Here is a 72,089-nt window from a genome sequence, read left to right on the forward strand (position 1 = left end):
TGCAGCGCTCCCCGGTCTCAGCACCCTGCAGCCGCGTCGGCCCCGTTACCACCGCACTTGCGCCGCCGGAGCCGGGAGCCCCCTAGGGGGCATACTCACCGGCGGCGGTCTTACCCTGGAGACGGACCTCCTCCGGACGCCGCTCCCTGCTGCATCCGCCACCGCCGTGCCACCGTAGCATCTTCCAGGAGTTCCGCACCAGGCCGAGGTAGGAGACCCCCTCGCTACCTGTATCGGCCGGCCGGTCCTGGGATCCGGTCTTCTGTAGGATCCCATCCCCTCAGGAACAGGAAACCAACTGATGCGTGGGAGAGGTGCCACCCTTTTGTATCTGTAGGTTTCCTGTTCCTAAAGGGCGGATCCCCTCTCTCGTGGTGCTGTCATGGGAGTCCGAATAAATGATCTTTTCACCCTCAATTCTTATTTTTCCAAGGGTAACAGGACCCTAAAAGATATTGTGCAATTTGTCCTGAGTACGTTGATACCCCACATGTGGGGGTAAACCACTATTTGGGCGCATGGCAGAGCTCTGAAGGGAAGCAGCGCCATTTGACGTTTTTGGCTGGAATTGAGATCGGACACTATGTCGCATTTGGAAAGCCCCTGATGTACCAAAACAGTAGAAACCCCCACATAAATGACACCATTTTGGAAACTAGACCCCCCAAGGAACTTATCTAGATGTGTGGTGAGCACTTTGAAACCCCCAGTGCTTCACAGAAGTTTATAACGCCCGTGCGTGAAAATACAAAAATCGTATTTTTTCCACAAACATGATCTTTTAGTAAACAATTTTTTCATTTTCCCCAAGGGTACAAGGAGAAATTGGACTCCAAAAGATGCTGTCCAATTTGTCCCGAGTACGCTGATACCTCATATGTGGGAGAAAACTACTGTATGGACACACGTCAGGGCTCGGCAGGGAAGTAGTGACATTTTGGAATGCAGACTTTGATGGAATGGTCTGCGGGTGTCATGTGTGTTTGGAGAGCCCCTGATGTACCTAAACTATTGAAACTCCCCACAAGTGACCCCATTTTGGAAACTAGACCCCCCACGGAACTTATCGATGTGTGGTGAGCACTTTGAACCCCGAAGTGCTTCACAGAAGTTTATAACGCCTGGGCGTGAATAAAAAAAAAAATCATTTTTTTCCACAAAAATGATATTTTTGCCCCCAATTTTTTATTTTCCTAAGGGTAACAGGAGAAATTGGACCCAAAAGTTGTTTTGCAATTTGTCCTGAGTATGCTGATACCCTATATGTGGGGGTAAAACACTGTTTGGGTGCATGGCAGAGCTTGGAAGGGAAGGAGCACCATTTGACTTTTTCAACGCAGAATTGGCTGGAATTGAGATCAGACGCCATGTTGAATTTGGAGAGCCCCTGATGTGCCCAAACAATGGAAACCCCCAATTATAACTCCAACCCTAACCCCAACACACCCCTAACCCTAATCTGAGCCCTAACCCTAACGGGAAAATGGAAATACTTTTTTTAATTTTATTATTTTTCCCTAAGGGGGTGATAACGGGGGGTTTGATTTACTATTTATGGCAGTTTTTATGTTTGGCGGCTGTCGCACGCTAAAAGACGCTTTTTATTGTAAAAATAGTTTTTGCATCACCACATATACTGAGAGCTATAATTTTTCCGCATTTTGACCCACCGAGTCATGTGAGGTCTTATTCTTTGCGGGACGAGTTGACGTTTTTATCAGTACCATTTTTGGGCACGTTACCTTTTTTTTTTTTTTTTTTTAATCGCTTTTTATTCCGATTTTTGGGACGCAGAATGAACAAAAACCAGCGTTTCATGAATTTCTTTTGGGGGGTGCGTTTACACCGTTCCGCGTGCGGTAAAATTGATAAAGCGGTTTTATTCGCGTCGGTACGGTTACAGCGATACCTCATTTAGGTCGTTTTATGTTTTGTCGTATTTCTGCAATGAAAACAATTTTATATAAAAAATGTTTGCATCGCTTTATTCTGCGAGCTATAACTTTATTTTTTTGCGGGACAAGATGACGTTTTCAGCGGTACCATGGATATTTATATGCGTCTTTTTGATCGCGTGTTATTGCACTTTTTGTTCGGTGGTATGATAAATCAATAATTTTTTGCTTCGTTTATTTTTATTTTTTTAAGGGGTTCGCTAAAGGGGTTAACTAATGGGACAGTTATAGGGCGGGTTGCTACGGACGCGGCGATACCAAATATGTGCACTTATTGTTTTTTTGTATTTTCAAAAAATGAATTTATTGGGGAATATTTTTTTTTTTACTAATTTAGCGATTTTTTTTAAATTTTTACACTTTCTTTATTACATAGTCCCAGGTGGGACATCACTGTCCTGTGACAGATCGCTGATCTGTCACATCACAGATCAGCAATCTATCACAGGCAGTGAGGAAGTCAGCTCCCTACAGGCCCATCGCCATCTTGGATCTGGGGCCCTGTAGGGAAAGAGCCCCCGGCAGCAGCGCTGCCGTGGGGGACTTAGGGAGGCACGGAGGGAGCCCCCTCCCTGCTGATGCTTCCCTTTAACTCCCGGTACACCGCGATAGTGTTTGATCGCGGTGTACAAGGGGTTAAGGTGTCAGCTGTGATAATCAGCCGACACCCGGCCGCGATCAGCGGCGCTCACCACGTGGGCGCCGCTGATCGCATTAGACGTACTATCCCGTCCTTGGGAATTAAGTCCCAGGGCACATGGACGGGATAGTACGTCTAATGGCAGAAAGGGGTTAATGACTAGACACACAAGGAGCAGGTCTATTAACTTGGTGCTCAATCCTTCAGCCATCACATACAGGTTTGCCTTTATATGACCAGTCAAACTCCAGCATAAAGCCATCGCTGCAGAGCAATTACTGAAAAATCCATAGACTCCGAGGTTCAGATGTAATACTCATGGAAGTGGAAAAATCTCTAGTATGGATGGTGTTCTTACATTATCTGCTTTGCAGACAGCATCCTCCGGTGAACAGAAGTGTGGCTTCTGATGGGACTGATGCAGATTGGGGAGAAGTTATGCAGAGGGTCTTTACTACCTCTCAGTTATTTCACCATGTCCAAACAGGCAGTTTTATAAGTTTCTACTGCGGTTTACAGTACCATTAAAATCAATGTTAAATGAAAACCGCAGTGCACATGCTGCAGATTTTTCCGTGTGGATTTGCTGTGGTTTCAAATCCGCAGCATATCAATTTTTTGTGCAGATTCTGCTGCGGTTTGGCACCTGCTCCATGGCAGGTGTCAAACTGCAGGTCTTTTGACCTGCGAATTTACCTGTGGTTTTTCTCAAATCTGCACGGAAAATTCCACAGAGCAATCCACAGCATGTGCACACAGCCTTAGTTTTCATTTTCACCAGTTCAGCTAGATTAGCTCAGTATAGACCACACATACCAGCACCTTCTCTCCCAACATCTGACAGGAGGCACCAAGACACAGCCTGCCAATAGTGTTATTTTAATGTGTATGATTGGGGGCTTCACTCTGGCTATAGACAGACTTGGACATACAGGTCAGATACAGCCAAGCAGTACAGCATGTGAACCTGGCACCAGCTCATTATGCTGCTCACTGTGTACTGGGTGATCCATCCCTGAATGTAAGCCAACAATGGTACAAAAGTTAGTGATGTATTAGAACAGTGGGTTTTCTGTTTTTACAGAATGGCTGCAAGCAAGATTGGCGTTACTGCAGAGCCAAACCTCTTAATTACTGAGCAATAATGACCATTCTGCACAAGGTGGTGGTGGATTTAGTGCTCTTTTATTTTACTTCACCAGTAGCAAAAAGTTGATAAACTAGTGAAATAGACACTATGCAGGACAGGATTCCCCATATTGCATGATCACATTGCTCCCGAGTTACTGGAACTGCACTTTTAGCTGGGGCCTACACATCCCATATAGACAGCACATCCTCATAAGATTACATCGCTTAGATTCTTTATTAAAAAATAAAATCATGGACTCCCAGATTTTAAGATAAGAAAAAAAACAAAAAAAGTCTAAAATCTAGACCGAGCTGCAGAGGTAACCCCTCAGCCACCTCACCCATTCAGTGAATGGGAAAAATAAAAATCCTGTGAGATATGAACAAGATGCTCTGACATTTACAGTGAAAACGAGAAGGCCGACACACAAGCAGGTCTATGTACAGAGAACATTAATACTGAGGAATGATCAGTACGTGTATACAGGTAGATTGGGTTGATCTGTAGTATTCTAGCGCATTAAAGCAGTTTTACAGCACAAGGGAGAAGGGGGAGAGAATCCTGTTTAAGCAAATCTACTCCTCCGTTATTTCTACCCATCCCTGACAGAGCAGACATATTGCATATTCCAGGTCTGTTATTTCAAGCCTCTCGTTCAGGGACTGGGAGGGAGCAGAGGATGGTTTCTTGCATCCTGTTGCATTGCACTGATGAGATATGTGCGGTGGATATGGTAGTCCTGAGTGGAGATTTTGGATAAGCAGGCGATTCAGGATCATACTCTAAGGATTGCGTACTTGAAGAGCGCCATGATACCAGCACTGATCAGGCCTGAAATTGGCACGGTGACAAACCAAGCAAGGAAGATATTTCTGAACAGACGCCAGTCCACAGCCTTTTTGGATCGGAGCCATCCGACAGATACAACAGACCCGACCTGAGGGCAGAAAGGTGGTTAATCTCTTATACGGGAACTACTCCATGACCAAAGACAGTTTCGGTAGACTTGCCAGCCAGGGCGCAGAGTTCATGCCACTCACCTTACAATGTGTCGTACTGATGGGGAGACCAACATTAGAAGCAATTACGACTGTCAGTGCAGATGCCAACTCTATGCTGAAACCACTGAAATATAAAGATGTACAAGTGGTTAACGTACAAGCCAAGGTTTGATCAGTTTGTAATCTACGTAAAATAAAACGCATATGGTAGGAGCAAATTGTTAATGTTTTAGACAAGGAGTAGTTCAGATTTGTATACATTCTGCGTTTCCAAAATGAGGTTTACTTTTTTATTCCTAAATTTCAAGCTTTCCTTTCTTAAAAGTTCTTCATAAGAAATTTAGCTAAAATTGTCCGATTACCTTGAGGGAGTAATGGGGGTCAGATCTTTGCCCATCGTCTGGATAACTCTTCGTCCCCAGACCCAGAGACCAATGCAGATACCAACTCCTCCATATAGAAGCAGCCAAATAGGGGTAGGAGCCTTGGAGGTCACATCTCCAGTCTGATAAACTAGCCACAGAGCAACCAACGGGCCGATGGCATTGCTGCAAGGGAGAAGAAGAATGTCAAACCTCAAGCATGAAGGGTGAATGCAAAAATGTACACAGCAGCAAGGATACAGTCGGGCTCTGTTCACATGTCCAGCAGTTTTGGGATCATAAAAAGGAAAAAAAAAAAATAGCGGCGGGAAGCTTTATGATTAGCAATGCGCTTAATACTTGAGGGGCTCAAAGACCCCTCTTGTAAATACAAACCCATAATAAGTTCAAAATTAAAGTGAATATGCGTTTTTATACAGATTATTTTTGTTAATATTGGATCTGTTACAATTAGATGACAAGTAGATATGTGAACACAACCCAAGCTCATCTCATGGCCCACCACAGCCCACCTCTCCCCAGTCAAACGGCTGACTAATAGTCTTCTCGCGCCAACTGACCTGACATCATTTCCACCATGTGCAAAAGAGCCAAAGCAGGCAGTGAGAATCTGCAAAAACTGGAACAGCAGAGAAACCTCGGGCTTGTCTTGGTCATGCCATTCTTCTAGCGAGGAGTTGCTGCTTTTCCTGTCAACAGCCTCTTCTGCGCCACCTTCTTCCTGTTCTTCTGTGCCAATAGCCTGGTGTGTGTCCGCCACGGCGTTACAATAACTGGTGTAGCTGTCCATGCGAGTTCTCTTCTTCCCGTCTGCTCCGTGCCAGGTTAGTTTCTCAGCCTCCTCTGGGCGAGCTTCAGCCTCCCTGTGCCGGAAGGAATCTAGGGGCATCCCGCAGATGGCCATGGTGTACGAGGTGTAGCTGTTGTTGCGGCGCAGCGGCTTCTCACCAGAATCTCCCATGCAGTCGCCCACTTTAGCCAGATGCAGCTTGTGCAGGAGCTCTTTGTACAGACCAGAATCTTTGTGCACGGTGTGATACTGATAATGCCCGCTGGAGGTCATCTGGTTGCTAACGGTCTGGCTGAATTGTACGTGATTTCCATTTGGAAATCGCACAGCTCCTAAAAAATAAAAAATAAGTTTTTAGAAACTTTAAAAATAAAATTACAACATCCACCAAAATTACTCGGCACATGCCGGATTTAATGTGCGGACAGGGTAATGACTACAGGTGGCGCCAGAGGGCAGCCATGCCTTATGTGGAGGTTGTTCTTGTAAAAGCAAACAAGCCATCAAGTGACTTCAATTCATTGTGGAAAGTTGGTGAAAGGGAAGCGTCACATTACAAGTCCATTCTAGGTCATGGACAAAGAAAATCTGGGGTGGAAGAATTACTATTAGGGCTCATACTCCCTTGCGAGAGACTCGCACGATTCTCGTACAAGTCTCTCGCATGAAAACCTGGCGCTGCCGCCGGCACTCAGACAGGAGCGTGCAGCTACATAGAAATACATGTAGCCACACGCTCCGATCCGAGTGCCGGCAGCAGTGCCCGGAATTCATGCAAGAGACTTGCACGAGAATTGTGCGAGTCTCTCGGAAGGGAGTATGAGCCCCTTACAAGAATTTTCAGCTTCTGACTTCTACCCAATGATGTGGTAAAAGGCCTGGGGAAAAACAAAAAACACGGTATACGGGTGTATAGTGAAGCGCTTCAAAGCCAAGATCCTAATATCACCTGTGTCTGTAGCAAATCAGAAGTCGATCAGCTAATGACCATGAACTTTTATTCAGCCAACGTACACATGCACGCTCAGTTCAGTTGAGTGTGCATGTGTTAAATGGGAAGGAAGGGGGACACCTGACAGCACTATATCCCATAAGAGTATTGGGAGTAAGAAGTACAGTTCAACATCGGCTGGGAGTATACGTACAAAGCCTCCCCAGTACAAATTAGAGGGTCATGTAACACATATAGCCAACCCAAGGGAATTCCAGACATCTACAAGTTTAAGGCCAAGAAATACACAGAAGGGATCATATACCTGACTAAGGTAAATGTCATTTCTTCTGTCACATGATAGGCAATGTTTGCCCTGCACCTACGTGACAGAGGCTGCAAACAAAATCCTTGGAGCGGAGGGTGGATTGTAAAAATGCAGTGGAGGGTGAGAAGTTTACTGGCTTCTTAAACCTGTAGCTGCAGTAAAGAAAACCTCTGACCTCCGGGAAAGAAAAGTAATAGCTGCAGAGCAATTCATAGATGCCCCTACGCTAAAGCCCGGAGCACCCCCCCATGCTACACTACAGCCCAACTCATTTATGTTTTGCAGTACAGCTGTGTGCATTAAATTCTGAATATTTCCTCTGCTAGTCCACTCACCGTTTATTGCCTGATCAATGTTGGTCTCCATGCTCTGGGATTTCTCCTTCTCTAGGATATCATCAGAATCCCCCATCTTGAAGGTTACCGTTCGCTCTTCCGCAGCCCGCGATGGCACAGATACCAGGTCCAAAATAGGCACCTTGGTTTCTGCAATGACACCGCAATCCTCGATAGGCACTTTGACATCTGGGTCTGGTCTCAGTATGCGGCATTCGTCCAGGTTCTTTTTGTCCATCAAGGGCGATTCTGACGGGCTGGATTTTATTTCACCTGAGGAATAGGAGAACACAGAATTTTACAAACTCAATTTTAGAGGGTGACATCACTCCCTAAGCCACCCAATAAGAGTGCATTCTCTGGAGGACCGTCAAGGAGACCAAGACTGATCCAGCACAGATCCTGACAACAGCATTATCATTCAGATTCTGGTGTGATGTTTAGCAGAGACACCTATGCCCAATACGGACCACTGCCTCTATTCCAGAGTGGTACATTATAGATCTAGGATGGATTAGATCTGTTAAATGCAACAGCTCGCAGGACAGACCAGTAACGACAAGGTCTCTGGAGAACAGCTAGAGGCACTGGGCCTGTCAGACTGGTTAAAGATCAGTCTTTTTACCTTTCATGCACATGACATGTCTTCTCCCCCACCCCATCCCCTTAGGACTGTAATTCCAGACTGGAGTCACACGATAGAGCTATAACTGCATCATTCTCCCCATCGGCTACATGACAATACGGAGGGGAGACACTTACGTTCTATTTTCTTCTTCATTCTTGGACAGATGAAAAACCACACGACCAGGGCACAAATCACAGAACAACCCACTGAGATCAGGATGACGCCCCACAGGGGAATCTTGTCAAATCCAAGCACTATAAAATAAAAAAAAATAAAAAAAACACACATGAAAGCTGTCCTTTATAGCAGAGCCTTCCAAATGAAAGGAGTCAGCAGCACTGGAAGCTATAGAGGTCTCGATGAAGCCACACGGCAGATGTTTCCATGAGTGTAATCAATGGTTTAATGAGCTTCTTCCTCCATGAGTCCGTATTAGAGATTAATAAGACTAAAGGACCACTGAAGCAGTAGATCGAGAGATTGTCAGACTGTAAAATTATATTTATAAAATGTGGAAGTAGGTATACAGTAATCCCAGAAAAAAAAAAAAATAAACGATCCGGGTAATGTCTGGGGTCTGTTGTGGCCATTCAACAAGCCAGCCTCATCTACCTAGCCCCTTATAATAAAAAAAACGAAAGAGCACTGCCTCCTCCAGTATTTTATAGGCACAGAAGGATTAAAATAAACAGAAGCAAGTTCTCTTCCCAGCACCTCTGCTGAACCAGAGGTCTCCACCAGCTACGAGTGGCGTCTGGCCCACACAGAAGGCACGGCAGTGATGCAGCAGTCAGGCGGATGCCCTCATTTTTAATCATTCGGTGACCAAAAGAAAATATATATACACAGAACACTGTCAGTCTCTTTAAGGTCTTCACTAAAGGAAAAATCATTTGCAGTTGAGTATTTAATTTTTTACATCTGCGCCAACATTAGGACATTATAATAGAACTGCTTGAGACGAATTGGTCAGCTCAATATAAGAACAGTACAGCACAGATACAGTGTTATGATAGGAGTGAAGGGCTGTAAAACATTGGACCAATAGGAGCATTGAAAGAAGTCCGGTCAGTATATTCAAGAGGGGAGCGCTTACTCCTTTAAAGCACCACTCCAGCGTCAGATTCTAATTTCCCCACTGGAGTGGTGTCACTAATGCAAGTTCCCTGCCTCTATTATACTTACCGGCCATCATACCCTGCTCGTTGTGACCTGCCGGATGGGGAGCCTGAGGTCACTTCTCAATACAAGTCTATGAGAGCCAGAACAAGGATGTATACTTAGGCCATGTTCATGCGTTTAGTGTTTGTAAGCCAAAATCAGGAGTGGAACAATCATAGAAACACATCACCACTTCTGTATTTATCACACACTCCGGTATTTGGAATCAATGTGTGAACATGGCCTTATACCTTGTGAACGTTACTTCCCACTTCCGGTCAGTCAGGAGCTGCGGTCACAAGATTGTGGTGCTGGGCAGGAGTGGCACAAGACGGCAGCTGTCATATTACTAGGGGCAGGGAACATGCATTAATGACACCACTCCAGGGTTGAAATAAGAACTCCGGAGTGGCGCTTTAACTAGTTGGCGTTTATCATCACAGATCACTGGAACGCCAGGGCACACGGACGAGCACGGCTCTAGTCTAACATCTCCATACCAAACTAGTGTTACCCATCTTGCCTATGGGGTATCCCAGCATGAAGCTTTTTTGGCAGCATTCTCCTATAGTGCAGCATGAGAGTCATTATGGCTAATAGTGTCCTCGGCTCTTCTGTTTCCCGTGTGCCTCCTCAGTCAGGTGTGAAAGTTTTCTAGGGGCAAACTTTGCTGCAAGTCACCACTGAGCCAGCAAAAAAAAAAACCCAAAGGACAAATCTTTAAGCCTCTCAATGGATGTAACTACTTATGTCCCCCCCAAAAAATGAGAAAAGCATTCAAGGGTATTGGCTAACCAGAGAAATTATATTTGCAAGCTTTCAGGGCTCAAAGGGCCTGATGAAGGGGCCTTCTCATTTTTGGGGGGGACATAAGTGTTTACATTGATATTTCTGGATAACACAATACCACTATTATTTTGTATTGTACAGCTCCTCAATGGGAAATTTTGAAGGACAAACAGCACAGCAACTTTTGAAGCGGAAGAGCTCCAAGGTTTTCCATTAACAGCGCTGTGTACGAGAACAAGTCATGTCAATAACACCAAGGATAGTTTTTGCAGCGTGTAGGTAAGTGCTGCGGCTTGGAGCGCTATGCAGTGTCAGTGTGAAGGTATCCTTCCAGCTATACCAACCTGGAAACAACCAGGGAAAAAGCGCTAGGCAAAGGTTATATGAGGCCACTGGTCATAAACCTGGAAATTTAGTGTGTCGCATTGCAACATTGCATCTAAATAAGTCTATGGGGCAGAAGAAAAAAAAAAAAACAAAACACAACCTCATGTGACTACGTGGTGGCACATTTTCATCTACCACAATGATACAGAGTGAAATAGCAGGGTGAGACGGCAGATATAACTCCACCTCCCCTTTATAAAACTACACCAGTTTTGTCATGACTTGCTCCCCTTAGGAGTCATGGTGTCTTCTCACACAGCTGTGACTATATATATATGCCTGACAGTCTTCAGGCTGTAACACAAGGACCAGCACGTCCCACAGGAGCCGCCATCAATTTAGCCCAACATTCAGCCACATCAGACTAACTATTAGGCATAGCGTTTCTGCTACAGGGCAGACTGCACAAATCCCACCAGTGTCGTCCGCTCCCGCTGACAACCAACACCAAACGCATGCCGTCTAGCTCCTACCAGCTGTTAGCTCAGGACTTACAGGGAAGCGTGCTCAGCTGCTGACCAGGACGACTGAATGAAAAGCTAAAGCCGGAGACGTAAACCAATATGTCCGTACTGGCCAAACTCATGAGGTGTAATCCAAGCATGGCAGAAAGACTACACACTGGCCAACACAGCTCGTTTCCAGAGAGCCATCACCCCTACAAGACAGGTAGAAATGCCGAGGTCTTAAGTCTTTACACTTGTAAGCTAGTTAGGGTGCTCGTCCTGAAACGGTCACCAAATTTACATCTGATGTAATCCGGACAACGTGGAAGAACATGTACAAAGTTCTTCAAAAGGGGTTACCCAATAGTAGGTAAATAATGGGTTAAAAAAAAATAAATCATTGCATCATGCAAAAGTTGAGCAACTGTAACTTTACTTTGGCCCTGGGTCATCTAGATTGGCGTTTTGCTCCTGAACCTTTATGAAGGGTCGTGTGTGCCCCTTCATGGATTTTGTGGCTTTTTCAGACTCCTAGCGACAGACTGATGTACATGTCTATGGCAGACAAATAAACTGTCAGCGCTTAGCCACAAGATCCCCCATCTAAGACACACCCCCCCCCTTCCCCATTTTAAAAAGGCCAGAAGTCAAACTTTTTTGTGCAACCCTAGCAAGAGGGGTTTGAACAAAATGGGGCTTTCGTGTTTAATCTTAAACTCGCCATTTTTTTTGGAGACACTTGTTTCTATTCAGACTGCAAAACCCTCATCTGTACAGGTTGATACAATCTGTGGTTAGAAGAGGACTTCCACTCACAAGCAGATGTCTTGAAATCAGTGAGAGATTAAGATTAGTGATGAGCGAGTATACTCGTTTCTCGGGTTTTCCTGAGCATGCTCGGGTGATCTGAGTATTTTGGCGTGCTCGGAGATTTAGTGTTTGTCGACGCAGTTGCATTATTTGCAGCTGCTAGACATCCTGAATACATGTGGGGATTGCCTGTTTGTTAAGGAATTCCTCACATGTATTCAGGCTATCTAGCAGCCGCAAATAATGCAACTGCGTCGACAAACACTAAATCTCCAAGCACGCCAAAATACTCAGATCACCCAAGCAAGCTAGGGAAAACCCGAGAAACAAGTATATTCGCTCATCACTAATTAAGATACAAAGTTGCGTGACTTTAGTGGTCAATGACAATCCCTTCCAGTAAACGGGTCCGGTTGGGAAGTCATCGTCATCTTATGGGCGCTGCAGGGGAATTTTTCCCCCAGACTTGAGCAGTTAGGAGGAGGGCAAAATAAAACAAAAATAAGGGTCAGGGAGGGCGTGTATGAACTCTTCTGCAGGATCTTCATGGCCATCGCTGGTGGGAAGGTAGGGGAATGTCTCTGCTGAAGGAGCGGGGAGGAAATGGCAGCAGTGATGCCACCAGTTTGGTTAACTAGTTAGGTTAGAAATGTCAGCATACACTAGCCTGCTGCAGCCTTCTGTAATGGGCTCAGGCCAGCAGACTTCTAGAAGATTTCAGTCCTGCAAAGTAAAAAGTAGTAAATTGTGGATTTAATAGCGGGCTCGAGAGCAAAAGCCAAAGAGACCTAGTGATGCGTAAATTGTACTCACGAGGTGCACCGGTGTACATGATGGAGAACAGGTTTATGCCGATGGTACAGGCGTAGAATACCGGCAGGGCGCGGAGTCCATTGGGTACAGGGTCAGGCTGCAATAAATGCAAGATGTCAACATAGCTCAGAACAGAGGCCAACGTACCCAAAAGGCCACTGATCGGTCTCATGGCTGTACCTAGCTCGGAGATTGGAAACAATCAGCTACATAATACTTTCTATATGTAAAGAGCTGATCTGCCCTTATCCCCGATATCTGGGCTAAGCGCACACATACAGCGGTGGGCACAAGGCATTTCTTCCCCCATGTTTATCCTCGCCAGTGAAATAAGGACAGAGGCAGCAAGTGTACACTCATACTGATAAATGCATAAATAGGAGTCACAACCTGCATGGACTCATCACAGCCCGCTCATGGTCACGAAGGGCGGTGCAATGTTTAGGATGTATATGGGTAGGAAAGATGCCGTCTGGCAGGGACGGAGGACAGTCCGCACACCGCACCATTTAAAGTACTTGGATCACTAATGATTAATGTGCTTACGCACAGCTTCAGCATTGCAAGAGAAACATACTTTAGAAGCGGACTGTACATGAAGAGTTTACCCCAAATGTATAATTAGGTACACAGGACAAATTATATTTACACATCTATATCTCCAAAATTTGGACCAGAATTCCAACAGATCTACATTATAGATATAAGTAATTCACATTTCCACTACATGTCATAAGTGGATCTATAATACAGACACTTGGTGCAATGATGGCAAAATACTGCCATTTCATGCGCTTATACAGTGCATTAGATATAATAAATCACTGTCCCCATTAGGACTCCCGATCTAAATTCCCTATAAGCCTGCCTCCAAGTGTGTGTGTGTGTGTGTGTGTGTGTGTGTGTGTGTGTGTGTGTGTGTGTGTGTGTGTGTGTGTGTGTGTGTGTGTGTGTGTGTGTGTGTGTGAGAATCAGTACGTGGAAGAAACATACAAAAACATGGGAGAACATACAAAGTCCATGCAGACATTGTCCTTGGTGGGATTTAAACCCAGGACCCCAGTGTTGACCATATTGTGCAGCACACGGATTACAATACAACGTTTCATCATATTTTCTGCAGTGTTCTAATTAGTAGACCCTTTCTTGCAATGTTAAGCATACGGCCCATTAAGAGTCCCTAGTACCAGAGACATCTGGATCCAGGTTATGTACTTCTTGTGCTGCAGACTCGTCACTCAAACAACTTCTTTCTGCAGTATATTACACGCTGTAGCAAAAATCTGGAAATCCGGAATCCTTACCTTACGAAGAATGAACATTCTGACGAAGAAAAACAGAAGAGCAGACATGATCCCAGACAACAAAGGGGAGACAAACCAGGACAGCACTAGAGGAAAAAAAAAAAAAAAAAAAAAAAACAGAAAGTTTATTGCACATCTAGATTGTTTTTTTTTTTTTGCTTTTCCTACGTGACTGAAAGGAGTTGTCTGGTCTTACGATACTGGCCACATATCCTCAGTATAAGTGAAATATCAGATTGCTGGGGGTCCGACACCCAGCTCTGATCAGATGTAACAGTGAATGGAGCCAGAAGAGCTCAGCTCCAAACACGTTCTCGTGTCTGTTGCCAAAAATTGCGGCTCCGGTGACTAGGAGCCAAAATACTAGAATGTGAATTGAGCTCAAATTAAAAAAAAATAAAAATCGTAATAATTTGGAAAACCTCGGAGTGGAAATACAACGCAGCTTTACCCTCAGTGAATATTCTTTGTGAAGCCTACAGAATAACATTAGCCCAGACATGAAAGCACAGGCCTGGACAGATTTAAAGGTCATGTGTAGCCGAAGATTAGCAAGCGATTTGCCGGTATGAAATATTTACGAAGATTAGCGCATACAATTATTTTTCCATGAAAGTCGTGTAAATGTCAGGTGAAGATTGCATGTTGACTACTAGTTCCTTCATGAAGTTAATTTTTTACATCTGATGCCATTGTAAAAAGGATAAAACTTTACAGTCTGTCATAAATCATAAATGGAAAGAAACCAACAAAAACTATTCCCAATGCCAATCTAATCTAGCTGTCTGGAAGTTTAGGGATTATTCACCCACAGTATAGGGGCTGCAGAGCCGGAAGCATGATTTGAGATCTGGGGGCTCAAATAGTCAGACCCCCAGTATTCAGCAAGTTATCCTCTATTCTAAAGGGCCTGTTACACATAGCGATATCGCTAGCAATATCGCTACATGTAATACTTACCTCCGAGCGCTGTCTGTCACTGATTGCGCGAGAACGTCCTGGATCATTTCTCGTCGTCAGCTTCCTGCTGGGCTTCCGGTGGCGCCGACGAGCGAAGCGTGGACTCGGGTGGGAGGACGTCAGGATCGCCGCGTCTGACAGGTAAGTAGCGACCCCCGACCCCTGCTATGTCGCTGGTGAGATCTGCCTGTGTGGCAGCTCACTAGCGACCACTTAGCGATGCATATTGTTGTCGGGATCGCTGGTACATCGCTTAGTGTAACGGTAACCTAAGAATGTGACAAAGTTGTTCCCCCCCCCCCTAAAAATGCACCATTCTTCCAGAAGAAAGGCATCACGTAAAATGAGCAGCCATACCACCCAACACACTGCCATAATAACAGAATTTTGAAATATAATGACCCCCAAAACAGGTTAACATTACAAAAAGGGGATGCAAAGTTTCCTGCCAGTCACAAACGGTGCCCTCTTTCACTATCTATGAGCCTCCCCCCACAGTTCACGTGTCCGTATAAAACCGGTACCAGAATACCCAGCATCATGTGATGTCAGTTTCCAAAAATCACTTGGCTCTTGTCACACCCATCTGCCCCCCCCAGTTCTGATCCAAGACTTACCGATGCGAAGCAGCTCGGTCCACTTCACTCCTTCCTGTCCTTTAGCCACCAAAGAGAAGCCGATAGTGGCACCAACGATGCAGTGGGTACCGGAGATTGGCAATTTCAGGAAGGAAGCTGCGAGCTGCCATACAGCAGAACCTGAAATAATGCAACATGGTGCGCTCAGAATACTATAAAGGAGATACATTGTTTTCCTAATACTGGAGACCCCCCTTACATACCCATTCATACTCACCAAACATGGAACTGATGGAACCGGCCATTAGCAGCTCCTGGGTAGAGTTGTACATCGTGACATCGATCAGTCCTTTCCGGATGGTTTCACTCACTTTAGCGCCCAAGAGAACGGATCCGACGGTTTCAAAGATGGATGCCAGGATGCAAGCTTGTCTTAACGTCACCACACCAGAGCCCACAGCCGTGCCAAAGGAGTTTGCTACATCGTTGGCACCGACCGAGAAAGCGAGCACAAAGGCTATGATAAAACCCACTATCAGCAACCAGAGGAAGGCGGACATGGGACTCCCGTCGAGCAGGAGGCCGGGGGTACTGGTAACATCGCTGAAAACAGTTGTCGATTCCATTTTTTTTTTTTTTTGGCTCAATGTGGAATTAAAAAAAATAATATACTATGTAAACAAAAAAATGCGAGGTATGAAAATAATTCAATAAATTACTATAAAAATTAAATATGCAGTAAACTGATTAAGGGCCGAGAGTATCGGTCTAAAGTCTTTGCTATTTGCTCTGTATAGAAATTGGCTTTTTACAGTTCCTTTGGCTCTGGTGGGTTAGAGGTGAAGAAACTTCCATGGTGCAGAAAACAAGGAATCAGGCAGACTCTTCATTCTGTAAGACGAGGAGGAAGGCATTAAACACCGGACAGACTAGGTGTGCGGCAAGTGTCAGACCAATAACTGGAGTGAGGCCGGATCACACGCACAGCCCTTTTTATGGGCATTTGGGCTTTCGTTTGGCATGGCACGGATAGGCGTGTGCTCCGTTTTGGCTTCACTCAGGGCCATATTAGGTATAGGATGTGACTGATGTCGATGAACTGGTGGATTGGGGCTATAAAAGAGCCAATGACCCCAATTTGACAAAAAAAAAAAAAAACCAACAGGCAATTGCATGAGGTTCAAGCCCTTCGTGTGGGAAATTAGAACATCCTGTAATTAACCAATTTCATCATAAAAATGAGAAGCAAATATGTGCCAAGACCGGAGATGCCAGGATAGGCGCCCATGGGGGGGCCTCAGAGCCGTCACACTCAGTCACCCATAGGGGCACATCTCAGTGTCCACCGGACATACATTATACACAAGGCATCCCTGATTTGCACTGTGGGTCAATGATACTACAAAGCGAGAAGGGGGACAGAATCTGAGGAGCCAATCCATACTGGAAAACGGGCAAGATCCAGATGGCCGCGAAATACTGTCCAAGTACGGAGCGCGAGATCCGCATTGTCACGTACGGCCCCCATATATACCACTTCGGCTAGTCTGTATACTTGGGCTGAACGCTGACCTGTGTGGAATAAGGTGTAAGGGTTTGCAAAGTCTTTTTGCTGAGTTTTCAGAACTGAAACTTTTTTGGGAGATTTGGAACGTCTCTGCTCCAAAGAACTGAGCGTGCATATACCCCAACAGATGCCAAAAGGGCACGTCCCCTGGTGTATAGGCACCTATGGGGCTAGATGGGTGTATGGGCAGACATAGCAAGCACAACTATGAACACTATGCCTGCATGGGGGGCATCACCTCCCTCCCTGTCAGATTAAGGGGTCCACCGATCGCCGACCCCATCCCTGGCGCACCTAGAAGAACCAAGTGCCAAAATTGCCACTTGCCAAGCTGCCCATTGGCACTCATTGTAGTACAGTGGGGGATGTAGGATGACAGTCATTGTACGGTTATACGTGGTCACGTTACCTATGCGCCTCCATAACCGCGGCCGCACAACAACTATGAAGAACGTGCAGGAATTATTCCAATCTCTTAATCCCATCAGGAATTTATTTCTTCACGACAAACGCCTCCCACCACTGCCCACCGCCAAGGGACCAACACGTCAATTCAAGCGCGAGATCAAGTCCTCTCCTCCGGAGCCCAGGACCCCCCATACATTTCACCAAGCCAGACCCCCGGGTACATGCAAGAGATCAGCGATCACATGCCATCGTTATGGTGGGACCAGATGGGGCACAACTCCCAGCAAGGGTCTTAAATGGAGACTATCACTTTTATATGCAAAGTCCATTTAACCCCTTCCCATCGCACAGCAGGTGTATGGGGGGGGGGGGGGGGGGGGGTTGTATGGAGGGGCCGGGGAGGGTGCCCGAGTTATACAGCTTGAATCTTCCCTAAACTCTCTAGTGATGTGGCCAATTCTGTGCAGGAAAATGCCGCAAAAACGCACCGTGTGCACACAGCCCAACGCCACGCTCACACAGTCGGTGCTCTCCATCCCTCACCAGAGCAGGAGCCCACATGGGCCCAGTGGTCTCTGCAGTCAGGGCATGCTGGGAGCTGTAGTTCTGGATCCACAGGTTGTAGACCTGGTCTGAACTCTGTAGAGTAGAACTAAAAGTCCCAGCACCTGGAGCCCATGGTAAAATGGAGAGGCCGCCTACTAGCGGGGCAGAGGGGGCACAACCTGGGCACCACCTCCCACAGACCCCAAACCCCGCGGTGTACACGTTACCGCCGGCGCACTACAAAGCTCAGCATACACACAGCAGAAGACTCCTTGCCTCCCGTGTCACCGGCTCAGCCGCACCCACAGCACCGAGCTCCTTACCGAGGACACGGAGGTGGCGGCCGTCTCTCCCGCTGTCACTTCCCGCTCGATTTTGCACAAAGGCGCTAAAGTGACGGAGGAGGAGACAGATGGGCGCCAAACTGAGGGCGTTCAAACAAGCCACTAGTGACGGCGGAGGAGGAGAGAGAGGCGACTGAGCGCGGCCATGTGCAGTGTACACATCCGCCGCCCTGTATACCTCACAGCGCCCCCTGTATACAGCCCCCGACCTGTATGTGCTCGGTATACGGCTCCGCCCGTATATACAGTGTGCAGGCTGCAGCATATACCTCAGTGCCCCCTGTATACAGCCCCGACCTGTATGTGCTCTGTATACTGCTCCACCTGTATATACCGTGTGCAGGCTGCAGCCTATACCTCACAGTGCCCCCTGTATACAGCCCCGACCTGTATGTGCTCGGTATACTGCTCCGCCCGTATATACAGTGTGCAGGCTGCAGCCTATACCTCACAGTGCCCCCTGTATACAGCCCCGACCTGTATGTGCTCGGTATACTGCTCTGCCCGTATATACCATGTGCAGGCTGCAGCCTATACCTCAGTGCCCCCTGTATACAGCCCCGACCTGTATGTGCTCTGTATACTGCTCCGCCCGTATATACAATGTGCAGGCTGCAGCCTATACCTCACAGTGCCCCCTGTATACAGCCCCGACCTGTATGTGCTCGGTATACTGCTCTGCCCGTATATACCATGTGCAGGCTGCAGCCTATACCTCAGTGCCCCCTGTATACAGCCCCGACCTGTATGTGCTCTGTATACTGCTCCGCCCGTATCTACAGTGTGCAGGCTGCAGCCTATACCTCACAGTGCCCCCTGTATACAGCCCCGACCTGTATGTGCTCTGTATACTGCTCTGCCCGTATATACAGTGTGCAGGCTGCAGCCTATACCTCACAGTGCCCCCTGTATACAGCCCCGACCTGTATGTGCTCGGTATACTGCTCCGCCCGTATATACAGTGTGCAGGCTGCAGCCTATACCTCACAGTGCCCCCTGTATACAGCCCCGACCTGTATGTGCTCTGTATACTGCTCCGCCCGTATATACAGTGTGCAGGCTGCAGCCTATACCTCACAGTGCCCCCTGTATACAGCCCCGACCTGTATGTGCTCTGTATACTGCTCTGCCCGTATATACAGTGTGCAGGCTGCAGCCTATACCTCACAGTGCCCCCTGTATACAGCCCCCGACCTGTATGTGCTCGGTATACTGCTCCGCCCGTATATACAGTGTGCAGGCTGCAGCCTATACCTCACAGTGCCCCCTGTATACAGCCCCGACCTGTATGTGCTCTGTATACTGCTCCGCCCGTATATACAGTGTGCAGGCTGCAGCCTATACCTCACAGTGCCCCCTGTATACAGCCCCGACCTGTATGTGCTCTGTATACTGCTCTGCCCGTATATACAGTGTGCAGGCTGCAGCCTATACCTCACAGTGCCCCCTGTATACAGCCCCCGACCTGTATGTGCTCTGTATACTGCTCCGCCCGTATCTACAGTGTGCAGGCTGCAGCCTATACCTCACAGTGCCCCCTGTATACAGCCCCCGACCTGTATGTGCTCTGTATACTGCTCCACCTGTATATACCGTGTGCAGGCTGCAGCCTATACCTCACAGTGCCCCCTGTATACAGCCCCGACCTGTATGTGCTCTGTATACTGCTCCACCTGTATATACCGTGTGCAGGCTGCAGCCTATACCTCACAGTGCCCCCTGTATACAGCCCCGACCTGTATATGCTCGGTATACTGCTCCGCCCGTATATACAGTGTGCAGGCTGCAGCCTATACCTCAGTGCCCCCTGTATACAGCCCCCGACCTGTATGTGCTCTGTATACTGCTCCGCCCGTATATACAGTGTGCAGGCTGCAGCCTATACCTCACAGTGCCCCCTGTATACAGCCCCGACCTGTATGTGCTCTGTATACTGCTCTGCCCGTATATACAGTGTGCAGGCTGCAGCCTATACCTCACAGTGCCCCCTGTATACAGCCCCCGACCTGCATGTGCTCTGTATACTGCTCCGCCCGTATATACAGTGTGCAGGCTGCAGCCTATACCTCACAGTGCCCCCTGTATACAGCCCCGACCTGTATGTGCTCTGTATACTGCTCCACCTGTATATACCGTGTGCAGGCTGCAGCCTATACCTCACAGTGCCCCCTGTATACAGCCCCGACCTGTATATGCTCGGTATACTGCTCCGCCCGTATATACAGTGTGCAGGCTGCAGCCTATACCTCAGTGCCCCCTGTATACAGCCCCCGACCTGTATGTGCTCTGTATACTGCTCCGCCCGTATATACAGTGTGCAGGCTGCAGCCTATACCTCACAGTGCCCCCTGTATACAGCCCCCGACCTGTATGTGCTCGGTATACTGCTCCGCCCGTATATACAGTGTGCAGGCTGCAGCCTATACCTCACAGTGCCCCCTGTATACAGCCCCCGACCTGTATGTGCTCGGTATACTGCTCTGCCCGTATATACAGTGTGCAGGCTGCAGCATATACCTCACAGTGCCCCCTGTATACAGCCCCGACCTGTATATGCTCTGTATACTGCTCTGCCCGTATCTACAGTGTGCAGGCTGCAGCCTATACCTCAGTGCCCCCTGTATACAGCCCCGACCTGTATATGCTCTGTATACTGCTCCGCCCGTATCTACAGTGTGCAGGCTGCAGCCTATACCTCAGTGCCCCCTGTATACAGCCCCCGACCTGTATATGCTCGGTATACTGCTGCCTGTATATACAATGTGCAGGCTGCAGCCTATACCTCAGTGACCCCTGTATACAGCCCCCGACCTGTATATGCTCGGTATACTGCTGCCTGTATATACAATGTGCAGGCTGCAGCCTATACCTCAGTGCCCCCTGTATACAGCCCCCGACCTGTATATGCTCTGTATACTGCTCTGCCTGTATATACAGTGTGCAGGCTGCAGCCTATCGACCTCACAGTGCCCCCTGTATACAGCCCCCGACCTGTATATGCTCTGTATACTGCTCCGCCCGTATCTACAGTGTGCAGGCTGCAGCCTATACCTCAGTGCCCCCTGTATACAGCCCCCGACCTGTATATGCTCGGTATACTGCTGCCTGTATATACAATGTGCAGGCTGCAGCCTATACCTCAGTGCCCCCTGTATACAGCCCCGACCTGTATATGCTCTGTATACTGCTCCGCCCGTATCTACAGTGTGCAGGCTGCAGCCTATACCTCAGTGCCCCCTGTATACAGCCCCCGACCTGTATATGCTCGGTATACTGCTGCCTGTATATACAATGTGCAGGCTGCAGCCTATACCTCAGTGCCCCCTGTATACAGCCCCGACCTGTATATGCTCTGTATACTGCTCCGCCCGTATCTACAGTGTGCAGGCTGCAGCCTATACCTCAGTGCCCCCTGTATACAGCCCCCGACCTGTATATGCTCGGTATACTGCTGCCTGTATATACAATGTGCAGGCTGCAGCCTATACCTCAGTGCCCCCTGTATACAGCCCCCGACCTGTATATGCTCGGTATACTGCTGCCTGTATATACAATGTGCAGGCTGCAGCATATACAGTGGGGAAAAAAAGTATTTAGTCAGTCAGCAATAGTGCAAGTTCCACCACTTAAAAAGATGAGAGGCGTCTGTAATTTACATAATAGGTAGACCTCAACTATGGGAGACAAACTGAGAAAAAAAAAAATCCAGAAAATCACATTGTCTGTTTTTTTTTTTTCATTTTATTTGCATATTATGGTGGAAAATAAGTATTTGGTCAGAAACAAGCAATCAAGATTTCTGGCTCTCACAGACCTGTAACAACTTCTTTAAGAGTCTCCTCTTTCCTCCACTCATTACCTGTAGTAATGGCACCTGTTTAAACTTGATATCAGTATAAAAAGACACCTGTGCACACCCTCAAACAGTCTGACTCCAAACTCCACTATGGTGAAGACCAAAGAGCTGTCAAAGGACACCAGAAACAAAATTGTAGCCCTGCACCAGGCTGGGAAGACTGAATCTGCAATAGCCAACCAGCTTGGAGTGAAGAAATCAACTGTGGGAGCAATAATTAGAAAATGGAAGACATACAAGACCACTGGTAATCTCCCTCGATCTGGTGCTCCACGCAAAATCCCACCCTGTGGGGTCAGAATGATCACAAGAACGGTGAGCAAAAATCCCAGAACCACGCGGGGGGGACCTAGTGAATGAACTGCAGAGAGCTGGGACCAATGTAACAAGGCCTACCATAAGTAACACACTACGCCACCATGGACTCAGATCCTGCAGTGCCAGACGTGTCCCACTGCTTAAGCCTGTACATGTCCGGGCCCGTCTGAAGTTTGCTAGAGAGCATTTGGATGATCCAGAGGAGTTTTGGGAGAATGTCCTATGGTCTGATGAAACCAAACTGGAACTGTTTGGTAGAAACACAACTTGTCGTGTTTGGAGGAAAAAGAATACTGAGTTGCATCCATCAAACACCATACCTACTGTAAAGCATGGTGGTGGAAACATCATGCTTTGGGGCTGTTTCTCTGCAAAGGGGCCAGGACGACTGATCCGGGTACATGAAAGAATGAATGGGGCCATGTATCGTGAGATTTTGAGTGCAAACCTCCTTCCATCAGCAAGGGCATTGAAGATGAAACGTGGCTGAGTCTTTCAACATGACAATGATCCAAAGCACACCGCCAGGGCAACGAAGGAGTGGCTTCGTAAGAAGCATTTCAAGGTCCTGGAGTGGCCTAGCCAGTCTCCAGATCTCAACCCTATAGAAAACCTTTGGAGGGAGTTGAAAGTCCGTGTTGCCAAGCGAAAAGCCAAAAACATCACTGCTCTAGAGGAGATCTGCATGGAGGAATGGGCCAACATACCAACAACAGTGTGTGGCAACCTTGTGAAGACTTACAGAAAACGTTTGACCTCTGTCATTGCCAACAAAGGATATATCACAAAGTATTGAGATGAAATTTTGTTTCTGACCAAATACTTATTTTCCACCATAATATGCAAATAAAATGAAAACAAAACAGACAATGTGATTTTCTGGATTTTTTTTCTCAGTTTGTCTCCCATAGTTGAGGTCTACCTATGATGTAAATTACAGACGCCTCTCATCTTTTTAAGTGGTGGAACTTGCACTATTGCTGACTGACTAAATACTTTTTTCCCCACTGTACCTCACAGTGCCCCCTGTTTACAGCCCCCGACCTGTATGTGCTCTGTATACTGCTCTGCCCGTATATACAGTGTGCAGGCTGCAGCCTATACCTCACAGTGCCCCCTGTATACAGCCCCCGACCTGTATGTGCTCGGTATACTGCTGCCTGTATATACAATGTGCAGGCTGCAGCCTATACCTCACAGTGCCCCCTGTATACAGTACCCGACCTGTATGTGCTCTGTATACTGCTCTGCCTGTATATACCGTGTGCAGGCTGCAGCCTATACCTCACAGTGCCCCCCTGTATACAGCCCCCGACCTGTATGTGCTCGGTATACTGCTCCGCCCGTATATACAGTGTGCAGGCTGCAGCCTATACCTCACAGCGCCCCCTGTATACAGCCCCCGACCTGTATGTGCTCGGTATACTGCTGCCTGTATATACAATGTGCAGGCTGCAGCATATACCTCACAGTGCCCCCTGTACACAGCCCCCGACCTGTATCTGCTCTGCCCGTATATACCGTGTGCAGGCTGCAGCCTATACCTCACAGTGCCCCCTGTATACAGCCCCCCAACCTGTATGTGCTCTGTATACTGCTCTGCCCGTATATACCATGTGCAGGCTGCAGCCTATACCTCAGTGCCCCCTGTATACAGCCCCCGACCTGTATGTGCTCTGTATACACCATGTGCAGCCTATACCTCACAGTGCCCCCTGTATACAGCTCCTGACCTATATATGCTCTGTATACTTCTCTGCCCGTATATACAGTGTGCAGGCTGCAGCCTATACCTCAGTGCCCCCTGTATACAGCCCCCAACCTGTATGTGCTCTGTATACACCATGTGCAGCCTATACCTCACAGTGCCCCCTGTATACAGCACCCAACCTGTATATGCTCTGTATACTGCTCTGCCTGTATATACCGTGTGCAGGCTGCAGCCTATACCACAGTGCCCCCTGTATACAGCCCCATCCTGTATGTGCTCGGTATACTGCTCCGCCCGTATATACAGTGAGCAGCCTATACCTCACAGTGCCCCCTGTATACAGCCCCCGACCTGTATGTGCTCTGTATACTGCTCTGCCTGTATATACCGTGTGCAGGCTGCAGCCTATACCACAGTGCCCCCTGTATACAGCCCCGACCTGTATGTGCTCGGTATACTGCTCCGCCCGTATATGCTGTGTGCAGCCTATTCCTCACAGTGCCCCCTGTATACAGCCCCGACCTGTATGTGCTCGGTATACTGCTCCGCCCGTATATGCTGTGTGCAGCCTATTCCTCACAGTGCCCCCTGTATACAGCCCCCGACCTGTATGTGCCCTGTATACTGCTTTGCCTGTATATACCGTGTGCAGGCTGCAGCCTATACCTCACAATACCCCCTGTATACAGCCCCCGACCTGTATGTGCTCTGTATACTGCTCTGCCTGTATATACAGTGTGCAGGCTGCAGCATATACCTCAGTGTCCCCTGTATACAGCACCCAACCTGTATGTCCTCTGTATACTGCTCTGCCTGTATATACCGTGTGCAGGCTGCAGCCTATACCACAGAGCCCCCTGTATACAGCCCCCGACCTGTATGTGCTCTGTATACTGCTCTGCCTGTATATACCGTGTGCAGGCTGCAGCCTATACCACAGAGCCCCCTGTATACCTCCTCAGTACGCCACACCAGCAGTATACACAGCATATAGCGATACAATACGACCCCTAGTTGTACACCTCCTGAGGGGCAGCCTGTAACCACACAACCTGCCGCCATTACCTCACTTTTCAGCCCCTGCAATAGTTTTTGCTCCCTTATCTGTGTATCACATGTACAAGTGTCAGCAGACTACAGCTCTGTGCATGGGTATATACTAATCAGTGGGGCAGTGTATATACAGTGTACACTCCACACACACACACACCGTGTACACTCCCCCCCCCCCCCACACACACACACCGTGTACACTCCCCCCCCCCACACACACACACCGTGTACACTCCCCCCCCCCACACACACACACCGTGTACACTCCCCCCCCCCCCACACACACACACCGTGTACACTCCCCCCCCCCCACACACACACACCGTGTACACTCCCCCCCCCCCCCACACACACACCGTGTACACTCCCCCCCACACACACACCGTGTACACTCCCCCCACACACACACCGTGTACACTCCCCCCACACACACCGTGTACACTCCCCCCACACACACCGTGTACACTCCCCCCACACACACCGTGTACACTCCCCCACACACACCGTGTACACTCCCCCACACACACCGTGTACACTCCCCCACACACACCGTGTACACTCCCCCACACACACCGTGTACACTCCCCCACACACACCGTGTACACTCCCCCACACACACCGTGTACACTCCCCCACACACACCGTGTACACTCCCCCACACACACCGTGTACACTCCCCCACACACACCGTGTACACCCCCCCCCCCACACACACACCGTGTACACCCCCCCCCCACACACACACCGTGTACACCCCCCCCCCACACACACCGTGTACACCCCCCCCCCCCCCACACACACCGTGTACACCCCCCCCCCCCACACACACCGTGTACACCCCCCCCCCCCCACACACACCGTGTACACCCCCCCCCCCCACACACACACACCGTGTACACCCCCCCCCACACACCCCCCCCCCCACACACCCCTCGTGTACACCCCCCCCACACACACCCCCCCCCCCCACACACCCCTCGTGTACACCCCCCCCCACACACCCCCCCCCCCCACACACCCCTCGTGTACACCCCCCCCCACACACCCCTCGTGTACACCCCCCCCCCACACACCCCTCGTGTACACCCCCCCCCCACACCCCCCTCGTGTACACCCCCCCCCCACACCCCTCGTGTACACTCCCCCCCACACACACACCGTGTACACTCCCCCCCACACACACACCGTGTACACTCCCCCCCCACACACACACCGTGTACACTCCCCCCCCCACACACACCGTGTACACTCCCCCCCCCACACACACCGTGTACACTCCCCCCCCCACACACACCGTGTACACTCCCCCCCCCCACACACACCGTGTACACTCCCCCCCCCCACACACACCGTGTACACTCCCCCCCCCACACACACCGTGTACACTCCCCCACACACACCGTGTACACTCCCCCACACACACACCGTGTACACTCCCCCCACACACACACACCGTGTACACTCCCCCCACACACACACACCGTGTACACTCCCCCCCACACACACACCGTGTACACTCCCCCCCACACACACACCGTGTACACTCCCCCCCACACACACACCGTGTACACTCCCCCCCACACACACACCGTGTACACTCCCCCCCACACACACACCGTGTACACTCCCCCCCCCCACACACACCGTGTACACTCCCCCCCCCCCACACACACCGTGTACACTCCCCCCCCCCCACACACACCGTGTACACTCCCCCCCACACACACACCGTGTACACTCCCCCCCCCCACACACACCGTGTACACTCCCCCCCCCCCCACACACACCGTGTACACTCCCCCCCCCCCACACACACCGTGTACACTCCCCCCCCCCCCACACACACCGTGTACACTCCCCCCCCCCCACACACACCGTGTACACTCCCCCCCCCCACACACACCGTGTACACTCCCCCCCCCCCACACACACCGTGTACACTCCCCCCCCCCCACACACACCGTGTACACTCCCCCCCCCCACACACACCGTGTACACTCCCCCCCCCCCACACACACCGTGTACACTCCCCCCCCCCCCACACACACCGTGTACACTCCCCCCCCCCCACACACACCGTGTACACTCCCCCCCCCCCACACACACCGTGTACACTCCCCCCCCCCCCACACACACCGTGTACACTCCCCCCACACACACACCGTGTACACTCCCCCACACACACACCGTGTACACTCCCCCACACACACACCGTGTACACTCCCCCACACACACACCGTGTACACTCCCCCACACACACACCGTGTACACTCCCCCACACACACACCGTGTACACTCCCCCACACACACACCGTGTACACTCCCCCACACACACACCGTGTACACTCCCCCACACACACACCGTGTACACTCCCCCACACACACACCGTGTACACTCCCCCACACACACACCCCTCATATGTCTTCCTCCTGCCCTACAGTTAAAGGCGCTCCCAGCTATATGTACCAGGTCTGTGTTCCTTAGACATCTCCTCTATACCCGAATCTGTATATCCTACATACACCCTCATAACTTTACACCCCCTGGCAGAGATCTGCCTCCCGTATGATGTGCTCCTCACTGGAGATCCATACATCCATAAGTCTCAGTAGGACATACAGTATGAAGAACTGCACATGGGCCAGACTCACATCTGCTGAAGTGTCAGCTATACTCCGGCCATTACTGCTATATACACTTTTCCCCCCCTTTTATAACAAAGTCCTTTTTGTCTCCCCTAACTCCCTTTTACTGGTTCAGACGGGCCCACCTCCCTGGATTTCCACATCAACCCTGTGGGGAGGTGCAGGCGATGTGTCTAGAGGAGTTCCCAAAATACCCACAAGATCCATCACTGCAGACGCGCATACACACAACGCGACTTCACACTTCCATTATAGGGGCGGGGGGCTTTTATACCTTTGGAGACAAGTCAGGATAATCAATTACAATTTTTCGTAGAGAAAAGCGCTCAGTGTGCCAACCATAACAAAACTGGGCAACAGTCTTTTTTAAACACTACCCACTGCCCCATTTTCATCTATGGGATCACCGCCACTACGTGCAGATTTTTGCAAGGCAGGAGTATACAGCCAACAGAGTAGCCCGCTGCCTGCATTTACACCCTCCAACCAGCCCCAACCCCCCTATTTTGATTGACAGCTCTGATTTGATAGAAACACAAATGGTATAGATTGAAAACAAGCAGGGGGTGAGGAAGGTGCACTTAAAGGTTTGTCCCCGCCATGGTGCACCGAGCGCCTGCGCTTAGTTTGAACAGTCGTTCTGTGCGGACAGAGTCCCTTTAAGAGGAGTCCAAATCCCAATTCTGCAGGCAGAACCTTTACTGCCCATCAGTGACTTGGCATACACAGCGCTCCTGTGAAGACACTGGGTAGCCAAGGCGACTTTTCAGAACCCCAGCGCCTCAGATCCGCACATTCTGTTCCACAAGTAACAGTTCCCCTTTCCTAGAGTCCTACTTCCAATAAATGTGCGACATTGTTGCATAATCCCCACAAGCAACCTAGCCCCTGGCATCTCACAGCCATCATTACTGCTGTGGCACCGGCCAAGTCCGCCCTACACCATGTAATAAACATAATTAACTTGCGCTGAACCCATCCCTGCCAATCTGGAGTTATGAGGGCAATCAAGGTGGCACATCTCTGCCAAGATGATGAAAAAAGATATTTATGAGGATTATTTCAGCCATATGCACAGATCAGAAATCATCAACACAAGATTCTGGAAATCACAACCAAGATCCAGGCAGGTCCTATGTAGGGTACAAAGGGTCAGTGACCGCACCTTTATCCCAGACACCTACCGAAATGTCAGAACATGTATAGCTATCTAAGACTAGGGCCGTACAAATTGTGGCAACACACTGGGGCTCACCGCAGCCGCGACAGTCACAAACGTTCCAAATTGCTTTTATTTTAAGGGTATATTTTTGGGGGTGGAGAGCGGTTTGCAAATTGCACATGACTCACTTGCCATAGACTTCAATACGAATCTGCGGCTTGCCTTAAGAGGGGTTGTGTAATGAAAGCAAATTATTACCTATCCATGGGGTAGATGACTTATCGATCAGTGGGGGTCCGATGGCTGGGACCCCACCAGGCAGAAGATATTTTACCCCAAATTACCATATGAAGTGGCGGGCATCAGATCAGCTGCTCCATTTCGTAATGGGAGTAAAAATTCAGAGTGCAGCGGGACAGCGGCAGGCGAGTGCAGCGGGACAGCGGCAGGCGAGTGCAGCGGGACAGCGGCAGGCGAGTGCAGCGGGACAGCGGCAGGCGAGTGCAGCGGGACAGCGGCAGGCGAGTGCAGCGGGACAGCGGCAGGCGAGTAATAAAAGGAGCTGTGGTCAGCTTTAAAATAGTTGGGCGACAGCAAGTTGCACAAATTTGATTTTTTAGACATGTGACTTGTGTTGAGTGGGTTTCACTTTGTAGCCCCCCCCCCCCACCCTAGATGTTGCAGCTTAATTACCACCTGCCTAATGTTAATGTTCACAGTTTAGCTGTGCGGCCACTTAACAGTATAGCAGGGAATTAGGAATTCATTTTCAATGGTGCAGCAGAAAGTCAGTGTGACATTTAGGAGGCGGCTTCTTGACAGATGACGAGCGCCATTTGTGATCCCATCTAATGTCTTCTAGTAACAATGAATCGTTAACATTCATACGTTATATAGTATGGGGTCCAATTTTGGATTTCTTTTTGCACACCCAGACAAATAGACATATGAAATAGGAAAGACTAGGGCATGATACAACTCTCCCCCCCCACCAATACCAGGGGGCAGGAGCAGCTTTCAGAGTGGGTGAGGTGAACAACATGGGTCCAAATAAAGGCCGGGTTCGGACAGCGCTTGGGCTGAAAATCTGGTCATGTGATCGTAGCGAGTTATGGGGCCCTTACCAACCACCAAAGCAATAGTAGACTTGACTGTACTACCCAGGGGCCCCACCAACACCCCCTCTATACTGACATTATCATTCAGTGGGGCTGATCATTGGCTTTTCAGTCAGGGCTGTGGAGTCGGAGCCATGGAAATTGAGGAGTCGGAGGCTTGGCTTACCTACTCCACAGCCCTATTTCCACGTCAGGACGTCAGACGAGGGTCACAGAATGCCAACATGCGTTTGGGACCTGGATTACCGCTGCATGCATGTTGGCAGATAGCGGCGCCTGCAGCTATTGAGAAAGATCCCCACTCCCAGCAGCTGCACGCTCGGCGACCTAGGTGAGGCTATTGGTAGGATGACTCGCGCTCTGCATGGCCGAGCATGTACGAGCAGGGAATTGGCATGTGTCATGTTGCACCACGCAGACCTCAGCATGCAGCGGGGACACCGTGTGCTGCTGGGTGGACTCGGACAAGGTGACTCACTCCTGCTGACGACATTTCCTCCATTGCACAAAGAAGCAACCGGCTGAGTCTGGATGCCCCATTACTCACAAGCAGCGCCCCCCTCCCATACCGATCACTAGATGCCTCTCCCAAGGCCAAGACCATGTGACTCAGACAAAGGGGGCAGCTGGGACAGTACAGCGCTAATTAATCACATTACTGTGTGCACAGCAGGACGGTGAAAGTGCCCTTCAGTAGAGGGAGAGTCTGCAGCAGAAGGACAGGGGCGCTGGCTGTGCACATCCACCACCCAGCAGAGGACATGGCTGAACTTGGCTGCAAGGCCAGATGACCCAACTCCAGTCACTCACCCAGCGGGCTTTGGACCCCGGGGCAGATCTATTTAGTTCCCTTTTGGGATGTTTGACCCAGTGGATCAACAATTCGGATCAGGCAGGAAGGTTGGCACTCTTGGGGCGGACTGGATCATGCCTTGTGGTTGTATATAGAACCCTTCCCTTTGTCTTTTCCCTCGACAGATTGTAACAGCTACGGAACACCGACCGTTACGGAGAATTGCAGATCGGAGCAGCAGGGGTTAACGGCCGACAGGATTCCAAGTCACAAGCTACTGGTTAAAATATAACCTGCAATCACAAGGAGGAACCATGAAATACCCACCGCTATCAGACAGATAATGGCCGTCTACAGAGCCGCACAGCTACAATAAACAGTTATTAGCAATGGCCGCCAGGGTGGAAGTCTAACGGGCATCATCAGGGAACTGGAGCCCACGCTGCGCCCAGGGTCCCAGGCGACAGTCACCCAACTTCTGCCACCATGAGGTCACAGGAGCCATATCGGGACCTCAGTCACAATGGGGGGGTACAGATACAGCTGCCACTAGTCAGATTTCCATGGACAGTTAGAGGGGCACTCGGTAGGAAGATGTTCTATCCCTGATCCACAGGAGAGATCGATGGTCGGACCCCCACTGATCTAGAACAGAGCACTTATCCCCCCCGCCCCCCCCTTAAGGATGGAGTAGTGGTGCACACGCTGGACCACCGCTCCGTACATTCTCTATGGGGCTGCTGGAGAAAGCGGAGCACGGCACTGTGCCCCCAGAAAATGAATGGAGCAGTGGTCCGCACACCGTCATAAGAGGAATTAAAGTTCCTCGTTCAGCCGAAAAGAGATCACCCAACCAATATACCCCTGTATGGTGGACGCCCCAGGACCAGAGTATGACAGCCGGGGGTCTGGATGCTGGGACCCTCACTAGTCAAAGTCCATTGTGTGGATGGAGCAGTAGGGGGGCCTGCGAGACCATTACTTAACTCTAGGGAATAAATCCCACAGAAGTCAATCAAGTGGCGGTCCAGCATTTAGTCACACAGGGGGCTACGGCAAAGGGAGCTGTGGGGGTCCCAGTAATTTGTGGGAGGCTTATAAAGAAAATAAATGGACATGTCAACCTCCTACAGCCCGACCACTGTCAGAGAAGTCCGGACTCGCCCGTTACCTGTATAACTCCCGAGTATTCCTCACTACCCGCACTCCCCACAAGATTTAGCAGATGTGATGTGAGCCCAAAAATGAGCAGGAAGGGGTTAAGTAGGAGAAACAAAGCCGATCAGCCACCTACAGTCAGAGGAAGGAGCCTTCCAGATAACGCAACCCCCGTTACACGCCCAGCAGACTCCCCATTACTGTCACAGACCACCGTGACGCCCAGATATCCCACTACGGGAAGACAGGAATCAGCAGAGCCCCCTTAGGGGACACCGTGCTCCGGGGATCATCCCACAGCGGCCCCTCCAGTAATCCCTGCTCAGGACGACACCACGCCTGCAGCCAGACAGCTGGCAGATCACACGGAGGCGCAAGGGCTGCTGACCGCACCTGCACCAGGGGGCACTGCCAGCAGATACAGGGGGCGCTACAGTCACAGGGCAGCCACACATATATACAGGAGGGGAGAGAGTCACCACTGGAATCCCCAGAGACCCCCAATACCAAGTAGGACGGGGGCTACAGAGGTAAACTCAACTGAACATAATACACTACGGGGGGCCACCATGTATGCTATTAGGGGGCACACTACACTATAGGGGGCCCACCATGCTATGCTATTAGGGGGGCACACTACACTATGGAGGGCCCCCATGCTATGCTATTGGGGGGTACACTACACTATGGGGGGCCCACCATGCTATGCTATTAGGGGGGGCACACTACACTATGGAGGGCCCCCATGCTATGCTATTGGGGGGTACACTACACTATGGGGGGCCACCATGCTATGCTATTAGGGGGGCACACTACACTATGGGGGCCCAACATGCTATTAGGGGGGCACACTACACTATGGGGGGCCCACCATGCTATGCTATTAGGGGGGCACACTACACTATGGGGGGCCCACCATGCTATGCTATTAGGGGGGCACACTACACTATGGGGGCCCACCATACTATGCTATTAGGGGGGGCAGACTACACTATACGGGGGCCACCATGCTATGCTACGAGGGGGGCACAATACACTATGGGGGGCCCACCATGCTATTAGGGGGCACTACACTATGGGGGGCCCACCATGCTATGCTATTAGGGGGGGCACACTACACTATGGGGGGCCCACCATGCTATGCTATTAGGGGGCACACTACACTATGGGGGGCCCACCATACTATGCTATTAGGGGGGGCAGACTACACTATGGAGGGTCCCCATGCTATGCTATTAGGGGGGGGGGCACACTACACTATACGGGGGCCACCATGCTATGCTATGAGGGGGGCACACTACACTATGGGGGGCCCCCATGCTATGCTATTAGGGGGGGCACACTACACTATGGGGGGCCCACCATGCTATGCTATTAGGGGGGGCACACTACACTATGGGGGCCCACCATGCTATTAGGGGGGGCACACTACACTATGGGGGGCACACTACACTATGGGGGGCCCACCATGCTATGCTATTGGCGGGTACACTACACTATGGGGGGCCCACCATGCTATTGCGTGGGGTCACACTACACTATGGGGGGCCCACCATGCTATTAGGGGGGCACACTACACTATGGGGGGCCCACCATGCTATTAGGGGGGCACACTACACTATGGGGGGCCCACCATGCTATGCTATTAGGGGGGGCACACTACACTATGGGGGGCCCACCATACTATGCTATTAGGGGGGGCACACTACACTATGGGGGGCCCACCATACTATGCTATTAGGGGGGGCACACTACACTATGGAGGGTCCCCATGCTATGCTATTAGGGGGGGCACACTACACTATATGGGGGCCACCATGCTATGCTACGAGGGGGGCACACTACACTATGGGGGGGACCCCCATGCTATGCTATTAGGGGGGGCACACTACACTATGGAGGGCCACCATGCTATGCTATTAAGGGGGCCACACTACACTATGGAGGGCCACCATGCTATGCTATCAGGGGGGCACACTACACTATGGAGGGCCACCATGCTATGCTATTAGGGGGGGCACACTACACTATGGAGGGCCACCATGCTATGCTATTAGGGGGGGCACACTACACTATGGAGGGCCACCATGCTATGCTATTAAGGGGGGCACACTACACTATGGGGGGCCACCATGCTATGCTACTAAGGGGACACACTACACTATGGGGGGCCCCACCATGCTATGCTATTAGGGGGGCACACCATGCTATGCTACTAGGGGGGCACACTACACTATGGGGGGCCCACCATGCTATGCTTTTAGGGGGGCACACTACACAATGGGGGGCCACCATGCTATGCTACTAAGGGGGGCACACTACACTATGGGGGGGACCACCATGCTATGCTACTAGGGGGGCGCCACCATGCTATGCTATTAGGGGGCACACTAAACTATGGGGGGGCCACCATGCTATGCTACCAGGGTGGCACACTACACTAGGGGGGGCCACCATGCTATGCTATTAGGAGGCACACTACACTATGGGGGGGGCCACCATGCTATGCTATTAGGGGGGCACACTAGACTATGGGGGGGAGCACCATGCTATGCTACTAGGGGGGCACACCATACTATGCTATTAGGGGGGCACACTACACTATGGGGGGCCCACCATACTATGCTATTAGGGGGGCACACTACACTATGGGGGGGGGGAACACCATGCTATGCTACTAGGGGGGCACACTACACTATGGGGGGCCCACCATGCTATGCTTTTAGGGGGGCACACTACACAATGGGGGGCCACCATGCTATGCTACTAGGGGGGGCACACTACACTATGGGGGGCCACCATGCTATGCTACTAGGGGGGGCACACTACACTATGGGGGGCCACCATGCTATGCTACTAGGGGGGCACCACCATGCTATTAGGGGGCACACTACACTATGGGGGGGGGCCACCATGCTATGCTACCAGGGTGGCACACTACACTAGGAGGGCCACCATGCTATGCTATTAGGGGGCACACTACACTATGGGGGGGGCCACCATGCTATGCTATTAGGGGGGCACACTAGACTATGGGGGGGGAGCACCATGCTATGCTACTAGGGGGCACACTAGACTATGGGGGGCCCACCATACTATGCTACTGGGGGGGCACACTACACTATGGGGGGCCACCATGCTATGCTATTAGGGGGCACACTACACTAGGGGGGGCCACCATGCTATGCTATTAGGGGGCACACTACACTATGGGGGGGGGGGCCACCATGCTATGCTACCAGGGGGGCACACTACACTAGGGGGGGGCACCATGCTATGCTACTAGGGGGGCCACCATGCTATGCTACTAGGGGGGCACACTACACTATGCGGGGGCCACCATGCTATGCTATTAGGGGGGGCACACTACACGATGCTATTAAGAGGCCTCACAACAACGCTCAGGACAGTGGATGGTGGAGATACCGCACAGGTGTGACCTGCAGCCGGCACATCAAGGACCGTACATACAGATGCCATAGTAGCGGCCTATAGCCGTCTATACCTGTCCAGTCTGTATCTGCGGGCAGCGCTCGTCACCGAGCAGCGGACTCTCCGCACACGGCAGGCGGTGCGGGGGACATAGGGGCAGCATCCCCCGTATAACGCGCGGCCACTCACCACTGTGTGTCCGGTAGGTGCCGCTCCGCGTCCTCGCAGTCGGTGAAGATGCCGGCTGTCAGATCTGCCTAAGCGCCATATTAAGAGCCGTGACCTCGTGTGCGCAATATAAGATCCCAGAGGGGGAGGAGCCTGCGCCCCGCCCAGCCGTCAGTCACTCCGCCCCAGCCCCCGGGCACCGCTCGGTCGGAGGCGGGAATTACCGGCTGCACTCATCTTACGGAGCTAAGCAGCGGCAGAAGGAGGGAAAAAGCGGCGGTACCGGGGGAGGAGAGAGCTGGGGACACCGAGTACCGCCGGGCGAGGACAGACCACGCCCACAGAGAAGCCTGATTGGAGGCTGGCAGGGGTGGTGGTTGACGTCATTGGTGACGTCACCAGTGGGGGTGAGGAATGTGTGCGGTCAGGGGGCGCGGGGCTGCGGAGCCCGGAACTCCCCTCTAGATCCGAGACACCACTACTGGCAGTAACACGGAGTTATACTGGTTATATAGAGATAATGGCCTGCACTGATCATGGAGGATGTAACACGGTGTTATACTGGTTATATAGAGATAATGGCTGCACTGATCATGGAGGATGTAACACGGTGTTATACTGGTTATATAGAGATAATGGCTGCACTGATCATGGAGGATGTAACACGGTGTTATACTGGTTATATAGAGATAATGGCTGCACTGATCATGGAGGATGTAACACGGTGTTATACTGGTTATATAGAGATAATGGCTGCACTGATCATGGAGGATGTAACACGGAGTTATACTGGTTATATAGAGATAATGGCTGCACTGATCATGGAGGATGTAACACGGTGTTATACTGGTTATATAGAGATAATGGCCTGCACTGATCATGGAGGATGTAACACGGTGTTATACTGGTTATATAGAGATAATGGCTGCACTGATCATGGAGGATGTAACACTGTGTTATACTGGTTATATAGAGATAATGGCTGCACTGATCATGGAGGATGTAACACGGTGTTATACCGGTTATATAGAGATAATGGCTGCACTGATCATGGAGGATGTAACACGGAGTTATACTGGTTATATAGAGATAATGGCCTGCACTGATCATGGAGGATGTAACACGGTGTTATACTGGTTATATAGAGATAATGGCTGCACTGATCATGGAGGATGTAACACGGTGTTATACCGGTTATATAGAGATAATGGCTGCACTGATCATGGAGGATGTAACACGGTGTTATACCGGTTATATAGAGATAATGGCTGCACTGATCATGGAGGATGTAACACGGTGTTATACCGGTTATATAGAGATAATGGCTGCACTGATCATGGAGGATGTAACACGGAGTTATACTGGTTATATAGAGATAATGGCCTGCACTGATCATGGAGGATGTAACACGGTGTTATACTGGTTATATAGAGATAATGGCTGCACTGATCATGGAGGATGTAACACGGTGTTATACCGGTTATATAGAGATAATGGCTGCACTGATCATGGAGGATGTAACACGGTGTTTATACCGGTTATATAGAGATAATGGCTGCACTGATCATGGAGGATGTAACACGGTGTTATACCGGTTATATAGAGATAATGGCTGCACTGATCATGGAGGATGTAACACGGTGTTATACCGGTTATATAGAGATAATGGCTGCACTGATCATGGAGGATGTAACACGGTGTTATACCGGTTATATAGAGATAATGGCTGCACTGATCATGGAGGATGTAACACGGTGTTATACCGGTTATATAGAGATAATGGCTGCACTGATCATGGAGGATGTAACACGGAGTTATACCGGTTATATAGAGATAATGGCTGCACTGATCATGGAGGATGTAACACGGTGTTATACCGGTTATATAGAGATAATGGCTGCACTGATCATGGAGGATGTAACACGGAGTTATACTGGTTATATAGAGATAATGGCCTGCACTGATCATGGAGGATGTAACACGGTGTTATACTGGTTATATAGAGATAATGGGCTGCACTGATCATGGAGGATGTAACACGGTGTTATACCGGTTATATAGAGATAATGGCTGCACTGATCATGGAGGATGTAACACGGTGTTATACCGGTTATATAGAGATAATGGCTGCACTGATCATGGAGGATGTAACACGGTGTTATACCGGTTATATAGAGATAATGGCTGCACTGATCATGGAGGATGTAACACGGTGTTATACCGGTTATATAGAGATAATGGCTGCACTGATCATGGAGGATGTAACACGGTGTTATACTGGTTATATAGAGATAATGGCTGCACTGATCATGGAGGATGTAACACGGTGTTATACTGGTTATATAGAGATAATGGCTGCACTGATCATGGAGGATGTAACACGGTGTTATACTGGTTATATAGAGATAATGGCTGCACTGATCATGGAGGATGTAACACGGTATTATACTGGTTATATAGAGATAATGGCCTGCACTGATCATGGAGGATGTAACACGGTGTTATACTGGTTATATAGAGATCCTGGCTGCACTGATCATGGAGGATGTAACACGGTGTTATACAGGTTATATAGAGATAATGGCTGCACTGATCATGGAGGATGTAACACGGAGTTATACTGGTTATATAGAGATAATGGCTGCACTGATCATGGAGGATGTAACACGGTGTTATACCGGTTATATAGAGATAATGGCTGCACTGATCATGGAGGATGTAACACGGTGTTATACCGGTTATATAGAGATAATGGCTGCACTGATCATGGAGGATGTAACACGGAGTTATACTGGTTATATAGAGATAATGGCTGCACTGATCATGGAGGATGTAACACGGTGTTATACTGGTTATATAGAGATAATGGCTGCACTGATCATGGAGGATGTAACACGGTGTTATACTGGTTATATAGAGATAATGGCTGCACTGATCATGGAGGATGTAACACGGTATTATACTGGTTATATAGAGATAATGGCCTGCACTGATCATGGAGGATGTAACACGGTGTTATACTGGTTATATAGAGATACTGGCTGCACTGATCATGGAGGATGTAACACGGTGTTATACAGGTTATATAGAGATAATGGCTGCACTGATCATGGAGGATGTAACACGGAGTTATACTGGTTATATAGAGATAATGGCTGCACTGATCATGGAGGATGTAACACGGTGTTATACTGGTTATATAGAGATAATGGCTGCACTGATCATGGAGGATGTAACACGGAGTTATACTGGTTATATAGAGATAATGGCTGCACTGATCATGGAGGATGTAACACGGTGTTATACTGGTTATATAGAGATAATGGCTGCACTGATCATGGAGAATGTAACACGGTGTTATACTGGTTATATAGAGATAATGGCTGCACTGATCATGGAGGATGTAACACGGTATTATACTGGTTATATAGAGATAATGGCCTGCACTGATCATGGAGGATGTAACACGGTGTTATACTGGTTATATAGAGATCCTGGCTGCACTGATCATGGAGGATGTAACACGGTGTTATACTGGTTATATAGAGATAATGGCCTGCACTGATCATGGGGGATGTAACACGGTGTTATACTGGTTATATAGAGATAATGGCTGCACTGATCATGGAGGATGTAACACGGTGTTATACTGGTTATATAGAGATAATGGCTGCACTGATCATGGAGGATGTAACACGGTGTTATACTGGTTATATAGAGATCCTGGCTGCACTGATCATGGAGGATGTAACACGGTGTTATACCGGTTATATAGAGATAATGGCTGCACTGATCATGGAGGATGTAACACGGTGTTATACTGGTTATATAGAGATAATGGCCTGCACTGATCATGGGGGATGTAACACGGTGTTATACTGGTTATATAGAGATAATGGCTGCACTGATCATGGAGGATGTAACACGGTGTTATACTGGTTATATAGAGATAATGGCTGCACTGATCATGGAGGATGTAACACGGTGTTATACTGGTTATATAGAGATAATGGCTGCACTGATCATGGAGGATGTAACACGGTGTTATACTGGTTATATAGAGATAATGGCTGCACTGATCATGGAGGATGTAACACGGAGTTATACTGGTTATATAGAGATAATGGCCTGCACTGATCATGGAGGATGTAACACGGTGTTATACTGGTTATATAGAGATAATGGCTGCACTGATCATGGAGGATGTAACACGGTGTTATACCGGTTATATAGAGATAATGGCTGCACTGATCATGGAGGATGTAACACGGTGTTATACCGGTTATATAGAGATAATGGCTGCACTGATCATGGAGGATGTAACACGGTGTTATACTGGTTATATAGAGATAATGGCTGCACTGATCATGGAGGATGTAACACGGAGTTATACCGGTTATATAGAGATAATGGCCTGCACTGATCATGGGGGATGTAACACGGAGTTATACTGGTTATATAGAGATAATGGCCTGCACTGATCATGGAGGATGTAACACGGTGTTATACTGGTTATATAGAGATAATGGCTGCACTGATCATGGGGGATGTAACACGGTGTTATACCGGTTATATAGAGATAATGGCCTGCACTGATCATGGAGGATGTAACACGGTGTTATACCGGTTATATAGAGATAATGGCTGCACTGATCATGGAGGATGTAACACGGAGTTATACCGGTTATATAGAGATAATGGCTGCACTGATCATGGAGGATGTAACACGGTGTTATACTGGTTATATAGAGATAATGGCCTGCACTGATCATGGGGGATGTAACACGGAGTTATACTGGTTATATAGAGATAATGGCCTGCACTGATCATGGGGGATGTAACACGGAGTTATACTGGTTATATAGAGATAATGGCCTGCACTGATCATGGAGGATGTAACACGGTGTTATACTGGTTATATAGAGATAATGGCTGCACTGATCATGGGGGATGTAACACGGTGTTATACCGGTTATATAGAGATAATGGCCTGCACTGATCATGGAGGATGTAACACGGTGTTATACCGGTTATATAGAGATAATGGCCTGCACTGATCATGGAGGATGTAACACGGTGTTATACTGGTTATATAGAGATAATGGCTGCACTGATCATGGAGGATGTAACACGGTGTTATACTGGTTATATAGAGATAATGGCCTGCACTGATCATGGAGGATGTAACACGGTGTTATACTTGTTATATAGAGATAATGGCCTGCACTGATCATGGGGGATGTAACACGGTGTTATACTTGTTATATAGAGATAATGGCTGCACTGATCATGGAGGATGTAACACGGTGTTATACTGGTTATATAGAGATCCTGGCTGCACTGATCATGGAGGATGTAACACGGAGTTATACTGGTTATATAGAGATAATGGCCTGCACTGATCATGGAGGATGTAACACGGTGTTATACTGGTTATATAGAGATAATGGCCTGCACTGATCATGGAGGATGTAACACGGTGTTATACTGGTTATATAGAGATCCTGGCTGCACTGATCATGGGGGATGTAACACGGAGTTATACTGGTTATATAGAGATAATGGCTGCACTGATCATGGAGGATGTAACACGGTGTTATACTGGTTATATAGAGATAATGGCTGCACTGATCATGGAGGATGTAACACGGTGTTATACTGGTTATATAGAGATCCTGGCTGCACTGATCATGGAGGATGTAACACGGTGTTATACTGGTTATATAGAGATAATGGCCTGCACTGATCATGGAGGATGTAACACGGTGTTATACTGGTTATATAGAGATAATGGCCTGCACTGATCATGGAGGATGTAACACGGTGTTATACTGGTTATATAGAGATCCTGGCTGCACTGATCATGGAGGATGTAACACGGAGTTATACTGGTTATATAGAGATAATGGCCTGCACTGATCATGGAGGATGTAACACGGTGTTATACTGGTTATATAGAGATAATGGCCTGCACTGATCATGGAGGATGTAACACGGTGTTATACTGGTTATATAGAGATAATGGCTGCACTGATCATGGAGGATGTAACACGGTGTTATACTGGTTATATAGAGATCCTGGCTGCACTGATCATGGAGGATGTAACACGGAGTTATACTGGTTATATAGAGATAATGGCCTGCACTGATCATGGAGGATGTAACACGGTGTTATACTGGTTATATAGAGATAATGGCTGCACTGATCATGGAGGATGTAACACGGTGTTATACTGGTTATATAGAGATAATGGCTGCACTGATCATGGAGGATGTAACACGGAGTTATACTGGTTATATAGAGATAATGGCCTGCACTGATCATGGAGGATGTAACACGGTGTTATACTGGTTATATAGAGATAATGGCCTGCACTGATCATGGAGGATGTAACACGGTGTTATACTGGTTATATAAAGATAATGGCCTGCACTGATCATGGAGGATGTAACACGGTGTTATACTGGTTATATAGAGATAATGGCTGCACTGATCATGGAGGATGTAACACGGTGTTATACTGGTTATATAGAGATCCTGGCTGCACTGATCATGGAGGATGTAACACGGAGTTATACTGGTTATATAGAGATAATGGCCTGCACTGATCATGGAGGATGTAACACGGTGTTATACTTGTTATATAGAGATAATGGCCTGCACTGATCATGGGGGATGTAACACGGTGTTATACTTGTTATATAGAGATAATGGCTGCACTGATCATGGAGGATGTAACACGGTGTTATACTGGTTATATAGAGATAATGGCTGCACTGATCATGGAGGATGTAACACGGTGTTATACTGGTTATATAGAGATCCTGGCTGCACTGATCATGGAGGATGTAACACGGAGTTATACTGGTTATATAGAGATAATGGCCTGCACTGATCATGGAGGATGTAACACGGTGTTATACTGGTTATATAGAGATAATGGCCTGCACTGATCATGGAGGATGTAACACGGTGTTATACTGGTTATATAGAGATCCTGGCTGCACTGATCATGGAGGATGTAACAGGGAGTTATACTGGTTATATAGAGATAATGGCCTGCACTGATCATGGGGGATGTAACACGGAGTTATACTGGTTATATAGAGATAATGGCTGCACTGATCATGGAGGATGTAACACGGTGTTATACTGGTTATATAGAGATAATGGCTGCACTGATCATGGAGGATGTAACACGGTGTTATACTGGTTATATAGAGATCCTGGCTGCACTGATCATGGAGGATGTAACACGGAGTTATACTGGTTATATAGAGATAATGGCCTGCACTGATCATGGAGGATGTAACACGGTGTTATACTGGTTATATAGAGATAATGGCCTGCACTGATCATGGAGGATGTAACACGGTGTTATACTGGTTATATAGAGATAATGGCCTGCACTGATCATGGAGGATGTAACAGTGTTATACCGGTTATATAGAGATAATGGCTGCACTGATCATGGAGGATGTAACACGGAGTTATACTGGTTATATAGAGATAATGGCCTGCACTGATCATGGAGGATGTAACACGGTGTTATACTGGTTATATAGACATAATGGCTGCACTGATCATGGAGGATGTAACACGGTGTTATACTGGTTATATAGAGATAATGGCTGCACTGATCATGGAGGATGTAACACGGTGTTATACTGGTTATATAGAGATCCTGGCTGCACTGATCATGGAGGATGTAACACGGTGTTATACTGGTTATATAGAGATAATGGCCTGCACTGATCATGGAGGATGTAACACGGTGTTATACTGGTTATATAGAGATAATGGCCTGCACTGATCATGGAGGATGTAACACGGTGTTATACTGGTTATATAGAGATCCTGGCTGCACTGATCATGGAGGATGTAACACGGAGTTATACTGGTTATATAGAGATAATGGCCTGCACTGATCATGGAGGATGTAACAGTGTTATACCGGTTATATAGAGATAATGGCTGCACTGATCATGGAGGATGTAACACGGAGTTATACTGGTTATATAGAGATAATGGCCTGCACTGATCATGGAGGATGTAACACGGTGTTATACTGGTTATATAGAGATAATGGCTGCACTGATCATGGAGGATGTAACACGGTGTTATACTGGTTATATAGAGATCCTGGCTGCACTGATCATGGAGGATGTAACACGGAGTTATACTGGTTATATAGAGATAATGGCTGCACTGATCATGGAGGATGTAACACGGTGTTATACTGGTTATATAGAGATCCTGGCTGCACTGATCATGGAGGATGTAACACGGTGTTATACTGGTTATATAGAGATAATGGCCTGCACTGATCATGGAGGATGTAACACGGTGTTATACTGGTTATATAGAGATAATGGCCTGCACTGATCATGGAGGATGTAACACGGTGTTATACTGGTTATATAGAGATCCTGGCTGCACTGATCATGGAGGATGTAACACGGTGTTATACTGGTTATATAGAGATCCTGGCTACACTGATCATGGAGGATGTAACACGGAGTTATACTGGTTATATAGAGATAATGGCCTGCACTGATCATGGAGGATGTAACACGGTGTTATACTGGTTATATAGAGATAATGGCCTGCACTGATCATGGAGGATGTAACACGGTGTTATACTGGTTATATAGAGATAATGGCTGCACTGATCATGGAGGATGTAACACGGTGTTATACTGGTTATATAGAGATCCTGGCTGCACTGATCATGGAGGATGTAACACGGAGTTATACTGGTTATATAGAGATAATGGCCTGCACTGATCATGGAGGATGTAACACGGTGTTATACTGGTTATATAGAGATAATGGCTGCACTGATCATGGAGGATGTAACACGGTGTTATACTGGTTATATAGAGATCCTGGCTGCACTGATCATGGAGGATGTAACACGGAGTTATACTGGTTATATAGAGATAATGGCCTGCACTGATCATGGAGGATGTAACACGGTGTTATACTGGTTATATAGAGATAATGGCCTGCACTGATCATGGAGGATGTAACACGGTGTTATACTGGTTATATAGAGATAATGGCCTGCACTGATCATGGAGGATGTAACACGGTGTTATACTGGTTATATAGAGATAATGGCTGCACTGATCATGGAGGATGTAACACGGTGTTATACTGGTTATATAGAGATCCTGGCTGCACTGATCATGGAGGATGTAACACGGAGTTATACTGGTTATATAGAGATAATGACCTGCACTGATCATGGAGGATGTAACACGGTGTTATACTGGTTATATAGAGATAATGGCCTGCACTGATCATGGAGGATGTAACACGGTGTTATACTTGTTATATAGAGATAATGGCCTGCACTGATCATGGGGGATGTAACACGGTGTTATACTTGTTATATAGAGATAATGGCTGCACTGATCATGGAGGATGTAACACGGTGTTATACTGGTTATATAGAGATAATGGCTGCACTGATCATGGAGGATGTAACACGGTGTTATACTGGTTATATAGAGATCCTGGCTGCACTGATCATGGAGGATGTAACACGGAATTATACTGGTTATATAGAGATAATGGCCTGCACTGATCATGGAGGATGTAACACGGTGTTATACTGGTTATATAGAGATAATGGCCTGCACTGATCATGGAGGATGTAACACGGTGTTATACTGGTTATATAGAGATCCTGGCTGCACTGATCATGGAGGATGTAACACGGAGTTATACTGGTTATATAGAGATAATGGCCTGCACTGATCATGGTGGATGTAACACGGAGTTATACTGGTTATATAGAGATAATGGCTGCACTGATCATGGAGGATGTAACACGGTGTTATACTGGTTATATAGAGATAATGGCTGCACTGATCATGGAGGATGTAACACGGTGTTATACTGGTTATATAGAGATCCTGGCTGCACTGATCATGGAGGATGTAACACGGAGTTATACTGGTTATATAGAGATAATGGCCTGCACTGATCATGGAGGATGTAACACGGTGTTATACTGGTTATATAGAGATAATGGCCTGCACTGATCATGGAGGATGTAACACGGTGTTATACTGGTTATATAGAGATCCTGGCTGCACTGATCATGGAGGATGTAACACGGTGTTATACTGGTTATATAGAGATCCTGGCTGCACTGATCATGGAGGATGTAACACGGAGTTATACTGGTTATATAGAGATAATGGCCTGCACTGATCATGGAGGATGTAACACGGTGTTATACTGGTTATATAGAGATCCTGGCTGCACTGATCATGGAGGATGTAACACGGTGTTATACTGGTTATATAGAGATAATGGCCTGCACTGATCATGGAGGATGTAACACGGTGTTATATTGGTTATATAGAGATCCTGGCTGCACTGATCATGGAGGATGTAACACGGAGTTATACTGGTTATATAGAGATAATGGCCTGCACTGATCATGGAGGATGTAACACGGTGTTATACTGGTTATATAGAGATAATGGCCTGCACTGATCATGGAGGATGTAACAGTGTTATACCGGTTATATAGAGATAATGGCTGCACTGATCATGGAGGATGTAACACGGAGTTATACTGGTTATATAGAGATAATGGCCTGCACTGATCATGGAGGATGTAACACGGTGTTATACTGGTTATATAGAGATAATGGCTGCACTGATCATGGAGGATGTAACACGGTGTTATACTGGTTATATAGAGATAATGGCTGCACTGATCATGGAGGATGTAACACGGTGTTATACTGGTTATATAGAGATCCTGGCTGCACTGATCATGGAGGATGTAACACGGTGTTATACTGGTTATATAGAGATAATGGCCTGCACTGATCATGGAGGATGTAACACGGTGTTATACTGGTTATATAGAGATAATGGCCTGCACTGATCATGGAGGATGTAACACGGTGTTATACTGGTTATATAGAGATCCTGGCTGCACTGATCATGGAGGATGTAACACGGAGTTATACTGGTTATATAGAGATAATGGCCTGCACTGATCATGGAGGATGTAACAGTGTTATACCGGTTATATAGAGATAATGGCTGCACTGATCATGGAGGATGTAACACGGAGTTATACTGGTTATATAGAGATAATGGCCTGCACTGATCATGGAGGATGTAACACGGTGTTATACTGGTTATATAGAGATAATGGCTGCACTGATCATGGAGGATGTAACACGGTGTTATACTGGTTATATAGAGATCCTGGCTGCACTGATCATGGAGGATGTAACACGGAGTTATACCGGTTATATAGAGATAATGGCCTGCACTGATCATGGAGGATGTAACACGGTGTTATACTGGTTATATAGAGATAATGGCTGCACTGATCATGGAGGATGTAACACGGTGTTATACCGGTTATATAGAGATAATGGCTGCACTGATCATGGAGGATGTAACACGGTGTTATACTGGTTATATAGAGATAATGGCCTGCACTGATCATGGAGGATGTAACACGGTGTTATACTGGTTATATAGAGATCCTGGCTGCACTGATCATGGAGGATGTAACACGGAGTTATACTGGTTATATAGAGATAATGGCTGCACTGATCATGGAGGATGTAACACGGTGTTATACTGGTTATATAGAGATAATGGCCTGCACTGATCATGGAGGATGTAACACGGTGTTATACTGGTTATATAGAGATCCTGGCTGCACTGATCATGGAGGATGTAACACGGAGTTATACTGGTTATATAGAGATAATGGCTGCACTGATCATGGAGGATGTAACACGGTGTTATACTGGTTATATAGAGATAATGGCTGCACTGATCATGGAGGATGTAACACGGTGTTATACTGGTTATATAGAGATAATGGCCTGCACTGATCATGGAGGATGTAACACGGTGTTATACTGGTTATATAGAGATCCTGGCTGCACTGATCATGGAGGATGTAACACGGAGTTATACTGGTTATATAGAGATAATGGCTGCACTGATCATGGAGGATGTAACACGGTGTTATACCGGTTATATAGAGATAATGGCTGCACTGATCATGGAGGATGTAACACGGTGTTATACTGGTTATATAGAGATAATGGCCTGCACTGATCATGGAGGATGTAACACGGTGTTATACTGGTTATATAGAGATAATGGCCTGCACTGATCATGGAGGATGTAACAGTGTTATACCGGTTATATAGAGATAATGGCTGCACTGATCATGGAGGATGTAACACGGTGTTATACTGGTTATATAGAGATCCTGGCTGCACTGATCATGGAGGATGTAACACGGAGTTATACTGGTTATATAGAGATAATGGCTGCACTGATCATGGAGGATGTAACACGGTGTTATACTGGTTATATAGAGATAATGGCTGCACTGATCATGGAGGATGTAACACGGTGTTATACTGGTTATATAGAGATAATGGCTGCACTGATCATGGAGGATGTAACACGGTGTTATACTGGTTATATAGAGATAATGGCTGCACTGATCATGGAGGATGTAACACGGTGTTATACTGGTTATATAGAGATAATGGCTGCACTGATCATGGAGGATGTAACACGGTGTTATACTGGTTATATAGAGATAATGGCTGCACTGATCATGGAGGATGTAACACGGTGTTATACTGGTTATATAGAGATAATGGCTGCACTGATCATGGAGGATGTAACACGGTGTTATACTGGTTATATAGAGAAAATGGCTGCACTGATCATGGGGGATGTAACACGGTGTTATACTGGTTATATAGAGATAATGGCTGCACTGATCATGGAGGATGTAACAGTGTTATACCGGTTATATAGAGATAATGGCTGCACTGATCATGGAGGATGTAACACGGTGTTATACCGGTTATATAGAGATAATGGCCTGCACTGATCATGGAGGATGTAACACGGTGTTATACTGGTTATATAGAGATCCTGGCTGCACTGATCATGGAGGATGTAACACGGTGTTATACCGGTTATATAGAGATAATGGCTGCACTGATCATGGAGGATGTAACACGGTGTTATACTGGTTATATAGAGATAATGGCTGCACTGAATATGGGGGATGTAACACGGTGTTATACCGGTTATATAGAGATAATGGCTGCACTGATCATGGAGGATGTAACACGGTGTTATACTGGTTATATAGAGATAATGGCTGCACTGATCATGGAGGATGTAACACGGTGTTATACTGGTTATATAGAGATAATGGCTGCACTGATCATGGAGGATGTAACACGGTGTTATACCGGTTATATAGAGATAATGGCTGCACTGATCATGGAGGATGTAACACGGTGTTATACTGGTTATATAGAGATAATGGCTGCACTGAATATGGGGGATGTAACACGGTGTTATACTGGTTATATAGAGATAATGGCTGCACTGATCATGGAGGATGTAACACGGTGTTATACCGGTTATATAGAGATAATGGCTGCACTGATCATGGAGGATGTAACACGGTGTTATACTGGTTATATAGAGATAATGGCTGCACTGATCATGGAGGATGTAACACGGTGTTATACTGGTTATATAGAGATAATGGCTGCACTGATCATGGAGGATGTAACACGGTGTTATACTGGTTATATAGTGATAATGGCTGCACTGATCATGGAGGATGTAACACGGTGTTATACTGGTTATATAGAGAAAATGGCTGCACTGATCATGGGGGATGTAACACAGTGTTATACTGGTTATATAGAGATCCTGGCTGCACTGATCATGGAGGATGTAACACGGTGTTATACTGGTTATATAGAGATAATGGCTGCACTGATCATGGAGGATGTAACAGTGTTATACCGGTTATATAGAGATAATGGCTGCACTGATCATGGAGGATGTAACACGGTGTTATACCGGTTATATAGAGATAATGGCTGCACTGATCATGGGGGATGTAACACGGTGTTATACTGGTTATATAGAGATCCTGGCTGCACTGATCATGGAGGATGTAACACGGTGTTATACCGGTTATATAGAGATAATGGCCTGCACTGATCATGGAGGATGTAACACGGTGTTATACTGGTTATATAGAGATCCTGGCTGCACTGATCATGGAGGATGTAACACGGTGTTATACTGGTTATATAGAGATAATGGCTGCACTGATCATGGAGGATGTAACACGGTGTTATACCGGTTATATAGAGATAATGGCTGCACTGATCATGGAGGATGTAACACGGTGTTATACTGGTTATATAGAGATAATGGCTGCACTGAATATGGGGGATGTAACACGGTGTTATACCGGTTATATAGAGATAATGGCTGCACTGATCATGGAGGATGTAACACGGTGTTATACTGGTTATATAGAGATAATGGCTGCACTGATCATGGAGGATGTAACACGGTGTTATACTGGTTATATAGAGATAATGGCTGCACTGATCATGGAGGATGTAACACGGTGTTATACTGGTTATATAGTGATAATGGCTGCACTGATCATGGAGGATGTAACACGGTGTTATACTGGTTATATAGAGATAATGGCTGCACTGATCATGGAGGATGTAACACGGTGTTATACTGGTTATATAGAGAAAATGGCTGCACTGATCATGGGGGATGTAACACAGTGTTATACTGGTTATATAGAGATCCTGGCTGCACTGATCATGGAGGATGTAACACGGTGTTATACTGGTTATATAGAGATAATGGCTGCACTGATCATGGAGGATGTAACACGGTGTTATACCGGTTATATAGAGATAATGGCCTGCACTGATCATGGAGGATGTAACACGGTGTTATACTGGTTATATAGAGATCCTGGCTGCACTGATCATGGAGGATGTAACACGGTGTTATACCGGTTATATAGAGATAATGGCTGCACTGATCATGGAGGATGTAACACGGTGTTATACTGGTTATATAGATATAATGGCTGCACTGATCATGGAGGATGTAACACGGTGTTATACCGGTTATATAGAGATAATGGCTGCACTGATCATGGAGGATGTAACACGGTGTTATACTGGTTATATAGAGATAATGGCTGCACTGAATATGGGGGATGTAACACGGTGTTATACCGGTTATATAGAGATAATGGCTGCACTGATCATGGAGGATGTAACACGGAGTTATACTGGTTATATAGAGATAATGGCTGCACTGATCATGGAGGATGTAACACGGTGTTATACTGGTTATATAGAGATAATGGCCTGCACTGATCAAGGAGGATGTAACACGGTGTTATACTGGTTATATAGAGATAATGGCTGCACTGATCATGGAGGATGTAACACGGTGTTATACTGGTTATATAGAGATAATGGCCGCACTGATCATGGAGGATGTAACACGGTGTTATACTGGTTATATAGAGATAATGGCTGCACTGATCATGGAGGATGTAACACGGTGTTATACTGGTTATATAGAGATCCTGGCTGCACTGATCATGGAGGATGTAACACGGTGTTATACCGGTTATATAGAGATAATGGCCTGCACTGATCATGGAGGAGTAACACGGTGTTATACCGGTTATATAGAGATAATGGCTGCACTGATCATGGAGGATGTAACACGGTGTCATACCGGTTATATAGAGATAATGGCTGCACTGATCATGGAGGAGGTAACACGGTGTTATACTGGTTATATAGAGATAATGCCTGCACTGATCATGGAGGATGTAACACGGTGTTATACTGGTTATATAGAGATAATGGCTGCACTGATCATGGAGGATGTAACACGGTGTTATACTGGTTATATAGAGATAATGGCTGCACTGATCATGCAGGATGTAACACGGTGTTATACTGGTTATATAGAGATAATGGCCTGCACTGATCATGGAGGAGTAACACGGTGTTATACCGGTTATATAGAGATAATGGCTGCACTGATCATGGAGGATGTAACACGGTGTCATACCGGTTATATAGAGATAATGGCTGCACTGATCATGGAGGAGGTAACACGGTGTTATACTGGTTATATAGAGATAATGGCTGCACTGATCATGGAGGATGTAACACGGTGTTATACTGGTTATATAGAGATAATGGCTGCACTGATCATGGAGGAGGTAACACGGTGTTATACTGGTTATATAGAGATAATGGCTGCACTGATCATGGGGGATGTAACACGGTGTTATACTGGTTATATAGAGATCCTGGCTACACTGATCATGGAGGATGTAACACGGTGTTATACTGGTTATATAGAGATAATGGCCGCACTGATCATGGAGGATGTAACACGGTGTTATACTGGTTATATAGAGATAATGGCCTGCACTGATCATGGAGGATGTAACACGGTGTTATACTGGTTATATAGAGATAATGGCTGCACTGATCATGGAGGATGTAACACGGTGTTATACTGGTTATATAGAGATAATGGCCTGCACTGATCATGGAGGATGTAACACGGTGTTATACCGGTTATATAGAGATAATGGCTGCACTGATCATGGAGGATGTAACACGGTGTTATACTGGTTATATAGAGATAATGGCTGCACTGATCATGGAGGATGTAACACGGTGTTATACCGGTTATATAGAGATAATGGCTGCACTGATCATGGAGGATGTAACACGGTGTTATACTGGTTATATAGAGATCCTGGCTGCACTGATCATGGAGGATGTAACACGGTGTTATACCGGTTATATAGAGATAATGGCCTGCACTGATCATGGAGGAGTAACACGGTGTTATACCGGTTATATAGAGATAATGGCTGCACTGATCATGGAGGATGTAACACGGTGTCATACCGGTTATATAGAGATAATGGCTGCACTGATCATGGAGGAGGTAACACGGTGTTATACTGGTTATATAGAGATAATGGCTGCACTGATCATGGAGGATGTAACACGGTGTTATACTGGTTATATAGAGATAATGGCTGCACTGATCATGGAGGATGTAACACGGTGTTATACCGGTTATATAGAGATAATGGCTGCACTGATCATGGAGGATGTAACACGGTGTTATACCGGTTATATAGAGATCCTGGCTGCACTGATCATGGAGGATGTAACACGGTGTTATACCGGTTATATAGAGATAATGGCTGCACTGATCATGGAGGATGTAACACGGTGTTATACCGGTTATATAGAGATAATGGCCTGCACTGATCATGGAGGAGGTAACACGGTGTTATACTGGTTATATAGAGATAATGGCTGCACTGATCATGGAGGATGTAACACGGTGTTATACCGGTTATATAGAGATAATGGCCTGCACTGATCATGGAGGATGTAACACGGTGTTATACTGGTTATATAGAGATAATGGCTGCACTGATCATGGAGGATGTAACACGGTGTTATACTGGTTATATAGAGATAATGGCCTGCACTGATCATGGAGGAGGTAACACGGTGTTATACTGGTTATATAGAGATAATGGCTGCACTGATCATGGAGGATGTAACACGGTGTTATACTGGTTATATAGAGATAATGGCTGCACTGATCATGGAGGATGTAACACGGTGTTATACCGGTTATATAGAGATAATGGCCTGCACTGATCATGGAGGAGGTAACACGGTGTTATACTGGTTATATAGAGATAATGGCTGCACTGATCATGGAGGATGTAACACGGTGTTATACCGGTTATATAGAGATAATGGCTGCACTGATCATGGAGGAGGTAACACGGTGTTATACCGGTTATATAGAGATAATGGCCTGCACTGATCATGGAGGAGGTAACACGGTGTTATACCGGTTATATAGAGATAATGGCTGCACTGATCATGGAGGATGTAACACGGTGTTATACCGGTTATATAGAGATAATGGCCTGCACTGATCATGGAGGAGGTAACACGGTGTTATACTGGTTATATAGAGATAATGGCTTCACTGATCATGGAGGATGTAACACGGTGTTATACCGGTTATATAGAGATAATGGCTGCACTGATCATGGAGGATGTAACACGGTGTCATACCGGTTATATAGAGATAATGGCTGCACTGATCATGGAGGATGTAACACGGTGTTATACTGGTTATATAGAGATCCTGGCTGCACTGATCATGGAGGATGTAACACGGTGTTATACTGGTTATATAGAGATCCTGGCTGCACTGATCATGGAGGATGTAACACGGTGTTATACTGGTTATATAGAGATAATGGCCTGCACTGATCATGGAGGATGTAACACGGTGTTATACTGGTTATATAGAGATCCTGGCTGCACTGATCATGGAGGATGTAACACGGTGTTATACTGGTTATATAGAGATCCTGGCTGCACTGATCATGGAGGATGTAACACGGTGTTATACTGGTTATATAGAGATCCTGGCTGCACTGATCATGGAGGATGTAACACGGTGTTATACTGGTTATATAGAGATCCTGGCTGCACTGATCATGGAGGATGTAACACGGTGTTATACCGGTTATATAGAGATAATGGCTGCACTGATCATGGGGGATGTAACACGGTGTTATACCGGTTATATAGAGATAATGGCTGCACTGATCATGGAGGATGTAACACGGTGTTATACCGGTTATATAGAGATAATGGCTGCACTGATCATGGAGGATGTAACACGGTGTCATACCGGTTATATAGAGATAATGGCTGCACTGATCATGGAGGATGTAACACGGTGTTATACCGGTTATATAGAGATAATGGCTGCACTGATCATGGAGGATGTAACACGGTGTTATACTGGTTATATAGAGATCCTGGCTGCACTGATCATGGAGGATGTAACACGGTGTTATACTGGTTATATAGAGATCCTGGCTGCACTGATCATGGAGGATGTAACACGGTGTTATACCGGTTATATAGAGATAATGGCTGCACTGATCATGGAGGAGTAACACGGTGTTATACCGGTTATATAGAGATAATGGCTGCACTGATCATGGAGGATGTAACACGGTGTCATACCGGTTATATAGAGATAATGGCTGCACTGATCATGGAGGAGGTAACACGGTGTTATACTGGTTATATAGAGATAATGGCTGCACTGATCATGGAGGATGTAACACGGTGTTATACCGGTTATATAGAGATAATGGCTGCACTGATCATGGAGGATGTAACACGGTGTTATACCGGTTATATAGAGATCCTGGCTGCACTGATCATGGAGGATGTAACACGGTGTTATACTGGTTATATAGAGATAATGGCTGCACTGATCATGGAGGAGTAACACGGTGTTATACTGGTTATATAGAGATCCTGGCTGCACTGATCATGGAGGATGTAACACGGTGTTATACCGGTTATATAGAGATCCTGGCTGCACTGATCATGGAGGATGTAACACGGTGTCATACCGGTTATATAGAGATAATGGCTGCACTGATCATGGAGGATGTAACACGGTGTTATACTGGTTATATAGAGATAATGGCTGCACTGATCATGGAGGATGTAACACGGTGTTATACCGGTTATATAGAGATAATGGCTGCACTGATCATGGAGGAAGTAACACGGTGTTATACCGGTTATATAGAGATAATGGCTGCACTGATCATGGAGGAGTAACACGGTGTTATACCGGTTATATAGAGATAATGGCTGCACTGATCATGGAGGATGTAACACGGTGTCATACCGGTTATATAGAGATAATGGCTGCACTGATCATGGAGGAGGTAACACGGTGTTATACTGGTTATATAGAGATAATGGCTGCACTGATCATGGAGGATGTAACACGGTGTTATACTGGTTATATAGAGATAATGGCTGCACTGATCATGGAGGATGTAACACGGTGTTATACCGGTTATATAGAGATAATGGCTGCACTGATCATGGAGGATGTAACACGGTGTTATACCGGTTATATAGAGATAATGGCCTGCACTGATCATGGAGGAGGTAACACGGTGTTATACCGGTTATATAGAGATAATGGCTGCACTGATCATGGAGGATGTAACACGGTGTTATACCGGTTATATAGAGATAATGGCTGCACTGATCATGGAGGAAGTAACACGGTGTTATACCGGTTATATAGAGATAATGGCTGCACTGATCATGGAGGAGTAACACGGTGTTATACCGGTTATATAGAGATAATGGCTGCACTGATCATGGAGGATGTAACACGGTGTCATACCGGTTATATAGAGATAATGGCTGCACTGATCATGGAGGAGGTAACACGGTGTTATACCGGTTATATAGAGATAATGGCTGCACTGATCATGGAGGATGTAACACGGTGTTATACCGGTTATATAGAGATAATGGCTGCACTGATCATGGAGGATGTAACACGGTGTTATACTGGTTATATAGAGATAATGGCTGCACTGATCATGGAGGATGTAACACGGTGTTATACCGGTTATATAGAGATAATGGCTGCACTGATCATGGAGGATGTAACACGGTGTCATACCGGTTATATAGAGATAATGGCTGCATTGATCATGGAGGATGTAACACGGTGTTATACCGGTTATATAGAGATAATGGCTGCACTGATCATGGAGGATGTAACACGGTGTTATACTGGTTATATAGAAATCCTGGCTGCACTGATCATGGAGGATGTAACACGGTGTTATACCGGTTATATAGAGATAATGGCTGCACTGATCATGGGGGATGTAACACGGTGTTATACCGGTTATATAGAGATAATGGCTGCACTGATCATGGAGGATGTAACACGGTGTTATACTGGTTATATAGAGATAATGGCTGCACTGATCATGGAGGATGTAACACAGTGTTATACCGGTTATATAGAGATAATGGCCTGCACTGATCATGGAGGATGTAACACGGTGTTATACTGGTTATATAGGGATAATGGCTGCACTGATCATGGAGGATGTAACACGGTGTTATACTGGTTATATAGAGATAATGGCTGCACTGATCATGGGGGATGTAACACGGTGTTATACTGGTTATATAGAGATAATGGCTGCACTGATCATGGGGGATGTAACACGGTGTTATACTGGTTATATAAGGATAATGGCCTGCACTGATCATGGAGGATGTAACACGGTGTTATACTGGTTATATAGAGATAATGGCTGCACTGATCATGGAGGATGTAACACGGTGTTATACCGGTTATATAGAGATAATGGCTGCACTGATCATGGGGGATGTAACACGGTGTTATACTGGTTATATAGAGATAATGGCTGCACTGATCATGGGGGATGTAACACGGTGTTATACTGGTTATATAAGGATAATGGCCTGCACTGATCATGGAGGATGTAACACGGTGTTATACTGGTTATATAGAGATAATGGCTGCACTGATCATGGAGGATGTAACACGGTGTTATACCGGTTATATAGAGATAATGGCTGCACTGATCATGGGGGATGTAACACGGTGTTATACTGGTTATATAAGGATAATGGCCTGCACTGATCATGGAGGATGTAACACAGTGTTATACTGGTTATATAGAGATAATGGCTGCACTGATCATGGAGGATGTAACACGGTGTTATACTGGTTATATAATAATAATAATAAATTTTATTTTTATAGCGCCGACATATTCTGCAGCACTTTACATTTCAGAGGGGATTTGTACAGACAATAGACATTACAGCATAACAATAATCACATACAGTAGATTATAGCAAATACCAAGAGGAAAGAGGGCCCTGCTCGCAAGCTTACAGTCTATGAGGAAAGAGGGAGACACGAAAGGTGGGTGGTAACAGTTACATTATGACTGGTCCATACAATCAGGGTGTGTAACAGTACAGACACAGAGGGCTAATGGAGGCATAAAGCATGTGGGAACATGATGCGGGGAACCTGGTTATGGTAAAACTTTTGGCTCTGCCACACAGGGATAGATTAGGTTAATGTGTTGGGGTGGTAGGCCAGTCTGAATAAATGCGTTTTCAGGACACGCTTAAAATTTTGGGGATTGGGGACTAATCGTATTGACCTGGGAAGTGCATTCCAAAGAATTGGCGCGGCACGTGTAAAGTCTTGGAGACGGGAGTGGGAGGTTCTGACTATTGAGGATGCTAATCTCAGGTCATATAGACCTGATATAGAGATAATGGCTGCACTGATCATGGAGGATGTAACACGGTGTTATACTGGTTATATAGAGATAATGGCTGCACTGATCATGGAGGATGTAACACGGTGTTATACCGGTTATATAGAGATAATGGCTGCACTGATCATGGAGGATGTAACACGGTGTTATACTGGTTATATAGAGATAATGGCTGCACTGATCATGGAGGATGTAACACGGTGTTATACTGGTTATATAGAGATCCTGGCTGCACTGATCATGGAGGATGTAACACGGTGTTATACTGGTTATATAGAGATAATGGCTGCACTGATCATGGAGGATGTAACACGGTGTTATACTGGTTATATAGAGATCCTGGCTGCACTGATCATGGAGGATGTAACACGGTGTTATACTGGTTATATAGAGATAATGGCCTGCACTGATCATGGAGGATGTAACACGGTGTTATACCGGTTATATAGAGATAATGGCTGCACTGATCATGGAGGATGTAACACGGTGTTATACTGGTTATATAGAGATAATGGCTGCACTGATCATGGAGGATGTAACACGGTGTTATACCGGTTATATAGAGATAATGGCTGCACTGATCATGGAGGATGTAACACGGTGTTATACCGGTTATATAGAGATAATGGCCTGCACTGATCATGGAGGATGTAACACGGTGTTATACCGGTTATATAGAGATCCTGGCTGCACTGATCATGGAGGATGTAACACGGTGTTATACCGGTTATATAGAGATAATGGCTGCACTGATCATGGAGGATGTAACACGGTGTTATACCGGTTATATAGAGATAATGGCCTGCACTGATCATGGAGGATGTAACACGGTGTTATACTGGTTATATAGAGACAATGGCCTGCACTGATCATGGAGGAGTAACACGGTGTTATACCTGTTATATAGAGATAATGGCTGCACTGATCATGGAGGATGTAACACGGTGTTATACTGGTTATATAGAGATCCTGGCTGCACTGATCATGGAGGATGTAACACGGTGTTATACCGGTTATATAGAGATAATGGCTGCACTGATCATGGAGGATGTAACACGGTGTTATACCGGTTATATAGAGATAATGGCTGCACTGATCATGGAGGATGTAACACGGTGTTATACTGGTTATATAGAGACAATGGCCTGCACTGATCATGGAGGAGTAACACGGTGTTATACCTGTTATATAGAGATAATGGCTGCACTGATCATGGAGGATGTAACACGGTGTTATACTGGTTATATAGAGATAATGGCTGCACTGATCATGGAGGATGTAACACGGTGTTATACTGGTTATATAGAGATAATGGCTGCACTGATCATGGGGGATGTAACACGGTGTTATACCTGTTATATAGAGATAATGGCTGCACTGATCATGGAGGATGTAACACGGTGTTATACTGGTTATATAGAGATAATGGCTGCACTGATCATGTAGGATGTAACACGGTGTTATACCGGTTATATAGAGATAATGGCTGCACTGATCATGGAGGATGTAACACGGTGTTATACCGGTTATATAGAGATAATGGCTGCACTGATCATGGAGGATGTAACACGGTGTTATACTGGTTATATAGAGATAATGGCTGCACTGATCATGGGGGATGTAACACGGTGTTATACCGGTTATATAGAGATAATGGCTGCACTGATCATGGGGGATGTAACACGGTGTTATACCGGTTATATAGAGATAATGGCTGCACTGATCATGGAGGATGTAACACGGTGTTATACTGGTTATATAGAGATAATGGCTGCACTGATCATGGAGGATGTAACACGGTGTTATACTGGTTATATAGAGATAATGGCTGCACTGATCATGGGGGATGTAACACGGTGTTATACCGGTTATATAGAGATAATGGCTGCACTGATCATGGAGGATGTAACACGGTGTTATACTGGTTATATAGAGATAATGGCTGCACTGATCATGGAGGATGTAACACGGTGTTATACCGGTTATATAGAGGTAATGGCCTGCACTGATCATGGAGGATGTAACACGGTGTTATACTGGTTATATAGGGATAATGGCTGCACTGATCATGGAGGATGTAACACGGTGTTATACTGGTTATATAGAGATAATGGCTGCACTGATCATGGGGGATGTAACACGGTGTTATACTGGTTATATAGGGATAATGGCTGCACTGATCATGGAGGATGTAACACGGTGTTATACTGGTTATATAGGGATAATGGCTGCACTGATCATGGAGGATGTAACACGGTGTTATACTGGTTATATAGAGATAATGGCTGCACTGATCATGGAGGAGTAACACGGTGTTATACTGGTTATATAGAGATAATGGCTGCACTGATCATGGGGGATGTAACACGGTGTTATACTGGTTATATAGAGATAATGGCTGCACTGATCATGGAGGATGTAACACGGTGTTATACCGGTTATATAGAGATAATGGCCTGCACTGATCGTGGAGGATGTAACACGGTGTTATACTGGTTATATAGAGATAATGGCCTGCACTGATCGTGGAGGATGTAACACGGTGTTATACCGGTTATATAGAGATAATGGCCTGCACTGATCGTGGAGGATGTAACACAGTGTTATACCGGTTATATAGAGATAATGGCCTGCACTGATCATGGAGGATGTAACACGGTGTTATACTGGTTATATAGGGATAATGGCTGCACTGATCATGGAGGATGTAACACGGTGTTATACTGGTTATATAGAGATAATGGCTGCACTGATCATGGAGGATGTAACACGGTGTTATACTGGTTATATAGAGATAATGGCTGCACTGATCATGGAGGATGTAACACGGTGTTATACTGGTTATATAGAGATAATGGCTGCACTGATCATGGGGGATGTAACACGGTGTTATACTGGTTATATAGAGATAATGGCTGCACTGATCATGGGGGATGTAACACGGTGTTATACTGGTTATATAAGGATAATGGCCTGCACTGATCATGGAGGATGTAACACGGTGTTATACTGGTTATATAGAGATAATGGCTGCACTGATCATGGAGGATGTAACACGGTGTTATACCGGTTATATAGAGATAATGGCTGCACTGATCATGGGGGATGTAACACGGTGTTATACTGGTTATATAAGGATAATGGCCTGCACTGATCATGGAGGATGTAACACGGTGTTATACTGGTTATATATAGATAATGGCTGCACTGATCATGGAGGATGTAACACGGTGTTATACCGGTTATATAGAGATAATGGCTGCACTGATCATGGAGGATGTAACACGGTGTTATACTGGTTATATAGAGATAATGGCTGCACTGATCATGGGGGATGTAACACGGTGTTATACTGGTTATATAAGGATAATGGCTGCACTGATCATGGAGGATGTAACACGGTGTTATACTGGTTATATAGAGATAATGGCTGCACTGATCATGGAGGATGTAACACGGTGTTATACTGGTTATATAGAGATAATGGCTGCACTGATCATGGAGGATGTAACACGGTGTTATACCGGTTATATAGAGATAATGGCTGCACTGATCATGGAGGATGTAACACGGTGTTATACTGGTTATATAGAGATAATGGCTGCACTGATCATGGGGGATGTAACACGGTGTTATACCTGTTATATAGAGATAATGGCTGCACTGATCATGGAGGATGTAACACGGTGTTATACTGGTTATATAGAGATAATGGCTGCACTGATCATGTAGGATGTAACACGGTGTTATACCGGTTATATAGAGATAATGGCTGCACTGATCATGGAGGATGTAACACGGTGTTATACCGGTTATATAGAGATAATGGCTGCACTGATCATGGAGGATGTAACACGGTGTTATACTGGTTATATAGAGATAATGGCTGCACTGATCATGGGGGATGTAACACGGTGTTATACCGGTTATATAGAGATAATGGCTGCACTGATCATGGGGGATGTAACACGGTGTTATACCGGTTATATAGAGATAATGGCTGCACTGATCATGGAGGATGTAACACGGTGTTATACTGGTTATATAGAGATAATGGCTGCACTGATCATGGAGGATGTATCACGGTGTTATACTGGTTATATAGAGATAATGGCTGCACTGATCATGGGGGATGTAACACGGTGTTATACCGGTTATATAGAGATAATGGCTGCACTGATCATGGAGGATGTAACACGGTGTTATACTGGTTATATAGAGATAATGGCTGCACTGATCATGGAGGATGTAACACGGTGTTATACCGGTTATATAGAGGTAATGGCCTGCACTGATCATGGAGGATGTAACACGGTGTTATACTGGTTATATAGGGATAATGGCTGCACTGATCATGGAGGATGTAACACGGTGTTATACTGGTTATATAGAGATAATGGCTGCACTGATCATGGGGGATGTAACACGGTGTTATACTGGTTATATAGGGATAATGGCTGCACTGATCATGGAGGATGTAACACGGTGTTATACTGGTTATATAGGGATAATGGCTGCACTGATCATGGAGGATGTAACACGGTGTTATACTGGTTATATAGAGATAATGGCTGCACTGATCATGGAGGAGTAACACGGTGTTATACTGGTTATATAGAGATAATGGCTGCACTGATCATGGGGGATGTAACACGGTGTTATACTGGTTATATAGAGATAATGGCTGCACTGATCATGGAGGATGTAACACGGTGTTATACCGGTTATATAGAGATAATGGCCTGCACTGATCGTGGAGGATGTAACACGGTGTTATACTGGTTATATAGAGATAATGGCCTGCACTGATCGTGGAGGATGTAACACGGTGTTATACCGGTTATATAGAGATAATGGCCTGCACTGATCGTGGAGGATGTAACACAGTGTTATACCGGTTATATAGAGATAATGGCCTGCACTGATCATGGAGGATGTAACACGGTGTTATACTGGTTATATAGGGATAATGGCTGCACTGATCATGGAGGATGTAACACGGTGTTATACTGGTTATATAGAGATAATGGCTGCACTGATCATGGAGGATGTAACACGGTGTTATACTGGTTATATAGAGATAATGGCTGCACTGATCATGGAGGATGTAACACGGTGTTATACTGGTTATATAGAGATAATGGCTGCACTGATCATGGGGGATGTAACACGGTGTTATACTGGTTATATAGAGATAATGGCTGCACTGATCATGGGGGATGTAACACGGTGTTATACTGGTTATATAAGGATAATGGCCTGCACTGATCATGGAGGATGTAACACGGTGTTATACTGGTTATATAGAGATAATGGCTGCACTGATCATGGAGGATGTAACACGGTGTTATACCGGTTATATAGAGATAATGGCTGCACTGATCATGGGGGATGTAACACGGTGTTATACTGGTTATATAAGGATAATGGCCTGCACTGATCATGGAGGATGTAACACGGTGTTATACTGGTTATATATAGATAATGGCTGCACTGATCATGGAGGATGTAACACGGTGTTATACCGGTTATATAGAGATAATGGCTGCACTGATCATGGAGGATGTAACACGGTGTTATACTGGTTATATAGAGATAATGGCTGCACTGATCATGGGGGATGTAACACGGTGTTATACTGGTTATATAAGGATAATGGCTGCACTGATCATGGAGGATGTAACACGGTGTTATACTGGTTATATAGAGATAATGGCTGCACTGATCATGGAGGATGTAACACGGTGTTATACTGGTTATATAGAGATAATGGCTGCACTGATCATGGAGGATGTAACACGGTGTTATACCGGTTATATAGAGATAATGGCTGCACTGATCATGGAGGATGTAACACGGTGTTATACTGGTTATATAATAATAATAATAAATTTTATTTTTATAGCGCCAACATATTCCGCAGCACTTTACATTTCAGAGGGGATTTGTACAGACAATAGACATTACAGCATAACAATAATCACATACAGTAGATTATAGCAAATACCAAGAGGAAAGAGGGCCCTGCTCGCAAGCTTACAGTCTATGAGGAAAGAGGGAGACACGAAAGGTGGGTGGTAACAGTTAACATTATGACTGGTCCATACAATCAGGGTGTGTAACAGTACAGACACAGAGGGCTAATGGAGGCATAAAGCATGTGGGAACATGATGCGGGGAACCTGGTTATGGTAAAACTTTTGGCTCTGCCACCCAGGGATAGATTAGGTTAATGTGTTGAGGTGGTAGGCCAGTCTGAATAAATGCGTTTTCAGGACACTCTTAAAATTGTGGGGATTGGGGACTAATCGTATTGACCTGGGAAGTGCATTCCAAAGAATTGGTGCGGCACGTGTAAAGTCTTGGAGACGGGAGTGGGAGGTTCTGACTATTGAGGATGCTAATCTCAGGTCATATAGACCTGATATAGAGATAATGGCTGCAATGATCATGGAGGATGTAACACGGTGTTATACTGGTTATATAGAGATAATGGCTGCACTGATCATGGAGGATGTAACACGGTGTTATACCGGTTATATAGAGATAATGGCCTGCACTGATCATGGAGGATGTAACACGGTGTTATACTGGTTATATAGAGATAATGGCTGCACTGATCATGGAGGATGTAACACGGTGTTATACTGGTTATATAGAGATAATGGCTGCACTGATCATGGAGGATGTAACACGGTGTTATACCGGTTATATAGAGATAATGGCTGCACTGATCATGGAGGATGTAACACAGTGTTATACCGGTTATATAGAGATAATGGCTGCACTGATCATGGAGGATGTAACACGGTGTTATACTGGTTATATAGAGATCCTGGCCGCACTGATCATGGGGGATGTAACACGGTGTTATACTGGTTATATAGAGATAATGGCTGCACTGATCATGGAGGATGTAACACGGTGTTATACCGGTTATATAGAGATAATGGCTGCACTGATCATGGGGGATGTAACACGGTGTTATACTGGTTATATAGAGATCCTGGCCGCACTGATCATGGAGGATGTAACATGGTGTTATATCGGTTATATAGAGATAATGGCCTGCACTGATCATGGAGGATGTAACACGGTGTTATACCGGTTATATAGAGATAATGGCTGCACTGATCATGGAGGATGTAACACGGTGTTATACTGGTTATATAGAGATCCTGGCCGCACTGATCATGGGGGATGTAACACGGTGTTATACTGGTTATATAGAGATAATGGCTGCACTGATCATGGAGGATGTAACACGGTGTTATACCGGTTATATAGAGATAATGGCTGCACTGATCATGGGGGATGTAACACGGTGTTATACTGGTTATATAGAGATCCTGGCCGCACTGATCATGGGGGATGTAACACGGTGTTATACTGGTTATATAGAGATAATGGCTGCACTGATCATGGAGGATGTAACACAGTGTTATACCGGTTATATAGAGATAATGGCCTGCACTGATCATGGAGGATGTAACACGGTGTTATATCGGTTATATAGAGATAATGGCTGCACTGATCATGGAGGATGTAACATGGTGTTATACTGGTTATATAGAGATAATGGCTGCACTGATCATGGAGGATTTAACACTGTGTTATACTGGTTAATGTCATGGTCACGTGTGACTGGAGACACCGTCTCCAGCAGGGCGAATTTATATGACACGCGTGACCCTGGATACACCGCCTCCAGCAGGCGAATTTCAGAATAAAGGGGAAAACCAGGAAAACAATTACAATGGTGGCCCTGTGATAGGGAATTGGGATGTGGAGACCTTCTGCACTCCCCTGAGTCAGTGTCTCTACACTCCTAAAGATCCCTAGGCCGGTTCCGCACCGGGTGCCGATCAGGATACCTGAACTCCCTATCTCGCCCTGAACCAATCCCTTACTAGTGAAGTAGATGGTGCAGAAACTAATCCCACCACTGCACTAAAACACACATTGAGGAAAGTGACAAACAGGGAAACACCACTTAGCTTTGCTCTGTTGCTAATGCTCCAAGCAACAGAGTCCGACACCTGAGTGCATCTTTTCCTCCAACCGAATCCAACACCTGAGTGCAGCTTTCCAGCAACAGAGTCCAGCATCCGAGTGCAGCTTTCCAGCAACAGAGTCCAGCATCCGAGTGCAGCTTTCCAGCAACAGAGTCCAGCATCCGAGTGCAGCTTTCCAGCAACAGAGTCCAGCATCCGAGTGCAGCTTTCCAGCAACAGAGTCCAGCATCTGAGTGCAGCTTTCACAATAGCTGCCACTCCACCAAGCTTTGCAAGAACTCCTCGCTGACACCATAGCTGCCACTCCACCAAGCTTTGCAAGAACTCCTCGCTGACACCATAGCTGCCACTCCATCAAGCTTTACAAGATCTCCTCGCTGACACCATAGCTGCCACTCCACCAAGCTTTGCAAGAACTCCACACTGACACTATAGCTGCCACTCCTCCAAGCATTACAAGAACTCCTCGCTGACACCATAGCTGCCACTCCAGGATTCTAACTGGGCTGCCCGGGACTATTCTCAAGTTCCTTCCTTCACCAAGGATGGTTGGAAAACACCAATATCACCAACAGTGAGTGAGAACACCTGACACACCTTTATAGTTAGTTAGGAGCCAGAGTCTCACACCTGTTAGACATTCCCGTGCAATAACGCTCACCACCACCGGGGGCAAACTAGAACAAAAGACACCACTGTGTAATAACCCTAATGGCCACCGGGGGCAAAACCAACTCTAAGCAACCAGCTCAAAGGAAAAAAAGGTTACTTATTCAAAACCTGTCATATCCAACCTGGATCATGACAGTACTCTCCCTCAATGAGGGGCCTCTGGACCCTCAAGACCGCTCCTCATCAGAGAACACCTACAGAGGGGATGCCCAGATCCAGAGTTCACCTCTGCAACTACCTGTACTTCAGGTTAAATACAAATGGGCACCGCTGGAATTGGCAATGTATGTTCTGGCAGCATTGCACATCCCCTGAGCACCGTCCTGGGGAGCGAGTTGTGTATGAGCATGTTTGGAGGTAAGACAAGCTAACAAGACTCCGCACACACTTCCACTGGATGTTATTTGATGGACACCCATACACGCTCGTTCACACACTGGTCCGGACCAGAACGTTTATTGCCACTCATTACTTTGTCAAATACTGTGAACTTTTATTGGAACTGACAACAGAGGCGTCCCCCTGTGTCACCACACTCACACCCCCTCTATTCACCAAGGGAAACACCAACCTTCAACCCCTCCTACTACGATGCCTGCGCCTCTCTGGGTTGGCTAATGGCGAGGGTTGAGTCTTGCCCCTACTCCCTGGCAGCACCCCTGCAGCCACAACTGGAGGAGAAGGGGAAGGGGATATGGAGGAAATATATACACTCCCTGGTCGCCTTCCTCCACATGACCAGGAGGGGCGGCTTCTTCGGTGGTATGGAAGATTTGGCGTGAGCCCCGTGGACTCTAACACAAATCCGCCCACCACAGGGACGTACCCCTTCACCTCGGGGAATACCAGGCAGCACCATGGGGACACCCACTCCTCCCACCTGCCTGGGTGTGTCCGCGTGCATGAGTGAGTCCCGCTCACCAGCAGGGACTCTGGGGGCTTCTTTGCCAGAGCCGCAATTTGATTTTCTGGTTGAGCCAGAGGGAAGGCCCCAGACCCTGATAACTGCTGCTGGAGCTGCTTCAACACACCATGCAGCTCCTCACTCACCTCAGTGAGGCCCAGCAGCAAATACTCACCGGCCTGAACTTGGCCAAAGGCCTACCAGAAAAAAAAAATGTAAGGTTGGTGATAATGTCATGGTCACGTGTGACTGGACACACCGCCTCCAGCAGGGCGAATTTCAGTAGTACACGTATGTCTGGATACCCCGCCTCCAGCAGTTCGAATTTCAGAATAAAGGGGAAAATCAGGAAAACAATTACAATGGTGGCCCTGCGATAGGGAACGGGGACGTGGAGACCTCCTGCACTCCCCTGAGTCAGTGTCTCTACACTCCTAACGATCTCTAGGCCGGTTCCGCACCAGGTGCCGATCAGGATACCTGAAATCCCTAGCTTGCCCTGAACCAATCCCTTACAAGTAAAGTGGATGGTGCAGAAATTAATCCCGCCACTGCACTAAAACACACATTGAGGAAAGTGACAAACAGGGAATCACCACTTAGCTTTGCTCTGTTGCTAATGCTCCAAGCAACAGTCCGACACCTGAGTGCATCTTTTCCTCCAACTGGATCCAACACCTGAGTGCAGCTTTCCAGCAACAGAGTCCCGCATCTGAGTGCAGCTTTCCAGCAATAGAGTCCAGCATCTGAGTGCAGCTCTCTTCCAGCAACAGAGTCCAGCATCTGAGTGCAGCTTTCACCATGGCTGCCACTCCAGCAAGCTTTGCAAGAACTCCTCGCTGCCACTCCACCAAGCTTTGCAAGAACTCCTCGCTGACACCATAGCTGCCACTCCACCAAGCTTTGCAAGAACTCCACACTGACACCATAGCTGCCACTCCTCCAAGCTTTGCAAGAACTCCTCGCTGACACCATAGCTGCCACTCCAGGATTCTGACTGGGCTGCCCGGGACTCTTCTCAAGTTTCTTCCTTCACCAAGGATGGTTGGAAAACACCAATATCACCAAAAAGTGAGTGAGAACACCTGACACACCTTTATAGTTAGTAGCCAGAGTCTCACAGCTGTTAGAGATTCCCGTGCAATAACGCTCACCACCACCGGGGGCAAACTAGAACAAAAGACACCACTGTGTAATAACCCTAATGGCCAATACCAACTCTAAGCAACCAGCTCAAAGGAAAAAAAAGGATACTTATTCAAAACCTGTCATATCCATCCTGGATCATGACAGTTATATAGAGATAATGGCCTGCACTGATCGTGGAGGATTCAACACTGTGTTATACCGGTTATAAAGAGATAATGGCCTGCACTGAATATGGAGGATGTAACAGTGTTATACTGGTTATATAGAGATAATGGCCTGCACTGAACATGGAGGATGTAACACGATGTTATACCGGTTATATAGAGATAATGGCCTGCACTGAATATGGAGGATGTAACACGGTGTTATACTGGTTGTATAGAGATAATGGCCTGCACTGAATATGGAGGATGTAACACGGTGTTATACTGGTTATATAGAGATAATGGACTTCACTGAATATGGGGGATGTAACACGGTGTTATACCGGTTATATAGAGATAATGGACTGCACTGAACATGGAGGATGTAACACGATGTTATACCGGTTATATAGAGATAATGGCCTGCACTGATCATGGAGGATGTAACACGATGTTATACCGGTTATATAGAGATAATGGCCTGCACTGAATATGGAGAATGTAACACAGTGTTATATTGGTTATATAGAGATAATGGACAGCACTGAATATGAGGGATGTAACACAGTGTTATACTGGTTATATAGAGATAATGGCCTGCACTGAATATGGAGGATGTAACACGGTGTTATATTGGTTATATAGAGATAATGGAGTGAACTGAATATGGGGGATGTAACACGGTGTTATACTGGATATATGGAGATAATGGACTGCACTGATCATGGAGGATGTAACACGGTGTTATACTGGTTATATAGAGATAATGGACTGCACTAAATATGGAGGATGTAACACGGTGTTATACTGGTTATATAGAGATAATGGACTGCACTGATCATGGAGGATGTAACATGGTGTTATACTGGTTATATAGAGATAATGGACTGCACTGATCGTGGAGGATTTAAAACGGTGTTATACCGGTTATAAAGAGATAATGGCCTGCACTGAATATGGAGGATGTAACACAGTGTTATACTGGTTATATAGAGATAATGGACTGCACTGAATATGGGGGATGTAACACGGTGTTATACTGGTTATATAGAGATAATGGACTGCACTGAATATGGAGGATGTAACACGGTGTTATACTGGTTATATAGAGATAATGGCCTGCACTGAATATGGAGGATGTAACACGGTGTTATACTGGTTATATAGAGATAATGGCCTGCACTGAATATGGAGAATGTAACACGGTGTTATACTGGTTATATAGAGATAATGGACTTCACTGAATATGGGGGATGTAACACGGTGTTATACTGGTTATATGGAGATAATGGACTGCACTGATCATGGAGGATGTAACACGGTGTTATACTGGTTATATAGAGATAATGGACTGCACTAAATATGGGGGATGTAACATGGTGTTATACAGGTTATATAGAGATAATGGCTGCACTGATCATGGAGGATGTAACACGGTGTTATACTGGTTATATAGAGATAATGGACTGCACTGATCATGGAGGATGTAACATGGCGTTATACTGGTTATATAGAGATAATGGACTGCACTGAATATGGAGAATGTAACACGGTGTTATACTGGTTATATAGAGATAATGGACTGCACTGAATATGGAGGATGTAACACTGTGTTATACTGGTTATATAGAGATAATGGACTGCACTGAATATGGGGGATGTAACACGGTGTTATACTGGTTATATAGAGATAATGTCCTGCACTGAATATGGAGGATGTAACACGGTGTTATACTGGTTATATAGAGATAATGGCCTGCACTGAATATGGAGGATGTAACACGGTGTTATACTGGTTATATAGAGATAATGGACTTCACTGAATATGGGGGATGTAACACGGTGTTATACTGGTTATATAGAGATAATGGACTGCACTGAACATGGAGGATGTAACACGATGTTATACCAGTTATATAGAGATAATGGCCTACACTGATCATGGAGGATGTAACACGGTGTTATACCGGTTATATAGAGATAATGGCTGCACTGAATATGGAGAATGTAACACAGTGTTATACTGGTTATATAGAGATAATGGACAGCACTGAATATGGGGGATGTAACACGGTGTTATACTGGTTATATAGAGATAATGGACAGCACTGAATATGAGGGATGTAACAGTGTTATACTGGTTATATAGAGATAATGGACTGCACTGAACATGGAGGATGTAACACGGTGTTATACTGGTTATATAGAGATAATGGCTGCACTGATCATGGAGGATGTAACACAGTGTTATACTGGTTATATAGAGATAATGGCCTGCACTGATCATGGAGGATGTAACATGGTGTTATACTGGTTATATAGAGATAATGGCTGCACTGATCATGGAGGATGTAACACAGTGTTATACCGGTTATATAGAGATAATGGCTGCACTGAATATGGAGGATGTAACACGATGTTATACCGGTTATATAGAGATAATGGCTGCACTGAATATGGAGAATGTAACACAGTGTTATATTGGTTATATAGAGATAATGGACAGCACTGAATATGGGGGATGTAACACGGTGTTATACTGGTTATATAGAGATAATGGACTGCACTGAACATGGAGGATGTAACACGATGTTATACCGGTTATATAGAGATAATGGCCTGCACTGAATATGGAGGATGTAACACGGTGTTATATAGAGATAATGGACTGCACTGAACATGGAGGATGTAACACGATGTTATACTGGTTATATAGAGATAATGGACTGCACTGAATATGGAGGATGTAACACGGTGTTATACTGGTTATATAGAGATAATGGACTGCACTGAATATGGGGGATGTAACTGTTATACTGGTTATATAGAGATAATGGACTGCACTGAATATGGAGGATGTAACACGGTGTTATACTGGTTATATAGAGATAATGGACTGCACTGAATATGGGGGATGTAACACGGTGTTATACCGGTTATATAGAGATAATGGCTGCACTGATCATGGAGGATGTAACACGGTGTTATACTGGTTATATAGAGATAATGGCCTGCACTGATCATGGAGGATGTAACACGGTGTTATACTGGTTATATAGAGATAATGGCTGCACTGATCATGGAGGATGTAACACGGTGTTATACTGGTTATATAGAGATAATGGACTGCACTGATCATGGAGGATGTAACACGGTGTTATACCGGTTATATAGAGATAATGGCTGCACTGATCATGGAGGATGTAACACGGTGTTATACTGGTTATATAGAGATAATGGCCTGCACTGATCATGGAGGATGTAACACGGTGTTATACTGGTTATATAGAGATAATGGACTGCACTGATCATGGAGGATGTAACACGGTGTTATACTGGTTATATAGAGATAATGGCCTGCACTGATCATGGAGGATGTAACACGGTGTTATACCGGTTATATAGAGATAATGGCTGCACTGATCATG

The 72,089-nt window shown here is 46.5% G+C and overlaps 1 protein-coding gene across 1 annotated transcript; it reads right to left on the bottom strand.

Moving 5' to 3' along the window:
• Window positions 1–3,761: 3,761 nt before the first annotated feature.
• SLC20A1 (solute carrier family 20 member 1) lies at window positions 3,762–35,936 on the bottom strand. Its single transcript, XM_073588679.1, has 11 exons — window positions 35,673–35,936; window positions 15,649–16,262; window positions 15,411–15,551; window positions 13,834–13,919; window positions 12,530–12,626; window positions 8,258–8,377; window positions 7,496–7,768; window positions 5,672–6,233; window positions 5,091–5,276; window positions 4,768–4,852; window positions 3,762–4,664 (listed from the first exon to the last, which is right to left on the bottom strand). Exons 2-11 carry the CDS (start codon window positions 15,995–15,997, stop codon window positions 4,503–4,505), a joined length of 2,061 nt encoding a protein of 686 aa, XP_073444780.1. The 5' UTR covers window positions 15,998–16,262; window positions 35,673–35,936; the 3' UTR covers window positions 3,762–4,502.
• Window positions 35,937–72,089: the final 36,153 nt, after the last annotated feature.

This window comes from Dendrobates tinctorius, unplaced genomic scaffold (genome assembly GCF_039654945.1).
Source record: "Dendrobates tinctorius isolate UK_male_01 unplaced genomic scaffold, ASM3965494v1 ptg000104l, whole genome shotgun sequence".
Taxonomy (NCBI): Eukaryota; Metazoa; Chordata; class Amphibia; order Anura; family Dendrobatidae; genus Dendrobates; species Dendrobates tinctorius.

Excerpts from the sequence above, each read along its gene's own strand:
- SLC20A1 (XM_073588679.1), bottom strand. The coding sequence starts at position 15,997 with ATGGAATCGACAACTGTTTTCAGCGATGTTACCAGTACCCCCGGCCTC. Across the intron at positions 12,627-13,833 it reads GAATGTTCATTCTTCGTAAG|CCTGACCCTGTACCCAATGG; the intron begins GTAAGGATTCCG and ends CATTTATTGCAG. Across the intron at positions 8,378-12,529 it reads CATGTACACCGGTGCACCTC|TGCTTGGATTTGACAAGATT; the intron begins GTGAGTACAATT and ends TTTATTTTATAG.